This window comes from Crinia signifera, chromosome 7 (genome assembly GCF_055691185.1).
Source record: "Crinia signifera chromosome 7, ASM5569118v1, whole genome shotgun sequence".
NCBI lineage: Eukaryota > Metazoa > Chordata > Amphibia > Anura > Myobatrachidae > Crinia > Crinia signifera.
The window spans coordinates 24,728,276-24,800,364 of record NC_139223.1 but is presented as its reverse complement, the minus strand read 5'-3'; the positions used below and the strand labels follow the sequence as shown (position 1 = coordinate 24,800,364).

The following is a 72,089-nucleotide window of genomic DNA, read 5'->3' as shown; positions in this document are numbered from 1 at the left end:
TTTGAGGTATAGGATCCGTTTGGATAAACACTCGATATATCAATTAGGACTGCTCCGATTAACTTTGTTTGGTGGATACTCTCATTCTGGGACCGCCTTAGATCAAAATACACTCGGAAAAAGGTGCAGCCAGTACACAGTCAAAAATTGATCGGAAATATGGTTATCACTGTCCTTTAGGAGATGTGTGCCAGTGCAAAGGTTCAGTGTTCAATTATATATACATATTTAATAAGTAGTACATCTTCCATGGTTAGTATGTGCATGTCCTACCCATATTTGCCCCATTGAAGATGGCGTATGGCACAGTACAGTGGGACTATTTTGCAGTTACTGGTACATTTCTGGCTGACCAGATCAACAAGTATCCTAGTGCTGACCCCCAACAAGTGCCACCCCTAGGCATGTGCCTCAGGTGCCTAATGGAAAACTCACCATTGGTTAGTCAGCATATGTGAAGCTCTGTTTTTTTACTTTTTACTGCATATTTTCTTGCTTTATTTATATTTTTTTTACTGTTGTCTTAAGACAGAAAACAAGAGGTTGCCAGATGCAAAATTACTCATTTATAACAAACTTGCTCAACTGTAACCCAACAATTGGGACATTTACTAAAATGGCATTTTTATTTCATATGGGATGTTGCTATGGACAACCAATTAGAATCTAGTTCTTATTTCTTTAGATGATAATAGATAGTAGTAGTAGTAGTATGTTTATTTATAAGGCGCCGCAAAGTGTCCGCAGCGCCGTACATAGCAAACAAAAAACAAATGACAAGGTAACGTACAGGGTGTGTTGAAAAATACAGTATAAATAGGGGTATAGCTGGTAGAAATAAAATCAGCATCAGTTCAGAAGTAGGTGTCAAATTTGTCGAGGAGACTGAAGAAGAAGTAGAGGAAGGGAAGAACAGGACAGGAGCAGAGGTGAGGTAAAGAGGTAGGGAAGGAAGGAGGACCCTACTCATAAGAGTTAACAGACTAAAAATAGGTGGGTGGACGAACGAAAAACAACAGGATAAGTAGGAACGGAGGCAGGAAAGGAGGATCAAAAGAGGTTAGGAGGAGGGATAGGCTAGTCGAAAAAAGTGGGTTTTGAGGGAGCGCTTGAAGGAGGTAAGGGAATCAGATAGCCTGATGGGTAGCGGGAGGTTGTTCCAGTGCAGGGGGGCACCGCGAGAGAAATCTTGGACACGGGAGTGGGAGGAGGTGATTAGGTGAGAGGTCAGTCGGCGGTCAGCGATGGAGCGAAGAGGACGGGAGGGAGTGTGGATAGAGATCAGTGAAGAGAGGTAGGGAGCTGTGGAGGAGGAGAGAGCCTTGTAGGTGGTGGTGAGGAGTTTAAAGAGAACTCAGAAAGGAATGGGGAGCCAGTGAAGAGATAGACAGAGGGGGGAGGCGGAGGTAGAGCGGCGGGAGAGGAAGATGAGCCTAGCAGCAGTGTTAAGAATGGTTTGGAGAGGTGCGAGGCGGGTGAGAGGTAGCCCGGAGAGAAGGATGTTGCAGTAGTCAAGGCGGGAGATGACAAGAGTGAATGAGAATTTTGGTCGTGTCAGTGGAGAGGAATGGTCTGATGCGTGAGATGTTGCGTAGGTGAAAGCGGCAAGACTGTGAGAGAGCACAAATGTGGGGGGTGAAAGAGAGGGAGGAGTCAATGATGACACCGAGGCATAGTACCCAATTGGTTGCCCATAGCAACATCCCATGTGAAATAGAACTCCCATCTTAGTAAATTTCCCCAGAGTAACCACTATTAATAATATATTAATATTGCTACAGATACCTGAATATAGCATGCAGAACAAGACTTATACAGCATTCATCTTGGTGCCATTTTTTGCGAAATCTGGATATATGTCATCAACTTCCAGCATTTTTTTCTTCCTATATATATTTGGAGTACTCATTAATTCTATTATAATCACAGTGATCTATATGGATAATAAGTTACACACCCCCATGTACCTATTCCTCTGTAACCTGGCCTTAGTAGATATCTGTTATACAACGACTACTGTCCCCAACCTGCTGTACATGTTACTATCTGGGGACAATACAGTGTCCTTCATACAATGCTTCACCCAGATGCACTTTTATGTTTCGGCTGCTGGTGTAGAAGATCTTCTAATATTCATTATGGCCTATGACAGATATGTTGCTATATGTGACCCTTTACACTATCATATTATCTTAAATAGGAAACACTGTCTCTTATTGGCATCTGGCACTTGGATGGCCGGATTCTTTAATGCATTTATGTTTTCAATTCCAGCCTCACACATGTCCTTCTGTCGTTCTCACACCATACACCACTTTTTGTGTGATGCTAAAGCTCTGATTAACATCTCCTGTGCTGGCAGTGAGGGGTTTTATATTTTCATCTATGTAGAGTTTTTGATATATGGAGTTTTCCCAGCAATGTTCTGTTTGACATCTTATGTAAAAATTATCAGGGTCATCTTGCAGATAAAATCTAAGGATGGAAGAAAGAAAGCCTTCTCCACCTGCTCATCCCACATCACCGTTGTCACTATTTACTATATGACGGCTTTGCTTGTGTACATGATGCCAACATCAGAATACTCCAATATCCTAGAACCAGTCCTTACTGTGCTGTATGCAGTTGTCACTCCTATGATAAACCCTTTGATCTACAGCCTACGGAATAAAGAAGTGAAAAGTGCTCTGCTGAGCCTACTGGCGATAGATTTACGTGCTCGTGAACTATTATCACTTTAATTGTGTACAGCTTTTGCTATCACATAATTAATAATCAATAATTGGATACAAAAATACCTTAAAATATAGCTACTTTGCTTTTATGAAATGCTTACCTTAATGTACGTTGCATAAATAAAGTTTATAGGAATATAGCATAATAGTACTAAGATAACCTCTCATATGGATACAAAATGTAGTATTTTATGAGATATTTACGACTAAATTCTTATATTACAAACTTATTGTAAAGGTGTTTTTTACAGAGAAGTGTGTTTCACAAGAAATTACAAAGATCACGGATTCGTTAAATGACCAGACAGACAGGTGTTTTGGTAGCAGATAGATCAATATTGACAACCTTGTCGCTTGATCCATGTAATCATTGTAAATAGATGTTATTCAATAATACTCATACTTAACAGTGCCCCCAATTGTCTGTTAGTATTTATTTATAATTTCGAGATTCACATTAATGCTTTTTAAAATGTTTATTTGAGAGTTTATCACAGAGAGCAAGGTATATAATCTGCAATTTGGAAGTATAAAAGGAGCCTCTTTGTTTGCACAAAGCCTGAAGCAGGTTCCCACATGAAAAAGATAACTTGATTTGACCAATTGGATTACAGTCACTGATGACAAGGATAAACAGACAGAAACTGAATTTACACTAAGATTAAGCTAAGTATAATTACTTATTCTCAATAAAATGTATTTGTTGGGACCAGTGCCTCCTTGTGTGTCTCAATACTTTGTACCTGTGGCCGGAGAGACCGGCACACGGGGTTAATGGCGGCCACAGCACTGAAGGGGTTGAGCCATTCTGGACAAAGGCACTTGACATGTTTTAAACTGTATGAGCAGCACTGAGCTGGGACAGGACCCCTTCTGCAGTGCTGCAGGTTAATGAAGCCTGTGCTGGGCACGGGTTTAAGACAATGTATAATATTGTAAATGTATTTAAAATATGTTGTTTGGTTGTGCAGGCTCAGTGTGTACAGAAAAAAGGGGGGGATAGCAGCGCTAGTTGGAATAGATATACTTGATTAAAATAACATAAAAAACAATGCGGATTGGACTGATTGTACAGTTTAAAAGAAATACAATTTATTATATGATGAGACCAATATGGGCTGATAAAACACAAGGGGTAGGTCCTGGGGAATGAATAACAGTGGGGGACTGTCCGTTCCTATTACGCCTGGAAATAAAGTCATATGGTGCAAAATTGCAGTAAACGAAATTGGGTTACCGTCCACCTGTAGACACGTTGTAGGAGTGCGATGAATCTCTCCCTGGGACTCAAGGCCCAAGTTGGAATGTGGGCCGAGTCACCGTCCAGAGTAGGGGAGACACCCAGGGTGGAAACTCCCAAAGATGGTGCTGGGGTCTTTCAAGATGTAATTTGGTGTCCACGGTTAGGTATATCCCAAATGGAGTCCACGGCTGGTCTGGAACAGTCCAATAAAGTGAGGGGGGGGGGATTGAAGTACACTGACGCGTTTCGCCATCTCAACGGCTTTATCACCTTTATAAAAATAAATAAATAAATAAAAAATGATGAAAAATCAAAAATGATAAGAAATAAATGAAGGTCACAATGCATATATAATATATAACTTGCAATTGGAAACGGTTTCATTATTAGTCTGCTGGATGTATGTATACATTTCTATTTCTATTGATCAAGGTTTCTCTTCCGAGCAGACATGGCTATACAGGGTTCGTTCAAACATTAATGGAATGTGTCAGCCGCGTGTCGATGCACACATTCCAGTAGGTAGTACTCAGGTGCCAGCATTTGGACCTGAGAAAGTATCCGTGGTTTCAGGCGCCACACCTGGTGGTGGCAGTGATATCCTCACCCACTGCATAGTGGGCGGAGTCAGTAACAGGCGGTTACTGATGGTAAATGGGAATCCCCTATTGGCCAGGTCCTGTGAGACCAGGAACCGCTATCTGTGGACCCGAAGGGCGTAGCCAGAGCGTAAGGGCAGGCGTCCGGTCAAAGTACCAAAATAACTTTTTTCCATGAGAACATAACGTTAGATGTTAAATGACTGCCAAACACCATTATGGTTAGCGTCAAGATGCGACTGGCTGAAGCAGGCCATACTCTACCTCCAAATTTGATACGTCAGTACTAAGGGATGTTTCCCTGGTAGAGTAACCTTTTTTTTACTGGAACCTTTTTGCTAGTTGAGTTTAAATACAAGAATGATATCAGAATGTTTAATTAAACTAACACAATTATTGGTGATGGGGCAGCAAGCCTGGTTGGATCTTTGAATGTGTCCCAGCCATTAATTTACAGGTTTTTTACAGCAGCTGTTAAATGTCTCACATACTGTATTCTGTATTAGCTAAATCCCAGGATATTTTATCCCTACTTCACTCTTAGGAGATTATTCTGATTGACACGCTCCCATGCGATTTCGCATGGGAGCGCAATGTTTTCATCTGCGCATGTGCATTTCCACGCATGTGCCACCACAAACGGAATGTTCTCCAGGCGCTTGCACACAACACTGTGGGCAATGTGCGTGGGGTGGTGGGTGGTGAGAGAGAGAGGGAGGGATCACAGAGAGAGAGGGGGAGGGATCACAGAGAGAGAGGGGGAGGGATCACAGAGAGAGAGGGAGGGATCACAGAGAGACAGGGATCACACAGAGACAGATTGCAGAGAGAGAGGGATCGCAGAGAGAGATAGAGTGAGTTATCGCAGAGAGAGAGGGGGTTGCAGAGAGAGAGAGAGAAGGAAAAATCAGGGTCTCATACTCACTGCTGTTGTCCGGGCTGGACTACACTGTAGGAGGAAGGTGCTGGCAGGAGGAGAGGACAGATGAGCCACCGCAAGGCTCATGATGCACACTGTCCTGTCTATAGAGCTTTCCCCATGCAGCCGCTGCCAAAGCCTGCTGGGTCACAGTCCGTGTGCTACTTTCGATTCAAAGAAATGTCCTCTAGTGGAGGAGGTGTGGCCAGTGCTCTTCATCAGGTCAGTAGGCAGAATGGTTCGGCTCAGAAGACATTGAGGGTTTGACCTGCCCTCTGGTAACTGGCCTAGTGTCCCGGTCTGCCAATCCGCCCCTGTTCCATAATATGTAGTTTCAAATCTCTAACACCCCTTTCACATCGCAAAAATATCCCAGGTCTATTCTAGGTTGTTGCTGGGTGGACCCGGATCTCTGTTTGGTGGGAAATTTCCTGGGTCCTGAAACCCAGCATTCTTACCCGGGTTAATCCAGGGTATGACCCGGGTTGCTGTGCAGTGTGAACAGGTATTCCAGGTCCCATTCACACCATGGAGGAGCCAGCGTCAGCTCCAAACGCTGCTTCTGTAACAGGCCCCTGTAGCAGAATGGTGTGATGTCGTACCTGATTCTTGACTAGGTGGCTCGGACAGCATCGGGATTTTTGGTAGCCTCTTTTGCAGGAACCAGTGGCAGGGACAGGACACCCCAGAGAGGACCCCACAGATAAGATACCATGCAAACAGGCTGGTGACAATGATTTATTATTTCAGTAGTAATTGGTGTTTCTACTGGGTGAATTTAAGTGTGGCTGCACTAAGGTTTAATTGCGCACCTATTTAGTCAAAAAATTTCTGTTTTTCAATGATTTATTATTACCGGAACCAATACGTCACCATAATATGTCAGGAAAGAATCAAAGATCAACACATACAATGTATAATCATGCTTTAGGCCCTCGTAACATTATATTCAATAAGGCAAGCAAGGCTCTAACCACTTCTGCAAGGGGCGTCTGTGTGGTAACAGCGGCCAGTTGCAGAAAACACATACAAGGATACTTTAAATAATTAATGTCACGGCCCGTTGTGTGCGCCGTACTTACCTTTGCTCCCGGCGTTGGTCCCGGCCCGCGCCGTCCAGGCGTCCTAGTGTCCGGGCGGCATGCAAACGTTCCCCGCCGACATCCTCCATGCTGGCTCCAGTGTCCTCTCTGGGCATGCGCGGGGCTGGGCACCGTCATATGGATTTCTTCCCAGTATCTCCCGCAAATGTGTCTCCTGTGTGGGGGCGGCCATATTGTTGGAGTCTATGATCAATCAATTATGATGTCATCCCGGATCTTCTAATCATTGGGCTTCTCTGCACATATATTCTGGCAGCCCAGGTCTATTAATCAGTCACTGCACTCTTGTCCTTCAGGTAGCAGCTCTCAGCTCTATCACAGGCAATTTCTGCAGTGGTTCATTCTGCTGCAGCCTGACTTCCAGGTGTTTTTGCTACAGACACCATCCTGATTCATATTCATATCTGCTGGTCGGTTACTGTACAGGAACGGTACTGCTGGTGAACTCACTCCTACCATCACATACCCAGAGGCGGACACTGACATTCACCCCAAAGGTGGGTGTTCGGTGTCACGGTGCACACAGTGGTCCTCACCTGTGACAAGCTCAAGTGAATCCGGCATACACACCTGCAACGGCCCTACTCAGCAGTTATCTTCATCATCATTGTTATCATCATCTTCATCATCGTCTTCATTATCTTCATCATCATCGTCTTCATCTTCATTATCTTCGTTTTCTTCCTCATCAGTCATTATCTTCATTGTCTTCGTCATCACCCTCTTCATCGGTATATGTTGGGACCATTACTGTACTGTCTATGTCCAGAGACTCCTGTTCCCCTAAGGGGTATCCATAATTCCACTAACTAATGCAGCAGTTATATCAAGGAACCCAGCTTCCGTTTCACTCCAGCTTCCCCTCAATAGAGTCCTCAAAACGTGACAATCAACATGCTATTCACTCATTAATTGTAATAGTGGCTATTTACGGCAATCTCATGCAACAATAAGGAAACAACCTTTGCTTGAAGGCACTACAGTAATGTAGCTATATGGTGCATAGAAAAAGGCAGGCACAATCTTTTAACTGTCCACAGGGTGGCACTGCTCTATTAATTAATCCAGAATCTCAGATCTAGGCTCCGCAGTTTAGGTTCTCTTACTGACCGTAACACCCAGCTTGCGGTAGGGCAGTATATGCTGCGAGGCACAGGCATTTGATGGTTCAAATAAATAGTCCCACGATGAGAGATCCTCAGATGAATGTAATAGCATCTGAATTATAGTGTGCACACTAATTTGTATTTCAAAACCAAGGGATTGGTGACATAAAAGGAGGAGTACCCAGTTCAAATGGGGTTAACTGGGCATAGTTTGTATGCAGTTCTTGCAAGTAAGGTACGTTACTTAGGGCACCCCACACAAAGGGTAGCCCCTCAGGGCAGTCAACAGCATCTCAATTCAGTGAGACGCTGGGGGTAGAACTGCTGCAGCTGCCGGCCCCTTCCGGTTCCCTCGCTTCTGTGCCTCTTGGGTGCTGGCGGCCAACTCCGGGGTCTTCTGGCTGGCTGTCCCTCCGTGGCACTGGCAGTCTCTCCTGCTGCACTGTCACTGGAAGTGCCCGCTATCTCCACTGCGCGGTCACTCTGCCTGGCTCTCTGGATGCTGAAGTGCCTTCTCTCCTTTTGCTGCAGGACAATGCTCTCGTCCGCTGTGCACCACGCCGCCTTTTCAGTGTGCACCCACAGAGTGGCCTCTTCTCCTGGTTGACTGCTCGTCCTCATGCTGTACTCACCCATGGCACTTTCTCTCTTCTGGTTTTCCAGGCTGCACACTTGCACTCTGTTCGGTTACTACTCTTCTTCTCCCGCGCGGTGATAGCCAATCCCTTCTGGCTCCCACTTCCTCTTTCCAGGCCAGTCGAGCCAGACAACACAGGGTCCTAGTGCCCAGCTAGCCGCCCCGATCAAATGGGAAGGGGTCCTTGGGGGCAGCGTTGGCCGCGATTGTAAAGTTCATTTGGGGGCATGAGAGGTACACGGGGGTACCTGGAGTGGGGTACGACACCTCCTTCTCTGCCCCCGATAATGTGCCACCGCTCCACCCCACTCCTGTCTGACATAATAAGTATGTCGGATGTGACCCAGCATTTGCAATGTAAAAGGGGTATAACTATCAGCATGAAGTACAGAGATGCAAGCAGTAACTGAACAGTAACTTAATACACCATTTTGTTCCCCCTAATACAAATCGCAAAAGTATGAGTAGGGAGCAGCTCAAATTAAGCTCCTTTGTCTTATTTTTTTAACTGTTTAAAAAAAATTAAGGTGAAGAAAAAAATATTCATTACAGAGAGAAATAATGAATTCTTTCAAAAAGTCTCATTGTTTACATTTTCTGATTAATTTGTTTTACTATTTTGTATTATTTCAAAGCTAAAGTACAATGTGCGGAAATAGAGAATAAAAATATTTTGTCATTACTCTAAAAATTTTACACTGTAATTATCACCCAAGGGGAGAGTACATGGGAGATTTAATTCCGTCATTTATGTTTGAGTCCCAAGATAACTGGCTGCCAATTACTAAATTGCAATGGGATCTGCTCCATATAAGAAAGGTTCCTTCCTTCCGTTTCCAGCGTTAGGCTGATTACAGGTGAGAGAGCTGCGATCCTACCACAGATCTGCAATGTGCTGAACAATGCTTCTGTAACTGATCTGTGGTTGTTATTACAGTACTGTACTGTATATTGCAGAAAATATATTTTTTTTTTCCGTTTTTGCTTTTTAAATTACATATCCGTAATACACATTGTTTCCTCTCAGTCAGGTACTGATACTAACTTTTTTTTTTTTTTTTTAACAATAAAGGAAGAGCATTATTTTGCTGTCTATTTTTGTCAAGGAGCCTTGTAGGACTGAATTTAAGGCACAAACACATGGTTCGATTCTCGCATGCGAGTTGTATTTTTTAGTTCAAATGGCATTGCGTCTAGTTCAAATCATACCGTGCTTCTTTTGCCTTACGATGCTATGCACATTCCTCTGTAGTCCATATCGCAAGGCACAATAGTACAGTATGTGCAGGCAGGTATTTTTGTACTACATTATATCGTGTCCAGTTCAATTTGCACCCTGGCCATTATTCATATCTGATTGAAGTAAAAATTTGTTCTCATAATGGTCAAAACCATGTGCAATTGCAGGTGGGGCAGATGTAACATGTGCTGAGAGAGTTCAATTTGGGTGGGGTGTCTTGAACTAAAATCTAAATTGCAGTGTAAAAATATTACTGCCAATATTTACCCTGCACAGAAACAAAATAACTCACACAAATCTAACTTAGTCTATACATGTTACATCTGCTCGACCTGCAGTGCACATGGTTTTGCCCATTTTGAGAACAAATTTGTACTGCGATCAGATCTGAATAGAGAATCACATGCGATATGTACTTTCCATATGTAAATTACATATTGTAGCCTAGTCCAAATCTTATGTACTGTAGTTCAAATAACAAAGCTTATAAAGTTAAAATTGCATAGCACTGACAAATAAATTGTATAGCAGAGATTGTATAGCTCAAATCGCACCTAGCACACATCTCATCGTGTATGGGCACCATTAGGGTCTTAAAAAGCTGCTTACACAAAACATGTGTCCGCCGTAAGCTGCATGTAAAGTAAAGATAAATTAAACATTTAAACCTCTAAAAACTAAAACTCTGTTACAAATGTAACAAGATGAAAATTTGTGTGTAATAAATAAAAATTGACATAAGTCATAGGATTTCATTGAGGTTGGAAGCAAAAAAAGAATAAACAAAAAAGTGGGCATAGTGAAGGGATAGGTGGACAGGAAGCTGCCACCTCGGTGAGCCACATTATACATCAGATATTTAGTGACTGTACTGTACAGGCATACATAAGATACAGTATTTAGTGACTGTACTGTACAGGCATACATAAGATACAGTATTTAGTGACTGTACTGTACAGGCATACATGAGATACAGTATTTAGTGACTGTACTGTACAGGCATACATAAGATACAGTATTTAGTGACTGTACTGTACAGGCATACATGAGATACAGTATTTAGTGACTGTACTGTACAGGCATACATAAGATTCAGTATTTAGTGACTGTACTGTACAGGCATACATCAGATACAGTATTTAGTGACTGTACTGTACAGGCATACATCAGATACAGTATTTAGAGACTGTACTGTACAGGCATGCATCAGATACAGTATATTGTGACTGTACTGTACAGGCATACATAAGATTCAGTATTTAGTGACTGTACTGTACAGGCATACATCAGATACAGTATTTAGTGACTGTACTGTACAGGCATACATAAGATACAGTATTTAGTGACTGTACTGTACACGCATACATCAGATACAGTATTTAGTGACTGTACTGTACAGGCATACATCAGATACAGTATTTAGTGACTGTACTGTACAGGCATACATCAGATACAGTATATAGTGACTGTACTGTATGCAGGTATTATAACATAGAATTTAACACCAGATAAGATTCACTTTATTAACCTTTAAAAATCCTTAACCCATTTTTTTATTCTCATGTATTTTATGGATATGGAGTGGGTTTCAATTGCTGTAATGTCTTAGCCTCTACCACCTCTGATGGGAGGCTATTCCTCTTATCCACTACCCTTTCTGTGAAGTAAGTTTTCGTTAAATTTCTCCTGAACCACCCTTCCCACCAGTTTAAGTGCTTGTCCACGTGGGCTAATACTTCTCTTCCTTTGAAGAATGTTTCCTTCCTGTTTCTGGGTAAAGCCCCTGGAATATAGTCTTTCCAGGTACGTTTTGTAATGTAGGCCATTTACCATTTTAGTTGCCCTTCTTTTTACCATCTTTAATATATTTATATCCCTCTGGAGATACAGCCTCCAGAACTGGACACAGTATTCTAGAAGCCGTACCAATTACCTACATACAGTATAAATTGGTATTATTTCTTCTTTCTTCATGCTACTGATTGGCCGATGTAATAGAGCCTGAGTTAGCAAGACTCAAACAAGACAGCTCTACAAAGTCAGACATTAATAGAGCTATTTTTTTGCATAAGTTGCATTAGCAGGGTTGTAAATCAATAAAATGTACACAATTACAGCATAACTGCAACAAATTAACATTTTAAAAATGATTCTAAACTTAAAATGTAAAATTTACTTTAATCTCTGAAATAGGTCATGTCAAGTGATCAGTGAATCAGAGGACAGTTAGGAACCGCCCCTTCAGTGCACTGGGACTAAGACGGGCTGCAATGTGAAGTTCTCCTTCTTGGAGAACTTGGCCCTGGTGTGGGAGGTGATGACAAGTTGTTTAGGCATGAGGTAGTCAATGTCTCAACCTGACAAAATATGACATCTTGCTAAAGGTGGTGAAAGCCATGATTGCTGTTGACCTGGTGCACAGGATTGAAGACACCTGCAAAAAAAGTTTTTTGTGACATTAAGGGCCTTATTCTGCTCGGTACGGTGGGACCGTAAACGGGCGGATCGGGTTTTTTTTTCATCTCCGCATGCGTATCTTTGGCAATGCGCATGTGCGGCGACCTCACACCGCTCACGAACGGGTCTCTCCGAGCGAAAAAACCTGTCCGCAAGAGTTCGGTCATTGTGGGTGGCATGGGGGCATTTTTAGGGGAGCGGCCGGAATAATGAGGAAAACTGGGCGTAAACATGGGCGTACACAGGGTTGTGCACCAAAAATGTTCGGTGCTACAACCGCTCGATCGGCGAACGCACCGTGCATTTTGGGCCAAAAACAGGCGGATGCCAAAGATAGCTCCAGACCACCCCTAGAGATACCGCATGAGAGCGGACGCCTGGGTCTGCTAATTAATGCTGATTACTACACCTGAATGTAATAAGCAATGCTGCAGCCTATTAAGTAAAAACCATGATTTCACTACCTGCAAGCCACACACAGCCCTCAAACACATTGGAAGCATATCTGTCTACACTTCAACATGTAAAGGTTGGTTTAATTTTAGGTAACATTCATTCAAAGACCTGCTTATATATGTCAAGGTAGTAATTTTATAGCCATCTACACTCATTCAGAAAGTGTTTTGGTATTCTTTAAAAAGCAGGACACTCAATTCACAGAAGTCGACATGTGTCAACTTTTTCACTGTAGCACAAACATACCAGTTTTTTATATGGAAAAAGACACATAAACCACATCTAAGACCAACAAGGATGTTTGAGCAATGTCCTAAGGCCATGGCCACTATTTTGCACACAATCTTTTTATTTTAGCCCAACGACATACATTATGCACTTTCATATCTGCTATGAATTGTATGTAGCACACTCTGTATGTAAGATGCCACCAAGCACATTATTGCAATCACAAATCTCTAACAAAGGATCCCAACATCTGCCTATCGCACTCTAAACTCATATTTTAAACAATATTTGAACATGTTTGCACACAAACCATTTTGTCATGCTTGGACAACTCGCACATCTTTAACATACCTGTACCAAGACCTATGGGGAGTCCTCACTGGTTGTTTTTGGAGGACACATGCATTCCTACACAAATGTCACTTTGGCCCCTTGTTTGCCTACCTCACCCACTCCATGAGGAAATCATTGTTCTGGACCTGGTTTTAACTAGTAATGTAGGAGTTACCTCACCTGCACAGAAACTGCTTTCTCACCTATTAAGTTGCTCTGCACATGTGCTGACACAAACTAATTAGCAGGGAAATGGTGGAGATGGACATGTGCATGGTCATGGAGAGGGTTCTGCATGGCAAACATGAAAAACACATAACTACATACACCTAAAGACCAAGTTGAGTACGTACACATAAGTGTAGTATTTAGTTTGCACAAGAAATTACACATACAACACGAGTTTTTAATTTTGAAAAATAAATTTATTTGCTGTTAAGCATCACAGCTTTTTTTTTTTTCTTTAAAAAAAAAAAGAAATTACAAAAATAACAACCAGCCAGAACAAGAAGTGGCATATCTACAAACATGTGTTACCCAGCAACTGCAATGGTGAAATGAAAGGGAACACCAGCATACGACCTGCAACACCCAGGACGAATGCTAAGCAGGATACACACCAGCAAAAATATACCCTGCATTTCAAGAGTTCAAATTGAACAGATTAGTACCCTTTGCACGAGAATGGATTGATTTAGCACTCAGGAAGTGCAACCCCACTGCAAATGGAAAGATTTGGGGTCCAAACACAGAGAAAGTGAATAAGGTGCCATTACTTCAGCCCTTTTTCCCCCTTTGTTGATGGGGCCTTGGGGACAGCGGCCTTGCAGCCTCTTTGGCCAGTGGATACAGGAGGGTCGGCAGAGTTGGAATCTTGTGGAGCAGCTTGGGGTGGGGCAGCAGATGGGATGTCTGCCCTGAGCGACCTGGCGGTGGTGAGCAGCTCCGCCAGAATGTCATTCTGGCGGCTGAGTTATTGGGCAATGCTTTGCATGCCAGCCGCCAGAATGTCATTCTGGCGGGTGAACGCCTCAAACTGTTGGCTGTTGGCAGCCTTCCACTCGCCAAAAAACTCCCCAAACTGCTGTTGATGGGCCGCAGCCTCCACCCCTTGCTGCACGACCCTCAACAGCAGCTCTGTCCACATGGCATCCCCTGCCAGCTGTGGCTGTGGGCGTCATGTTGGCGGAGGCTGCTCGACTTGTGGGCCTGAATGGGAAGATGCTGGCGGTACCTCTGGAGTAGCTGGATCTTCTAGGGTAAAAATACAAATCAATGTCACCATCACATACACAAACAATGTCTCTTACCACAATCAATGCATGACTCTAATTTACCTGGAAACTCAGCAGCAAACACCTCCACCGGGAGCTCGCTATCCATATTGGATATCTCCCTGACCTCGGCCACATCCACCACATCCAAAACCAACAGCTCCAGGGGGGTATATCCTAAAGTGGATGGAATAGGCCCCCTCCCGGTGGACATGCTGTGAGCATACCGCTCAGTCATCTTCCTCTTCAGCCCACTTTTGAAGTCTGTCCACCTACAAATAATAAATACAAAGTATAATCAGGACATATGTTCACCACTCTGCTACTGAACATCATTACTACGTTACATTTACTAGTGTGGCTGATATGTTCTTTTTCTGCATATATTTGCCACACACACATTTATGTCACCATTATGAGGCATTATAGTGTCTCCTATATTACTCATTAGGCCGCTAAATGCACATACATATCTCACTATGCTGAAATGAGAGCAGCCATGGGCAAAGTATGCTCCTCCAGCTGTTGTGAAACTACACATCCCAGCATAGCTTGCCATTGTTGCTATTAGGGAGTCATGTAACTATGGGAAGGCATGCTGGGATGTGTAGTTTCTCAACAGCTAAATGTGCACAGTTTGGACATCCTTATTTCATTTGCATCATATGCAACATGTTTCTACATGTCTTTTACAACAACACACTTGTTGTTGTCCCATCACATACTTCATATGAGCAGAACTGTGGCCATAACCTCACATCACACCAATGGTGCATGTTTCATATATAAATGTGGGTTATTAGACATGGTTGTGTTCACATGTGTCATTGAAGTGTAACACTATCTACAAACGCACATTTCTATTATCCTCAAAACATACATGTAACATATGTATACACATATTTTAATATCAAGAAAGAAACACACTTTTCTTAACCGCCGCCAAATCCCATGGCAGTCTTGACACCTTATTCACTTCCTCTGTTATTTTCTCCCAAATCTTCATCCTGGCACTGGAAGACAGCTTCCTGGGAACTAATTCAATCCAATCTCATGCTAGGGGTACTAAAACTCTCAATTCTTAAACATAGAAACATAGAAACATAGAATTTGACGGCAGATAAGAACCACTTGGCCCATCTAGTCTGCCCCTTTTTTTAAACATGTTACCTCAAACCATATTTGATCCTTATTTTTATGTAAGGATATCAATATGCTTATCCCAAGCATGTTTAAATTGTATTACTGTATTTGCGTCTACAACCTCTGTTGGGAGGCTATTCCACTTATCTACTACTCTTTCTGTGAAAAAATTCTTCCTCACATTTCCCCTGAATCTTCCTCCCTCTAGTTTCAGTGCATGTCCTCGTGTTCTGTTGCTCCTCTTCCTGTGAAGAATGTCGCCCACCTGTACCTTGTTAAAGCCCTTGATAAATTTGAAAGTTTCTATCATGTCCCCCCTTTCCCTTCTCTGCTCTAAAGTATACATATTAAGATCTTTTAGTCTTTCCTGGTACGTTTTGTGATGTAGGCCATGCACCATTTTAGTTGCTCTTCTTTGTACAGTCTCTAATGTATTTATATCCTTCTGGAGATATGGCCTCCAGAACTGAACACAATACTCTAGGTGAGGTCGTACCAATGACCTATACAGTGGGATTATTACTTCTTTCTTTCTACTGCTGATACCTCTCCCTATGCAACCAAGCATCTGACTTGCCTTCTTCATTGCTTTGTTACATTGCCTACCTGCTTTTAAGTCCCCTGAAATAGTGACACCTAGATCCCTCTCTTCCTCTGTAGTTTCCATTATAGTGCCATTTATACTATATTGAGTCTTTGGATTTCTGAGACCCAAGTGCATGATTTTGCATTTTTTGGCATTAAACTGTAGTTGCCATTCTCTTGACCATTTCTCTAATCTGCCTAGATCCTCAATCATTTGTTTTACCCCTCCTGGTGTGTCTACCCTGTTGCATAGCTTTGTGTCATCTGCAAAAAGGCACATTTTACCCTCAATTCCATTTGCAATATGACCAATAAAGATATTAAAAAGCACCGGTCCAAGTACAGATCCCTGGGGTACTCCACTTGTAACCTTTCCCTCCTTTGACTGTACTCCGTTTACTACAACTCTCTGTTTTCTGTCCTGCAACCACGCTCTTATCCATTCAACTATCTTAGAATCCAATCCCAAGCTTTCAAGTTTATTTAACAGTCTGCGATGTGGGACAGTGTCAAAAGCTTTACTAAAGTCTAGATAAGCTACATCTACAGCCCCACCTTGATCTATTACTTTAGTCACCCAGTCAAAAAAGTCAATAAGATTTGTTTGACATGATCTTCCCCCAGTAAACCCATGCTGTTTTGGATCCTGTAAATTGCTGGTTTTGAGATATTCTACAACTCTTTGTTTTAAGAGTGTTTCCATCAATTTCCCTACTACTGATGTAAGGCTCACTGGTCGATAGTTGCTTACCTCTTCCTTGCTTCCACTTTTGTGCAGTGGGACTACATTCGCTGTTTTCCAGTCCTCTGGGATTACTCCAGTAGCTAGTGACTGGTTGAATAATTCTGTTATTGGTTTTACCAGCTCCCCTTTAAGCTCTTTTAGTATCCTTGGATGTATCCCATCTGGCCCCATTGATTTATCCACTTTCAGTTTTGAGAGTTCTGTGAGGACCTTCTCCTCTGTAAATGTACTTGTCTCTCCCTCAGTTTTCTGACTATACTGGCAACTTAACTGTGGCCCCTTCCCCTCTCCTTCAGCAGTGAATACTGAGCAGAAATAATTATTAATATAATCTGCTATTACATTGTCCCCCTCAAGAAAACTTCCACTCTCTGTCTTCAGTCTAATTATTCCACTTTTTGTTTTTCTCCTTTCACTTATATACCTAAAAAAAGTCCCCCCCCCTTTACCCACTGACTGGGCCATTTTCTCTTCAGCCTGTGCTTTTGCACATCTAATTACCTTCTTAGCCTCCTTCTGTCTAACAAGATACACCTCTTTGTCCTCATTCTTCTGCGTCTGCTTAAATTTCTTAAAGGACAACTTTTTTGCTTTCACAATACTTGCTACTTCTTTTGCAAACCACAATGGCTTTCTTTTTCTTGTGTTTTTCCTAACTCTTTTGACACAAAGTTCTGTTGCTTTTAGAATTGCACTTTTTAATTTTTACCACTTATCCTGCACTCCTTCCAAGTTCTTCCACTCTGACAAAGAATCCCTTACAGAGTTTCCCATCTCTACAAAATCAGCCTTCCTAAAATCTAACACCTTTGTTTTTGTGTGCGATGAGTCAGTCTCTGTCTTTATTTTGAACCATACTGCTTGATGGCCACTGGATCCCAGATTTTCACCCACATTTATGTCAGATATTCTGTCACCATTTGTAAGTATTAAGTCTAATATTGCATCCTTACGAGTGGGCTCCCTCACCAATTGCTGGAGGGATGCTCCTTGCAAGGAATTCAGCATGTCCCTACTTCTGGTGGAACTTGCAATAGGCAGCTCCCAGTTTACATCAGGTAGATTAAAGTCTCCCATGATTATCACCTCTCCTTTTAATGCCATTTTATTGATGTCCTGCAATAGGCTCTTGTCTAGGTCCTCTTCCTGACCTGGTGGTCTGTAGATCACCCCTATACGAAGAATCGCCTTCTCCCCTGTTTCTATGGTCACCCAAAGGGCCTCCGTTTTTTCTTCAATACTTTGTATTAAGGTAGTCTTTATATATTTTTTCACATATATTGCAACCCCTCCTCCAATTTTTCCCATTCTGTCCTTCCTAAATAAAGTATATTCTTCCTCTTGAAATGCAGGGTTTTTCTTTTTGCTGGTGGTATCCTGCCCAGTACTCTTCCTAGATGGTGCAGATCATTTTCTGGTGGCCCCAGTCACCTCACCATGCAGCTGCTGGGTCACACATGTTGGCAGAGATGCAACCTCTTGTTCTAGCTGGTTGCTGGGCCCTTCTTGAGCCGGTAGAGTTGGAACAGGGCCTGTTTGTGAGGGGCCCCCTTGATCTTCCGCCCTACTCCTCTCTTGGGCCCTCCTTCTCCGCTCCTGTTCCCTCCTGCTCAATGCTTCCAGCATGGATTCCACTCTTGCCCTCTCTAGGGCATCCTCAGCTGGGAAATTATCAGAGCCTGACATGTTTGCAGCAAAAGTGGTCTGCATCTGGCTGTATATTTATATGCTAAACTCCCGCCTTGCACAAGGGGCGTATTTTTTTTCTCACAATGTTGTAGCTAATTTCTGCTGAAAAATGCCGCTTAAGTTACGCGGGAACAACGCACCTGAGCATTCACCTGTACATGAACATACACTGGTTGTTGATCATTCTGTGCTACATAGGTAAATGTGTGCACATGTGATCCCACTGATGAGTGTGTTTTCGGGTGGTCTCTGCTGGAGTACTTGTATGGTTTCTGGTAAAAAATTAAAAACATACCAACGTCACAATGCTTTCCTTACATTTCTTCTGTGTAATAATTATTCACAGAGCAACATGTTGTATGTGCGTTATGATCAGCGTATGTATTAATACATAGTTGCGTGTATAAATTTTCGCATACTGTATATACAGTACATGTCTCCCTACATTGAATGCATACTGTATGTTCGTGTGTGCATATCGGAACGGTCAGCGAATCTTTTCATTTGAATACATATTGTTAATCTAAGATGGATTAATAAAGTTAACAATAAAAAAACTTTGTTTTCGACCAATCAGCAACCACCAAAACTTATATATGTACCTGCAATTAATAACTGCGCCATTGCCAATATGTCTACGACAAGGGCTGCACCATTTTCTTATGAAGAGCTGCTGGCATTGGTCCAGGTCATGGACCAGTGCCTGGGGCCCAGGGGCCCCTATGTAACAAATGCGGAGAAGCGCCGGACGTATAACACTGCCCAGCGCTTAATCTACGCCAGGACCCACGTTCAGAGAAGCCTGGGGCAGGTGGAGTGGCGCTGGTCAGACCTGCGCCGCCGGCAGCCAGTACTACTATCCTGAATTTGGCGGCATATTAGCCGATGTAAGTATATTTTTATTCACAAATATGTATGCGTTTGTTAGCTATGTTTTAAGGAATGCTTTTAAATATGTGCATGAGTATCTGGGTATAAATGGGTGTATATGGCTAAGGTATGAATTTGTGTGTAGCATATCTATTCATTTGCAAGAGATTTTTATTAGTTATATGAAAAATGTACATTTGTACTGTTATGAACATGACTAATGTGAGTTTTTCTTTCCCACATTTTCAAGACCCGCAACCTTCTAATTCCATACCATCACCATGAACATTTCAGCACGTGCCACGGCACGCATGAGGGCCAGAGAAGAGGCCCAGCGCCAGGAGGCCCAGTGCCAGGAGGCCCAGCGCCAGGAGGCCCAGCTTCTGGATGAAGAGGATGAGGAGACCACCTTGGGGCCCGCTGGTGCCCACGCCATCTCAACCTCACCTTCCAGCAGCCACTCCCCTACCCCCACCCACTCCCCTACCTCCACCCACCCCCTAACCCCACCCACCCCCCTACCCACACCCACTCCTCTACCCACACCCACTCCTCTTCCCCCACCCACTCCCCTACCCCCACCCACCCCCCTACCCACACTCACTCCTCTACCCCCACCCACTCCTCTAGCCCACCCACTCCCCTTCCCAACCTTATTTCCAACCCCCCCTACTACTCCCCACCACCCACCCCCAACCTTTACCAATCCTCACTCCACCCCACCACCGTACCCCAACTCCCACCCCCCTTGCTCCTGTCCCCCCCCATTCACAAGCACAGGAGCCCCATCGAGCGGTGAGGAGGATGGGACTGCTAGCCATAAGTAAACAATGTGCCTAATGTTTACATACACATTTCTACACATAAACAATCATAACACCCAGATATGTGTAGCCCCCATCATCATTAGTTGCAACATATCACTGCACTGCGACCCTGAGCTGTAGCCTGTCCTCCTCCAGGAACAAGGGTCCCATTGGTGTATTTTTTAGTGTGGGCATGCCTTACCCCTTGAGTAATTGACATAACAGTACATCCAATGACATATCCTACAGTAGTGGTGTTGAAGTTATGTGGGCCCAGCTGTTGTGTAACTACACTTCCCAGCATGATGTGCAACATTCATTTATATATTGGTTTGTTAATAGTGTGTGAGGACATGTGGATGCATGCTTTTCAAACATAGCTGTAGGCCTATAATTTGTACAGCAATGTCCTACATTTTAAAAAGAAGGAGTGGTTAAGCCGCAACAATGTCATTACCCTTAAATAGCACAGGTTAATTGTGAGGTTTGAGGTGATTCCCCCAGCACAAACCTCCCAATTGTGATGCAGCATACATTCATCCAAGAAGGAGGAATTTATTTCATGTTCTGTAATATGTACAGTATGTGTGTGTAAACATAATAGTATTTAGTACCGTGTTTACAGCAGACCCATCTTCAATGTAGTTGAAAAATGTATGTGGCCTTCACACTTAACTCACAACTTCTTATTATGTTAAAATACAACAAACATGTTTGTATATTATATACAGTATTAATTATAATGTTTTTTTCCATTCACTACAGACACTGAACAGCACCAGGATGATGTGGCCCAGATTCTGCGGGAAATATTCCTTACACTTTTTTATTTAAATCTTCTTTTTGGCCGACTGGAGGCCCTCCTTTATTTTTTTTATTATTTTCATTATCATGTTTTATAAAAATAAATGTTTTTTGTTGAGTTAGAAGTTGCCTGTGTTTTTAATCAGAAATATGTTAGAGGGTTTGTAAGGGCAGGTACATACAGATGTGTAATCTAACTTATATTTGTAATTTGAGGTGAGGGGTAATGATTGATGAGTGAATGTGTGTGTTTTGGGGTTAAATAACACATAGTGAAAAGGCACGAATGTTTAATGTTGTTAGATTAAAACATCCCACATACTGTAACTTCAGGGTAGGTATACATGTTAAAAATTCGCAACAAATTAATTATGGACATAATTTAGTACATACACACAAACACCAACATAACTTTATTTAAAAGTAAAACCAATGTGGGGACACATAGATAGTGATTAAAATGCCACATTAGAACATAATAAATATACATGTAATGAGGGTTAAAATGTTGTTTTATTACGGTCTTTATTAAGGTAGACAATTGAGTTAATATAAAACAATTATTGAATAACAATTAGAATAATTAATTTATTGTCTTAATTATAGTTGAAAGGCAAGATTTGCAGTGCCATATATGTGAAGGGTATGCCACCGTGCACGGACGTATGCTCACTCTCTCACGATCGGTGACACACGCTGAGTTTTCCATTGAAAAAAAGCGAGACCCGTCCGTGCACTGTGGCGTACGCTCAGATATACACAAGATGTCGGTGGGAAAACGGACGATACCCGTCCGTATACGGTGGCGTAGGCTCTGTTGTACGCCAGTTATAGGTGGCTAAGAGGAGATCCGTCCATGTACGGTGGCGTACACTCAAGTGTACGCCACTCCCCTTTGTCGGTGTTTGTGACCGTCCGTGTGCGGCTGTTTTGTGGGCGGACTTACGCTCACCATCCGCGTACGGGAAACGTACGGTAAAACGGACCGTACATACGTTGCGCCGACCTAACCAGAATAGGGCCCATAGTGCCAGGCCAAGGATAAGATGAAAAAGGAGGCCAAGGTCGCAAGGCGAACAGAAGGAAGCTTCCCTTGTGTGGTTCATTTTTGGAGTATGAGGAGCCTAACTAGATCCGGATCCCACTTGAGGTTGTGCAGAACCCATACGCCAGGGACTGTAATGTAGAAAGCAGTCTAGTAAGTACACATGCACTTTTTTTTTAACTAAAGAAATGGAAATGTATTGCTTGTGTTCTCCATGCTGTTCAAGAAATCTAACTTGTGATGTTGGCTGATAACGAAGTTGTGGTATTCCTTTTTTTCTCTTACAGAAGATTTTCTTAATGTTTTTGGATGCATAATTTGGAGATTTTTTGTATGTGAAAAAAATATTTCCTGTAGCATATATTCCTCCTTGGTAATGAGCATATAATCCCACATGGCAACGAGCATGGAACCTCTGGCAATGAGCCAGGAACCCCTGGCAATAAGCACGTAGGTAAGCAGCACTAATGTAACATAATTTTAAATAGGTGTACATTTTTGATACACACCTTAGGTGCTCAATGTCCCTGTTTGTTAAGCATATTGTGAATGTTGGATTAATCCGTGTAGCATTATGTGAATTTTAGCTCAATCCGTGTAGCATTATGTGAATTTTGGCTCAATCCGTGCGACTTTATGTGAATTTTGGCTCACTCTGTTTGGCATTATGTGAATTTTGGCTCAACCCATGAGGCATTATGTGAATTTTGGCTCATTCCGTTTGGCATCATGTGTAAGGGGCAAGTATAATGGGGTTTAGTATTTTGTTGCATAATGTGTGTAGAAGTGGTATATGATGGGGTACACCGCATGCCCTCTTTTGAGTGACCACACCCCCTTTCCCAGAGCATGCATGGCTTTGGTGCGCACAAAACTATATCCTTCACTTTTGACGCCAAGCTGGGCTTGTGTACTTTAAATGCCGAGCCAATTTTTAATCCCATTCCCACCCTTTCTCTGCTCTCCTCCTCTCTCTTGCCGCTCTCTGAGCATGTACACTGGCACCACCCCCTCCCATCCCTTCTCCTATCATGGTGCCCCCTCCCCCCCCGGATCCACCCCTGCCTAAGGGTCATCTGAGGGGGACCCCAGAAATCTGTTTTCCTCCTATTTTCATTATTTTTCATATGTTTTGCTCATTGTTGATTTATATTTTTCCCTTTCTTTATGTATAATATGAGCCACAAACGTTTGGCTTATAACATTATCGGTACTTGTTTCCTAGCACGGCCACAACGATCATAATCGCAGTCATTGGGGGTAAAATCGGGGCCATCGCGGGCATCGCATGCGCAAAAAAATCGGGTGCGATGGGCCAGACGCGATGCCCGCGATTTCCCCATAGAGAACAATGTTAAATGCCTTAATTTACCCGCGATGACCACGATTTCCCATAGGAAACAATGTGAAATGGCTCAATTTACCCAAATTATCATAGGAACAATGGTAAATGGGCCAAAAACACCCCTGAACATTGAAATGTCCCCCCAAAAGTAGTTTACGCCACCACGTGATCGACGTGAACCCGAAGCGTGGCGAGCGCAGCGAGCCCGCGAGGGGCGGCGGTACGCGTCCTCCGACCTTTTCATACCCCTACTATCCACTAGGGCGTGGAGTGAGAATAGAATAGTGTGGCGAGCGCAGCGAGCCACCGAGCCCGAAGCGTGGCGAGCGTAGCGAGCCCCGTGAGGGGACGCGGATACCTGTGAAGCCTGCGAAGGGACGCGTTTACCTGTGAAGGTATCCCCGTCCCCTCGCGGGGCGCGCTGCGCTCGCCACGCTTCGGGCTCGGTGGCTCGCTGCGCTCGCCACACTATTCTATTCTCACACCCTAGTGGATAGTAGGGGTATGAAAAGGTCGGAGGACGCGTACCGCCACCCCTCGCGGACTCGCTGCGCACGCCACGCTTCGGTTTCACGTTCATCGCGGGGTGGCGTGAACTACTTTTGGGGGGACATTTCACTGGTCAGGGGTGTTTTTTGGGCTTTCTGGCCCATTTACCATGCTTCCCTATGATGATTTGGGTAAATTGACCCATTTAACATTGTTTCCTATGGGAAATCGGGGGCATCGCAGCTAAATTGAGGCATTTAACATTGTTCCCTATGGGGAAATCGCGGCCATCGCGGGTGGACCATTTAAGCATTTTTAGGCGCACACGACGCGACCGACCCGATTTTTCACTGTTTTCAATGCATTTCAATGGAAAAATCGGGGGCATCGCGTCGGTCGCGTCGCAGGCCACTAAAATTACCCCCGATGGCCAAGATTTGTGGCTGTGCTAGGAAACAAGTACCACATTATCTTTAAAACATAAATTCAATAAAGCTGTCAAAAAAAACAATAAAGTGTCTTGTTTTTAATTTGATACAATATAATGTTTGTGAAACACAATAACCACATATGTAAGATGATACTGTATGAATTATAAGATATTTGCTAAATAAAAAAAAAACTGTGTAAAAACAGATTTGAATAAAGTAAAGAAGATATTAAGATAGAAATGAAAGAAAGCATATTTTACTACACGAAGCCATTTTTATAGCTCATAACAATTAAAAAAACGTACTTTAGGTTTAAAAAAGTACATAAGTACACACACATGTGAAACATACTGTACACAAACACTCATATCAAACATGCTGCCAAAAAAGAGTTCTATTTGAAACTTTTTGTACTGAGTTTCCTCCATTTACATCCATGTTTGTACAATTCACAACCATGTTTAAAAAGACGATTCGAGTTAAATTTCCGCTTTCTATTGATGTCTATACAAAATACACACAGAGTTTGGCTGATGGTGTATTTGGTTGTGTGCACCCGTATTTTGCACTTCTATTTGACCTAACTCTCCTATACCTGGTCTTGAGTAAATTTCTGAGGTGGCAAATACACCTGTGTTTGCCAAACATGAAGCTTAGTAAATTTAACCCTAATTATCTGCATCTACATATGGATGGAGGTGTGAGATTATATAAAGTAGTGCGTATGTGCAGCGGATTTATCCAAATAGATGAAAACTTCCAAGCAAACATAAAACCTATTACATCAACATCAAAACCTAAACAAAATCCTAAAAGTTTATGTTTGCTCAACCTGTAATGTAACATGGACACATCAGTATATGTTTTTTTTTTTAAATAAGAAAAAACGTTCCTGTTTACATAAGTGATAATCATTGTTCTGCTTTCCACTTAATGTATATGTGATATACCATAAGAGCAGTAGTGAGCATGACAAGACCTAGGCCAGAGGCGGAACTACCGCCGGTGCAGGCAGTGCAGTGCACCGGGGCCCAAGAGGTTAAAGGGGCCCGATGCCGCCGTCTGCCCGGCATAACATATTGAACTTATTTTTTTAACATGTGCGCGGCGTGCCGTGTGTGGGGAAAGGAGGGTAAGCGGGCAGTGCGGGGATCGGGGGTGGCGCGGCTGCCTCATTCAGTGTAGTGGTCTAGGCAGCGGCTTCTTGAGTGGCAGGCAGCGTGTAGTATCGGGTGGATGCGGGGGCATCCATGGAATGGATGCAGCTGCAGCAGCACCCTGCCTGCACGTCTGCATCCATTTCGGCCCGGGACTGGTCTACTGCTGTAGCCTAGCAACAGGCAGCCAATCGCAAGGCTGCCTGTTGCTGCTCTGACTCTGAGCAGATAGGAAGTTATATCTGCTCTGAGGCTGAGCATGCAGGCGGAGTGGAGGAGCGACAGCACCAGTATCAGGCACTTAAGGTAAGGACAATTAAGGGGGGCTAGGGGCAGGCACACATTATAAAAACGGGGGCTGGGGGCCGCACTGCACCGCACAATCATTTTTCAATCAATAGGGGGGCAGGGGGCGGCCGTAAAAATATCAGATGGGGCACTGAAAAAAATTGTTATATATTTATAGTAATAAAAAACCATTCCCTGTACATTTCTGTGAAAAACAAAATATATATATATAGGCACCGGGCAAGGGCCTACAGACACTGGCTGAGGGGGTGACAGGTCGCATCCACTGTATGTGTGTGTATATATTAGAGATGTGCGGCGGCCACTTTTTGGGGTTTTGGTTTTGGATCTGGATCTCCCTTCGTGTTTTAGATCTGGATTGGTTTTGGCAAAACCACCCTTGTGGGTTTTGGTTTTGGTTTTGGATCTGGATTTTTATGAAAAATGCTAAAAATGGCTAAAATAACAGAATTTGGCCCTGTTTTTGCCCCTAAAGTATTATTAACCTCAATAACATTAGTTTCCACTCATTTCTAGTCAATTTTGATCACTTCACAGCTTACAAAATTGTTTTCATTTACTGTAGCTGGGCCAAAAGGGTATTCCAAGGTAGCTGGATGACTAAGCTAAGCGACAGCAGTGGGCATCACATACATGTGGACCTTACACTTCCAACCTGGCACATCTTGGAAGCAGAGCGGCACTGCAGGGGCAGACAGGGTGGCAGTTTAATAAACTATCCCAAAAAAAGAGAAATGCTCCAAAGAGCAAAAAATACAAAGAGGTATCGGCCTTGTCATGACTGGTGGTAGCAGCTTCAGCACTTCTATCAGGTTGCTGATCTCCCACTATTTCCTCCTCCATCATCCTCCAAAAATGTGTTTTTATTTTATTTATTACTTTTTATTTATTTTTCTTACTTTACACTGGACACAACCCGTCACGCTGGACACAGCCCCTGGACAATGAATGGACACAGCCTCTGGACACAGCTCCTGTACACTGGACACAGCCGTCACACTGGACACAGCCCCTGGACAATGGACACAGCCTCTGGACACAACTCCTGTACACTGGACACAGCCTCTGGACACCGCCCCTGGACACAGCTCCTGTACACTGGACACAGCCGTCACACTGGACACTGCCCCTGGACACTGCCCCTGGACACTGGACACAGCCCGTCACCCTGGACACAGCCCCTGGACAATGGACACAGCCCGTCACCCTGGACACAGCCCCTGGACACAGCCTCTGGACAATGGAAACAGCCTCTGGACAATGGACACAGCCTCTTGACACCCCCCCTGGACACAGCTCCTGTACACTGGACACAGCTGTCACACTGGACACGGCCCCTGGACCTTTCCCCTGGACACTGGACATAGCCCGTCACCCTGGACACAGCCCCTGGACAATGGACACAGCCCGTTACCCTGGACACAGCCCCTGGACAATGGACACAGCCTCTGGACACCGCCCCTGGACACAGCTCCTGTACACTGGACACAGCCGTCACCCTGGACACTGCCCCTGGACACTGGACACAGCTCCTGTACACATTTCCTGTACACTGGACACAACCCCTGTAAACAGCCCCTGTACACTGGACATAGCCCCTGTACACTGAACACAACCCCTGTACACAGCCCCTGTACACTGGACACAGCCCCTGGACACAGGCCCTGTCACACTGGACACAGGCCCTGTACACAGCCCCTGTACACTGGACACTGCCCCTGGACACTGGACACAGCTCCTGTACACAGCTCCTGTACACTGGACACAACCCCTGTACACTGGACACAGCCCCTGTACACAGCCCCTGTACACTGGACACAGCCCCTGTACACTGGACACAACCCCTGTACACTGGACACAAACCCTGTACACTGGACACAGACGCTGTCACACTGTACACAGGACCTGTCACACTGGACACAAGCCCTGTCACACTGGACACAGCCCCTGTACAGCCCCTTGTACACTGGCAACTGCAGCCCCTGTACACTGGACTTGTGTACAGCAGCCCCTGCAGACCCTAATCGAGTGAGCAGCAGCAAAATAATATATTATTATTATAGCACAGCACACCGCACAGAGCACAACCACCCTCTTCCCTCTCCTATGCTGGAGTAAAGATGGCTGTGCGCGCGTGCGTTTTATATAGAATCCAGATCCCGCGAGAATCCGACAGCGCGATGATGACGTTTTGCCTCGTTTTCGGTCCGGAATTTAGGCGGGAACTCCCGAGCCGGTAAGGATCCAGACTCGGATCGCGATATTCGGATCTGTCGGATCCCGGAGATCCGGACCCACTCATCTCTAGTATATATATATATATATAGTGGATGTGGCCTGTCACCCCCTCAGCCAGTGTCTATAGGCCCTGGCCTGGTGCCTATATATTTTTTATTTTTCCACAGAAATGTATAGGGAATGGTTTTATTTCTTAATATAAATATATAACTATTTTTCTGTGCCCCATCTGATATTTTTACGGCGGCCGCCCCCCCCCCCCCCCCACCCCATATTAAAAAATTATTAGTTATAAGCCCTCATTGGATGATAGCCAATTTAATAAAACAATAAAAGGTACTTGTGAATTATCACGGCGCCCGTCGCGTCGCATACCACTAATTAAGGCATGCGATGGCATGCGATGGACCCGATTTGAGGCTTTTCCCGGGATGAGTGTACAATTTTAATTATAATGGCATGCGATGCAATGCGACGCGATTTCAATGTTAAATGCCCACCCAGACCCAATTTTACATTGTACACCCACCCTGATGGGTAATGACAATGTTAAATGCCCCCCCCATTGTTAAAGCCAACCCACTATCAACGCCAACCCGAAGCGTGGCAAGCGCAGCGAGCCCGCGAGGGGCAGCGGTATGCATCCTCCGACCTTTTCATACCCCCACTATCCACGTCGACGTGGAGTTGATTTTATATAGTGTGGTGAGCGCAGCGAGCCACCGAGCCTGAAGCGTGGCGAGCGCAGCGAGCAGCCACGCATTACTTCACAAGTATTACGCGTCCCCTCTCAGGGCTCGCTGCGCTCGCCACGCTTCAGGCTCGGTGGCTCGCTGCGCTCGCCACACTCTATAAAATCAACTCCACGCCGACGTGGATAGTGGGGGTATGAAAAGGTTGGACGGCTCGTACCGCCGCTGCGCTCGCCACGCTTCAGGTTGGCGTTGATAGTGGGGTGGCATTAACAATGGGGGGGCATTTTACATTGTCATTACCCATCAGGGTGGGTGTAAAATCGGGTCTGGGTGCATGTACAATTAAAAATCTACGCGATTTTGTGGTTGTACAATGACCTGCGTTGGAAATCGGGGGCGCCGTGATAATACACAAGTACCCAATAAAAAAATTCCACTAATGACAACGTCATTATTTTTATTTATGAATATGTATTTACTAAGTAGGAAAGCTTTCATGGGCAATATGTGAGTGCCCTTCTCATATTTCCTCCCTTCAAGATGGCATGTGCACAGTACAGTGGGACTATTTGCAGTTACTGGTACATTTCTGGCTGACTATATCAACAAGTATCCTAAAGCCACCCCCAACAAATGCCACCCTAAGGCATGTGCCTTAGGTGCCTAATGGGAACTTACCACTTGTTAGATGGTCAGCATACAGTATGTGAAGCTCTGTTTTTACTTTATTTACTGCATATTTTCTATTTTTGTTTTTATTTTTTCTACTGTCATAATTATTTACAAAGTCGCTCAACTCTATTGGTGTGTACACACGTTAGATGTGCCTTAAGATCCTATCCACGATCTGATCAGATAGGATCGTGGATAGGATCTTAAGGCACATCCGATTTGCATCCTATCTTGACTATATAGTGCAGATCTGCACTATATAGACAAGGCAGCCAAGACTTTCTGGCTTCCGATACATGAACGCGCATCGGGATCGGGATCGCAAGGGTTAAAACCCTTGCGATCTGCATCCGATCTTGATCTGATGCCGATCCGATGTTGACTATATCGTCAACATCGGAAAGGAAATCGGACCGTGTGTACACATCATAACCCAACTACATGCCCCTAGCAGAGTAACCACTTTTAGTAATCCAGTAATAACGCTTCTTTACAGAGAAACCTGAATATAGCATGGACAACAATACTTATATTACAGGATTCAACTTGGTGCCATTTTCTGCAAAAAATGGATATACATCATTAACTTTCGGCGTGTTTTTATCTCTCTATATTTTTGGAGTGCTCATCAATTCTATTATAATAACAGTGATCTATATTGATAATAAGTTACACACACCCATGTACCTATTCCTCTGTAACCTGGCCTTAGTAGATATCTGTTTTACAACCACGACTGTCCCTAACCTGCTGTACATGTTACTATCTGGTGACAATACCGTGACCTTCATACAATGCTTCACACAGTTACACTTTTATATTTTTGCTGCTGGTGTAGAAGATATTCTAATATTCATTATGGCCTATGACCGATATGTTGCAATATGTGACCCTTTACACTATCATGTTATCTTAAGTAGAAAACACTGTCTCTTATTGTCATCTGGCACTTGGATTGTGGGGTTCTTTAATGCATTTCTGTTTTCAATCCCAGCCTCACACATGTCCTTCTGCCGGTCACACACCATACACCACTTTTTCTGTGATGCGAAAGCTCTCATTAACATCTCCTGTGCCGGCCATCAGGAGTTTTATATTTTCATCTATGTTGATTTTTTGGTACTAGGATTTTTCCCAGCAATGTTCAGTGTGACATCTTATATAAAAATTATCAGGGTCATCCTGCAGATAAAATCAAAGGACAGCAGAAAGAAAGCCTTCTCCACCTGCTCATCCCACCTCACCGTTGTCATTATTTACTATATGACGGGTTTCTCCGCATACCTTATGCCAACATCAGGATCCTCCAATGTCATAGAACAGGTCTTTACAGTGGTGGACGCAGTTGTTACAGCCATGATGAATCCTCTAATCTATAGTCTACGGAATAAAGAAGTGAAAAGTGCTCTTCTGAGACTACTGGGGGTGCATTATTAATGTTAATGCTCTGACATCTCTAATTGTGTACAGCTTTTGTTATTACTGTACATCATATTGCAAATGACATCGTTATTTTTTTAAATATTGGGATACATATATATATATATATACAGTGGGCATCAGGTCGGCACTCCATATATAACAAATTCCGGTGCCAGGTCCATAAAAGGGAACGTATAAAGCACTTACCCCCCACACACAAGGTGAAGAAGAGTCCAGACCGGCACTCAGCGTAGTTGAAGAAAGAGGAAAGTTTATTCCATAACGTGCAGTAAATATATACAGCAGCTGCACCAGACAGCCGTTTCAATTGGACTCAGCCAATTTTCCTCAGGGGTGACATCACACAGTAAAACCAGCACTATTTAAGTGCATGAATTGCGCCAACACCGTTCAAAACTCAGACCAGCTGACAGCGGTCTCCTTCCGGCCATCTGACAGGTGGGCGGGTGTTAGGCGCGTCACGGGGAATCCTGGGGCGGGTTCGAGCTCGTCATACGGTGAAGCCGTCAGCTTCCCGATAGCGCCGCATACCTCCGTGACTGTGTGACAGAGCAAGCTGCTGTATGTATTTACTGCACGTTATGGAATAAACTTTCCTCTTTCTTCAACTACGCTGAGTGCCGGTCTGGACTCTTCTTCACCTTGTGTGTGGGGGGTAAGTGCTTTATACGTTCCCTTTTATGGACCTGGCACCGGAATTTGTTATATATGGAGTGCCGACCTGATGCCCACTGTATGTATTGCCTTTCAAGCATTTAACAGGACAGAGCACCCATGCTGAGTTCTATAATAGAACTTTTTCTTTCGCATTATTTTTTCTCTTAAAAACGCAGTGCAGCAATACTCCTCACTGTACTTTTCAGCATCAAGGAGTAATTCAGTCACGTCACTGCAAGACCAAATGTCTCAGGATACACACCGGGAGACTGCCTCCACTTTGAATTTCAATGCAACGGATGCTGAGCGAATCCTCTTTACAGACACTGACACGCTAGCCTTTAACAGGGATACCCCTGAAGAGGTATACCAAGACCTACTAAGACTGAAAAAACGAGAAGTAGAATTACAACTACACGGTTTGACTCTGTCACAGCACTACAAGGAATCCCTCATTCCAAGAGGCTTCAGAATCCACAATCAGCCCACATTGGGCAGGCATAACATGGAATTCTGCATCAGATGGTGCAGCATTCTGAATAAATGCTCTCAGGACTTGATGCTGCTAGTTGTTGAGCAGACAGGGGCCGACCTGGAAATTATTAAGGCAGAGATTGCAGAGCTTGAGGAGACTGAACCATATAAAGAAATCGAGGATCCTTCTAAAGGCCAGCTAGCCAAATTGAACAAAGAAATAGAGAAGTTCAAAGAAAATCTTCTTAAATTCAAAAAGAATAAGTACAAACAGGTGCGCCTCGACTACAAAGACAACCGTGTCTATCCCTGGTTCTCAAGAATAGAGACCAGAAGAGCACGACCACAATTCCGCCGTGGTCCGGGGAGACGGCAACCTGCACAGTTCACAGACCTCGACAGTCATACCTCGGCAAGCGACTCTGACGCCCCAACAACAAGCACGGGTGAAACAGGTTATTTGGCACGGTCAGACCGCAATAGAAAACCGCCAAAAAACCCCTTATACCCACCCGCAGAGGTGGGAGAAAAAACAAAAAGAAAGGCACAGAAACCCACGTAGGGTCAGTTGTGTTTAACCTTTCAAAACATCCCCTGACATTGGCTGAAAGTTCTCTCCTCAACCGAGGATTGTCCTTTGTCCCCACCCTAAAGCAAGACCCCTTTAAGTGGCAAGTGGACATGTTCAGACTGGGACGCCAACTACGCCTGAGAGACTACTTCATCAAAAACCCACAACCACCAGCAACGATGTCTGTCAGAAATGGACAAACAAAAGCACTCAAACGTAAAAGCACTTTCGATCCCCCCACACTGAATCCTTCTATAAATACGTTCCTGAGGGTACTCAAAAGGGACACCAACCCTTTTGTCCAGGACCAGAAGATCTCCCACCACAACATCTCCCGAGAAGAAAAAGAGGCGATCAAAAGCCTGGTCAATGACAGTGAATTAATCATCAGAGCAGCAGACAAGGGAGGGGGTATTGTACTCCTAGATCGAGAGTACTACACCTCCGAAGCATTGTCACAACTCTCCAACACTGCCTGCTATGAAAAGTTGGACTTTGATCCAACCTGGCAATACAAAAAAGCCATTGACCAAATCATCATTTTGGGTCAGAACAACAACTACATACTCAAAGAGACCGCAGAATTTCTCATCCAAGCTCATCCAAAAATCCCAATACTGTATACCGCATGCACAAGGGATACAGGCCTGTCGAGAGAAACTATCCAACAGTGTTGAGTACTCTGGCCCACCAATTGAATATCTCCTGCTGCTGATGGAGACAATACTGACAAAAAACTATTTTCTGTTTGAAAATAGGTTTTACCTACAGAAACAGGGGACGGCGATGGGGTCCAATATGGCCCCATCCTACGCCAATATCTTCATGGCCGACTACGAGTACAAGCACATCACGGGGAACGAGATATTTGGTCAGTACATAGAGATGTACGTCCGCTATATAGATGACCTCTTCTTCCTCTGGTCAGGGGGTGAAAAGAGACTTCTAGACTTTGTGGACCATCTAAACAAGATCCCAGGAACCATTCGGTTCACGATCACGTTCAGCAATAATGCGATTAACTTCCTGGACACAACCCTCACCCTTAATGGAACTGAACTTTCCACCAAGATATACACTAAGGATTCAGATAAGAATACTACTTTGTTACATGCTGAAAGCTATCATCCAGAGCCCCTCAAGAAGGGCCTACCCTACTCTCAGCTACTGAGAGTGATACGCACCACTTCCAACCCAGATGAGAGACCAGCGGCACTCGAGAACATGCGGAAAAAATTCCTTGAGAGAGGCTATGACAAAAGGGATGTGAACACAGCTCTACAGAGGGTGTCTGCCCTCGACCACAGCACAATACTCCAGTCCCGCAATATGCCAACAGACTCTGAAAACACTAGGCTCAACCTATGCAGTACCTACACTGTTGCCTCTAATCATATTAGACAGAAAGTCAAGGAGCACTGGCATCTACTGGCAACTGATCCAACGTTATCGGCTGAAATCAAACATCCCCCGAGGTTCGCATACAGACGTGGCCCCAATCTCAAGGACCTGCTGGTTGATACGGGATCCACACAAAAGAAAACAGGAGTAACCAGCTGGCTTCATCGCAAGAGAGGTACTTACAAATGTGGTGGGTGCTCCAATTGCCCGTTTCTAATGACAGGCTCCATCTTCACAGACCCAAGAAGTGGCACCAAATATACCAACAGATTCCACCTTTACTGTAACAGCAAATTCGTTGTCTACGTCTTACAATGCCCGTGTAATTTACTCTATGTAGGCAAAACGTCGAGAATGTTAAAGGAAAGATTAAGCCAGCACAGGTCATCGATCAAAAAAGGCAACTCATGTCTTGGCACTGACAGTGAATTGAAGAACCTACCTGTGGCTAAACATTTTCGTGATAACTCTCATACAGTGAACCAACTCAGGTGTGCCATTGTGGACCACATCCCACCCCTAAAAAGAGGGGGAGACAGGGATAAGATGCTCCTGCAGAGAGAACTGCAGTGGATCTACCGACTGAACACACTGGCACCTGGAGGTTTAAACGAAGATTTTAAAATGAGCTGCTTCTTATAAGCATACCAATTACTTGACTCCAACTTGACTTGAATTGTCCCCCCTTTTTGTTATGCTGCGTTGGTTATATAAATGTTGCACTGTACTGGTTTACATCCAGTACCAGAGGTGACATTCACCTATTACTGTATGTACCAGTTGATTACGCCGCCGAGCGTATGTATGCCATAGTATGTGCTTTACATGTACACTATGTTGGATTTGTATGAGCACCGCCGTGTGCACTTTTTCATCTAATTGTCCCGAAAGAGTTGACGCCGCCGTGTGTCGACTGCAATGAACTTCATTATTCATGACCCGCTCACATTAAATGCTACTATGTTATCCTTGGGCACCGCCGTGTGCCAGGATTTTGCTATACACTTATGAGCTTTGTTTATTATGGACAACTGATCAGCATTCCTTCTGGCTACTTATGGCATCCCCCGCTCTGGCTAACATAAGACCGGCAACATTTGGATACCCTAGAGGTTCTCCATATGCGGCAGCTACGTGCGTAGCTTGACAATCCCACGGAGTTCCACCCCTTGTCACCATCACTGCCCACTTAGAGGTTGCTCCCCTCTAGCTGCCTACAGTACAGCTTGCTCTGTCACACAGTCACGGAGGTATGCGGCGCTATCGGGAAGCTGACGGCTTCACCGTATGACGCGCTCGAACCCGCCCCAGGATTCCCCGTGACGCGCCTAACACCCGCCCACCTGTCAGATGGCCGGAAGGAGACCGCTGTCAGCTGGTCTGAGTTTTGAACGGTGTTGGCGCAATTCATGCACTTAAATAGTGCTGGTTTTACTGTGTGATGTCACCCCTGAGGAAAATTGGCTGAGTCCAATTGAAACGGCTGTCGGGTGCAGCTGCTGTATGTATTTACTGCACGTTATGGAATAAACTTTCCTCTTTCTTCAACTACGCTGAGTGCCGGTCTGGACTCTTCTTCACCTTGTGTGTGGGGGGTAAGTGCTTTATATATATATATATATATATATATATATATATATATATATATATATATAGCACTTACCCAACCTCAATAGGAAAGGACCAGACCAGCACTCAGTTTGAGGTGAAAAAAAAAACGTATGTATTCAAGGAAAGTACAACATAGTCATGTGTAGACAGCAGGGCTGACCCGACAGCCGTTTCAACCGGAACCCTGTCCGGTTTTCTTCAGGGGACAGGGTTCCGGTTGAAACGGCTGTCGGGTCAGCCCTGCTGTCTACACATGACTATGTTGTACTTTCCTTGAATACATACGTTTTTTTTCACCTCAAACTGAGTGCTGGTCTGGTCCTTTCCTATTGAGGTTGGGTAAGTGCTGTATCTTAATTTATATGGACCCTGCACCGTTGCTGCATACTTTTTAGAAATTACTTGAGTGCCGTTCTGAGACCCACTATATATATATATATATATATATATATATATATATACAGAGACTTGGGGAAGGGCGGCACTCACTTGTTTGAAAATAAAAAGTCAGCAGACCAGGAAAACCCTGGTCTGCTGACTTTTTATTTTCAAACAAGTGAGTACCGCCCTTCCCCAAGTCTCTGCACATACGCACCTGTCGTGAGAGACGGGTGTACCGCGGCGGGCACCCCCCAATTTATCTGCACAAAGTTGGAGTGCCGCATTTATGCAATTGGATATATATATATATATATATATATATATATATATCTCAAACCCTGCAAATATAGCTGTTTAGCTTATATGACATGTTCACTTTAACAACAAGTTGCTTAAAAAACAATATATATCTATGTATAATGGCGGCACTCAGCAATAACTGAAGCTTCCTCCTAGTAAATGTTTCAATGTGTTCACATTGTCGTCATTAAATATAATGCTGTATACTGTATAATGCAGGACTAATGGAAAAATCGATGGAACGGCCGATGGCAGCTAATTTTAGAGAAGCGGGTCATCAATTGTCCTCACTTCGATATAAAATCATTGATCACATTCCATCATTGTCCAGAGGTGGGGACCAGGCTAAATTATTACTCAAACGAGAATTGTTTTGGATTCACACAATACAGACTGTGTCCCCGAAAGGTCTAAATGAGCGTATCTCCTGGAACAGTATTAATGCATTGATAATTGCTCAGTCTTAAGTTATATATATGCTAGCTAGATAGTTTCTGGATGCTGGATTACCTGAAGGGTAAAAAAACGGGCAGACTAGATGGGCCAAATGGTTCTTATCTGCCATCAAATTCTATGTTTCTATATAAGGTGAGCCTTTATCGTTTGTATGTTATATGCTGTTCTGACGTTGGGGACTGTGGTTCCCCGAAACATTCATAAATGATTGTATGCATCAAATCCATGGTGGCTCCATTGTGCTTTTACGCTTAACTCTCTTGGATTATCAATGGTTCTTTGTGGCTGGGCACACGGTGTATTATTTGGTTACGTGGATTGCTGGACCTGCTCGACTTCTAATGCTGTATATGATGGAAAGTTTTCTCATCTCCTAAATGTCCACCCCACAGATAAGTGTGAGCCACCCTCATTACCATTTTCTCCAGATTCCGCGGAACCCATAAATATTACCCTTTTTACCCTGTAATAAAGCAACACATTACATGCAACATTTTCAAAGGTATTTATCAAATTTCAGTAGTTCTGTGGGTCGCACCCAAAGTCCTGTAAAGACACTCTTTTACCAATGGGAGACCAATATGCCTCAGTCTTATAGTCCACTTTCCACTCTGACTAAGGATGATTTTACCGTCACAAGCATTTGGAATGCTTTCGATCTTGGTTCCTGGGACCCCTCCACCTCTGTCTGTACACCAATGCCATGCCAGCTGATTACCTTCAGCAGTAGCAGAAAGTCATAACCTAAAATCAGCAGATAAGGAGGTCTGGAGATTAGTGTAGCTACCACTTTCACTGGTCGCTCTTTTATCTTGCAGATGTACTTCCTCTTTTTCATATTTATGCATAGCACCATCACAGGGGGTAAAACCTGGCCAGCCCCAGGAGGAACCAAGTCAGCAGAGAAGCTGGTCATTGCACTGCTAGTATCAACTAAAGCTCAGATCTCTCAGCCTTCAATTTGTGCCATCAGATTAAACAGTGTGGCTTCCACTGGGGTGATGCTTTTTGCTGCCTTGCTGAAAACAGGAGACTGCAATCCATTGGCTCACCCTGGACAGTCTATGTGTGTATGGCTGGACACACCGCACTAAAAACACACATCTTGAAGTGGATTATTTGGTTTGACCATGAGGGCCTTGGGTCTGGACTTGAATACTGTGTGCAAAACTTGATTTAATTTCCCAAGGGTCAGATAACTCCCAATTTCCACTGCCAGCTTCTCGGAGGTGTTAGGATCCTGTAGGGTCCATTATTGTACTACATGGACTATTGATCTAGAGCAACCATTTCCACTACATGCTGTACAGAGTATTCATCCAGCTGCAAGCAGGCTTACTCAGTGGGGCTAGCTTTGCCAATTGAACCATATGAGGCTCGGTTGGAATCAGTTATTAAGTTTGAAACTCTTGGGCTTTACTGGATCCCAGGATAGGAGCTGGATTCAGACACTATCTAATCAATGTACACTCTGGCCATTTTAATAGAATAGCGGCATGTTTAAAGATGCTTAAAAATGTCTCAATATCATCAGATGTAACATTTTGTAACAACCTCGGCTCCTTCCCATGTTCCTAATTTCCTTGAATTCATCATGCAGTAGCTGAATCTGTGTTTGAAATTGAAATTGCTGCTTAGCAGCCCCCTGCAACCATATTCTGTTCTGCAGCCAATTCAGCAAAAAAAAAAAAAAAACGTTGTGGCCAAAATTTACAGGCTTAATTAGCTCTCTCTGGTGTGCCTGTTTAACTAAACAGATCAGTATACCACTTTTCTGTCTCTCTCAAAATGCAAAGCATCACACTTAACAACAGTCCTGATCCCAAGACACAGACGCATCAAATTCTGTTACACTGCAAAATATTTGGCCATTTAAGGATTGGCTGCCACTCAGCTGATCAATTCAATCCCAGGTCCTTTGCTGCCGAATAGAGCCCATCAATGCAGTCTCTTTTTGGGTGCCAATTATGACAAAAATTACAAAGACCAGATAAAATTCAAACAGCAGGTTTATTTCTGTCTCCAGCAGTTAGGTCAATAACATGGTATAACCAGGGCCATCAAGAGGGGGTCGGGAACTCTTTACCTGTGCCCAGGTCAGATGGAGAGGCCCGGGGCCGGTGCACCCCTCCCCCACTGCAGGGAGATGGGCAGTGGGAGTAGAGGACAGACTGCTGTTACTGCACAGCCTCTCTCCCCAGCTCAGCACATGCTGCTCAGTGCCATGTGCTGAGTGAGGGAGAGAAGCAGCTGCAGCAGCACCAGCCTGTCTTCTCCCTCCCTGAGCAGGTTTTGCACCTGCCAGACACCATCGCTGGTTGGCAGCCTGCACCCCTGCAATATATTTTTATGGGGCGTGGCCATCCCATTTGCCCCATCCCCTTTTTACCATGGCCAGATGCCACTGAAAGCGGGCCTAGGTATAACCATACCTCTCAACATGACCTAATCCAGGAGGGACAAAATGCTCTGTTTATGGACTTCCCTCTTAATGTTTGATTTCTATCACTAAAACAGGTTATTGGATAAGAAAGGTGTTTCCACATAAGTGATTATAATGATAAGATTGAAGTCCAGGCATAGAGCACTATTTCCCTCATGGTAAGTGTCATTTTGGGAGGTATGTATAACAGCCTTCACAGTAGGTATCATATTCCATATTATCACAAACATTGATTGTGTCACAACACACCGCGGCGCCAGGCCCGGCTCCGCCTACTCACCTCGCCGTGTCCTCCGGTCCTGGCGCCGCGATGGTGCAGGGCTGCGAGCGGCAGGCAGGGATGTGGGTTCTGCGGCATCGGGGCCGCCGGCGGGTCCAGCAGCGGCAGGGACGCTGGCTCCCGGCGGTGGGCGCCGCCATCTTGGGTCAGTCACATGACCAGTCTGACCGGGGGCGGTACTTGTAACCCCTGCCTCTAGGAGGGCCGGACCTTCAGTGCTGGGCTGGGTATAAATCCCAGGAGGCACCTTGCTTCAGTGCTGGAACAACTCCAAGCTGACAGCAGCCTCCAGTGTCCTCTCATGGTACTGCGCTCCCTGTTCTCCTCTGGATCCAGCTTTCTCATCCCAAGTGTCTGCTCCAGTCCTGTCCTGTGTCTCCAGTCCCTGTCCATCTCTGCTCCGTACCTCTCCGGTCAAGTCGTCACTTCCAGTTTAGCCAAGTCGGCATCTTTAAGTTTCAGTTGTCATTTTGGACCAAGTCGGTAGTTTTCAGTTAGCCAAGTCGGCCATTTACGTTATAGTTATTTCTTCGAGTCAAGTGGATCCTTTCAGTTTCAGTAATAACACAGGTCAGGTTGTCATTTCACTCCGTCAGCACTTCTGGTTTTTGTCCTCCATATCCTGATTATCCGCTACATTCATTCCGGTCTCCCTGAACCTCCTGCCTCATCCTGGTACACCTAAGTTGCAGCGGCACATTCCAAAGTTCGCTCCATCCGGGCTCCCGTGGGTGCTCCGAGTGAGGGGTCGCGACCTGCTGTCCAGACGCAGTGAAAACCAAATCCCCCTGCGGGGGTCCCTGGAGAAGACCGCTGGGCAGTTAGACTCCGCGCCCTCACTTCGGAGTCTCCGCTAAAACCCACCACCCTAGATATATGCAGAGACCCTATATTCAGCCTGCCAAGTTCCTGGGGCCTCCAGCCCAGTCTCCCCCAGAGAAAAACCCTGAGGTGGATTCCGCCTCAGGACCCGGGATCGGGGCCGAACTACTCCAACAAATTGCGGCTCGTCTGGAAAGCCTGGAGAATTCGCAGAGGCAGCTTGCCCAGGACTTGCAAGATATAGCCCACCGCCAGGATCTCCTGCAAACCTCTCTCCCAAAGGTGCCTTCACCCTCCCGGTCTCCTTCTGAACCAGTCCGTTCTTCACCCAGCCTCACCGTTACTCCTGGTCAGCTCCATTTGTCGCCTCCCAGCAAGTTCGACGGCACCCCCAAACAATGTCGCGGATTCCTGAACCAATGCGACGTTCACTTCACGTTGCAGCCCGGTCTTTTTTCTTCTGATAAAACCCGAGTGGCCTACATAGTTTCGTTACTTTCCGGAGCAGCATTGGACTGGGTCTCTCCATTGTGGGAGAGGGACGACCCACTTCTCTCCAATTATCGTGAGTTTATTATTCAGTTCCGTTGAATCTTCGACGAGCCAGGCCGTTCCACATCTTCAGCGATGGAGATTCTGCGTGTTCGACAGGGGAACCGTACTGTGGCCCAGTATGTGGCACAGTTCCAGACTCTGGCATCGGAAGTAAGCTGGAATAACGAGGCGTTATTCTCTGCTTTCTGGAGCGGTTTGTCCGACCGGATCAAGGACGATTTAGCCACTCGGGAACTCCCAGAGACCTTGGATGAATTGATCTCCCTCTGTAACAAAGTGGATCTGCGGTATCGGGAGAGACAGGCGGAGAAGTCCAGGGGGGAACGTGCCCGTACTCTTCCGATCTCTCGTCCTCCTCCTGTATCCCCTCTACCTCCCAAAGAGCCTATGCAGGTGAATCGGGCCCATCTATCGATAGAGGAGAGACAGCGTCGCCGACGAGAGAATCTCTGCCTATACTGTGGCGAGCCAGGCCACCTGATTGCTCAATGTACCAAGCGTCCGGGAAACCCTCGGTCCTAATGGGTTCCGGAGAGGCCCGATTAGGACAGGTCAAAACCTCTCCAACTTGTCTCGAATCCCTGATTCCCGTACAAATCTCTCTTCCAGGGAGTATAACCACGACAGCCTTACTGGATTCCGGGGCAGCAGCAAATTTCATTTCTTTAGAGTTCGTCCAGCACCACCAGATCCCATCACAAGAATTGGAGACCCCTATACAGCTGATGACTGTGGATGGTAGTCCCATTTCCCATGGTCTGATCACCAGGTTAACTATTCCCTTAGATCTTGGAGTAGGTGCCCTTCATCGGGAGCAGATCGAGTTCTTGATCATTCCTCGAGCCTCTTTCCCGCTGGTGTTAGGTCTTCCCTGGTTGAGGAAACTTAGCCCCCATATCGACTGGGAATCTATGCGAATACTCTCATGGGGTCCTCACTGTTCCGAATCCTGTTTAACCCGAGTAGTTCCAATGCGCAGTTCTGAGACTAAAACGCTGATGGTCATTCCTGCTCCATACCAAGCATTCTCCGATGTCTTCAATAAAAAGGCCGCTGATACCTTACCCCCTCATCGAAGCTGGGATTGCCCCATTGACTTGGTACCAGGGTCCACCCCTCCTCGGGGTCGCATTTATCCATTGTCCTTATCCGAGACCAAGGCAATATCCGATTATATCACGGAAAACTTACAGAAGGGGTTTATCCGGCCTTCCAGCTCTCCAGCAGGGGCAGGTTTCTTTTTCGTAAAGAAAAAGGACGGGTCTCTCCGTCCCTGCATCGATTACCGAGGCCTCAATGAAGTTACTATAAAGAACAGATACCCCTTGCCACTCATTCCTGAACTATTTGATCGAATTAAAGGGGCCACCATCTTTTCCAAGTTAGACCTCTGTGGTGCTTACAACTTAATCCGAATCCGGGACGGGGACGAGTGGAAAACCGCTTTTAACAACAGGGACGGCTACTACGAGTACTTAGTGATGCCTTTTGGCCTTTGTAATGCCCCAGCTGTTTTCCAAGACTTCGTGAATGAGATCTTTCGTGATTTGTTGTACAGTTCTGTAGTTGTCTACCTGGATGACATTTTGATTTTTTCTCGTGATCTGAATTCCCATCGTGACCAAGTCAGAGAAGTATTACGCCGACTCCGGCAGAACCACCTGTACTGTAAACTGGAAAAATGCCTCTTTGAAAAACCAGCTGTTCCCTTCCTAGGATATATAGTCTCGGGCCAAGGTCTACAGATGGATTCAGAGAAGGTGGCCGCCATCTTAGACTGGTCTCAACCCACGACGCTTCGAGCCATCCAACGATTCCTGGGTTTTGCAAACTATTATCGCAAATTCATCCAGGGGTTCTCTTCAATTGTGGCCCCAATCACGGCCTTAACTAGAAAGGGAGCTAACCCTGCCCGCTGGTCCCCAAGTGCCATTGAAGCCTTTCTTAAACTAAAGCAAGCCTTCATCTCCGCACCCGTGCTCCGACAGCCGGACGTTAAGCGCCCCTTTATTATCGAGGTAGATGCTTCCTCTGAGGCCGTAGGGGCATTTCTCTCCCAATATGGAGAGGATGGGAAACTTCATCCCTGCAGTTTCTTCTCTCGGAAATTTTCTCAAGCAGAGCGTAACTACCCCATCGGGGAGCAGGAACTTCTCGCCATAAAATTAGCCTTAGAGGAATGGAGGTATTTGCTAGAGGGGGCACAACATCCATTCACAGTCTATACAGACCACAAGAACCTGCTTTACCTGCGGTCTGCTCAATGCCTCAATCCTCGTCTGGCTCGCTGGGCCCTCTTCTTTACCCGCTTCCAATTCAAATTATCCTTCCGCCCGGGATCCAAGAACACTAAGGCAGATGCCCTATCCCGGTCCTTCTCTCCACCCGAGGAAGAAGTTCCGTCTCCACTCATACTAGATTCCATGGTTTTCGCAGCTACACAACTTCCAATTCCTCCGACCGGCAAGACTTTCGTACCCTCTGAGTTAAGACAGAAACTGCTGCATTGGGCCCACCAGTCTAAGTTCGTGGGTCATACAGGGTCACAGAAGACTTTAGAATTCCTGCAACGTTCCTACTGGTGGCCCTCCATACGGAAAGATGTTCTGTCCTACGTTCTGTCCTGTCTAACATGCGCCCGGCATAAGACCCCCCGACAAGCTCCTGCGGGGAAATTACGTCCCCTATCCATTCCGATTCGTCCTTGGTCACATCTCACGATGGATTTCATCACAGATTTTCCCTCCTCTGGCGGATACAACACCATTTGGGTAGTAATTGATCGCTTTTCCAAAATGGCCTATTTCGTGCCCCTCAAGGGTCTTCCCAGCGCGCCTACCCTGGCTCATCTGTTCATTTCTCATATCTTCCGGCTCCACGGTCTCCCTGTGGAGATAATTTCGGACCGCGGGGTACAATTCGTGGCTAGATTCTGGAGAGCCTTAAGTTCAGCTTTCCGTATTCGGCTCAAGTTTTCAACAGCCTACCACCCTCAAACCAATGGACAGACGGAGAGGGTCAATCAGGACCTAGAGACCTTTCTTCGGCTGTACTTATCCTCGTCACAAGATAATTGGGCGGAACTTCTGCCCTGGGCAGAATTTGCCCACAATAACGCCTATCATAGCTCCAGTCAGTCTACCCCTTTTTCAATAGTTTACGGGAGACATCCCCGAGTACCAGACTTCTCTCCGTTACCGACCAGTGAAGTACCAGCAGTCAACACCTTCCTGCGCTTCTTCTCTACCATCTGGAGGAACGTCCACTCTGCCCTTCGTAGAGCCTCTATTAGGTATAAAAAGTTTGCTGACCGTCGGCGCATGGCCGCTCCAGCATACCATGTTGGGGATCGGGTTTGGCTTTCCACCAGAAATCTACGCCTCAAAGTCCCCACTATGAAAATGGCCCCTCGATTCATAGGTCCATACCCTATTATACGAGTAATTAACCCGGTGGCAGTCCGACTAAAGCTCCCTTCCTCCCTTAAGATCTCTGACACGTTTCACGTCTCCTTGCTCAAACCTTTGATCTTGAATCGTTTCCGAAGGAATCCTCCTAGGCCCACACCCCTGAGGACCGAGAAGGGGGTGGAATTTGAGATTAAAAGGATTCTGGATGCTCGTCAGGTTAGGAGCAAGCTCCAATTCTTGGTTGATTGGAAGGGCTATGGCCCAGAGGAGAGATCCTGGGTACCGGCAGAAGATGTCCATGCACCAACACGGGTAAGGAGTTTCTTCCTCCGAAACCCGGCGAAGTGTCCTGTGGCCACTCCTAAAAGGGGGGGTACTGTCACAACACACCGCGGCGCCAGGCCCGGCTCCGCCTACTCACCTCGCCGTGTCCTCCGGTCCTGGCGCCGCGATGGTGCAGGGCTGCGAGCGGCAGGCAGGGATGTGGGTTCTGCGGCATCGGGGCCGCCGGCGGGTCCAGCAGCGGCAGGGACGCTGGCTCCCGGCGGTAGGCGCCGCCATCTTGGGTCAGTCACATGACCAGTCTGACCGGGGGCGGTACTTGTAACCTCTGCCTCTAGGAGGGCCGGACCTTCAGTGCTGGGCTGGGTATAAATCCCAGGAGGCACCTTGCTTCAGTGCTGGAACAACTCCAAGCTGACAGCAGCCTCCAGTGTCCTCTCATGGTACTGCGCTCCCTGTTCTCCTCTGGATCCAGCTTTCTCATCCCAAGTGTATGCTCCAGTCCTGTCCTGTGTCTCTAGTCCCTGTCCATCTCTGCTCCGTACTTCTCCGGTCAAGTCGTCACTTCCAGTTTAGCCAAGTCGGCATCTTTAAGTTTCAGTTGTCATTTTGGACCAAGTCGGTAGTTTTCAGTTAGCCAAGTCGGCCATTTACGTTATAGTTATTTCTTCGAGTCAAGTGGATCATTTCAGTTTCAATAATAACACCGGTCAGGTTGTCATTTCCCTCCGTCAGCACTTCTGGTTTTTGTCCTCCATATCCTGATTATCTGCTACATTCATTCCGGTCTCCCTGAACCTCCTGCCTCATCCTGGTACACCTAAGTTGCAGCGGCACATTCCAAAGTTCGCTCCATCCGGGCTCCCGTGGGTGCTCCGAGTGAGGGGTTGAGACCTGCTGTCCAGACGCAGCGAAAACCAAATCCCCTTGCGGGGGTCCCTGGAGAAGACCGCTGGGCAGTTAGACTCCGCGCCCTCACTTCGGAGTCTCCGCTTAAACCCACCGCCCTAGATATATGCAGAGACCCTATATTCAGCCTGCCAAGTTCCTGGGGCCTCCAGCCCAGTCTCCCCCAGAGCAAAACCCTGAGGTGGGTCCTCAAATCCCGCCAGTCGTGACAGATTGTATACAGTCCAATGGTTCCTAATGTAATCCCACTTTCCCAGCCTATTGCCTTGCCAGTCTATCCAGCATCAGGAGCACCTTCTCTGTATACAGACAAGATTCTTAAAGGCAACAGGTTCTACTAATCAACTTGGCTGCAGTTGATTCCTGATGTCAAACAAAACCTGGACTGGATCCTTATTTAACTGCTGCTATGTGCTCTAACCAAAGACATTATGTTATCACTGTTACATTAAAAAAATGTATTTTAACTTTATTATTAATTATGAAATAGCAAAAGCTGTACCAAAATAAACTGATACCAGTGCATTAGTGTGATAACAGCAAAAGTGGCTTCTTCAACATTAGGTACACTTTGTTAAAAATAAATCTATCCCTAAATGTCTCAGCAGAGACTTTCTCTTCTTTATTCCATAGACTGTAGATCAGAGGAATACTCACAGGCATGACAACTGTGTCCACTGCGGTAAGAACATCGTAAGAACCTGTTGGCATGTAAACCTGAGGTGGGACGAGCAGGTGGAGAAGGCTTTCTTTCCGCCATCCTTAAACAAAAACAATATATATATATGTATATATATATATATATATATTTTTATTTTTTTTATTTTTTTTGAGGATGCAGGTGGCCAACACTGCGTGGAGGCAGAACAATCACACACGGAACTTCTGACAGTATCTCACTATGTTGTATTGGGGTGCAGTGCACACAAACTATAAACAAGAGCAAAATATATATATTTTATTTTGTTTTGTTTGAGGATTCAGCTTGTCCAACACTGCTCACACATGGAACTTCTGTGACTAGTTCAATATGGTGTATTGGGGTGCAGTACACACAAATAATAAACAAGAGCAAAGTATTTTTTTGAGGATGCAGCTTGTCCAACACTGCGTGGAGGCAGAATAACCACACACGGAACTTGTGACAGTATTTCACTATGTATTGGGGTGCAGTGCACACAAACAATAAACAAGAGCAAAATATACAGTATATATATATATATATATATATATATATATATATATATATATATATAAATTAAAGGTAATGTATAAAGATATCGGCGACTAATTATTGTAAAAGAGCTACAATATATATATATATAAAAAGGCGGGTTTATAGATATAAAAAAATTTTTAATAGTTGACAAATTCGATATAAAAGAGTAATGAGTAAACAATGATCGCTAAAAGAAAAAAACAATTTTTTTAAAAAAATTTTTGGTATAAAAAATTTTTAAGTAAAAAGACAGGATTCTAAAATAAAATAGAGAAAGGTGCTTATCTTTGGAGTAGGAAGGATTGCCCAACGCGTTTCGTCTTATGTGACTTCTTCAAGGGGTAGGAGACAAGTGAGACCGGGCTGATATTTATACCTATGTACCTGCTCAGATACTTGGTGACATCACTTCCTGTAATTAACTAATCTAAACTGGCTATTACTGTTTTAACCTAACCTGGGGATGCATCTAGAGTTTAATTAAACACATATAGGGACTGAGAGCATAAACGCTATATTTAAAACAAAAATAGAGTTCTCATAATGCTTTAAAAACATTATATATATATATATATATTTTTTTTTTTTAGGACGCAGCTTGTCTAACACTACATGGAGGCAGAACAATCACACACAGAACTTCTGTTTGTATCTCACTATGGTGTTTTGGGATGCAGTGTATATATATATATATATATATAGACTTGTAATTATGCCGAGCACTGCCTCCTATTACGATTGCTTGTCGGGTGCCTTGGTCCAGGGAATCATATAGACTGCATGGGGGTAGACGAAGCACTCCAGACTTAGTTTCAAAATCCAAAACGATTTATTGAAGACACAGCAACGTTTCAATGCTTACGCATTATCATCAGGCTCCAGATGATAATGCGTAAGCATTGAAACGTTGCTGTGTCTTCAATAAATCGTTTTGGATTTTGAAACTAAGTCTGGAGTGCTTCGTCTACCCCCATGCAGTCTATATATATATATATATATATATATATATATATATATATATACTGTCTACTCGGTTTGGTAGACAGCTCCACTGGAATTTGATTATTCTAGGTACCAGCTACTACTTGATTGTGGAAATCCTTGTTTCGTTAATTTTTATGATTCAGTCATATACCTAGAGGGCATTCTCTATCTCAAAAACATGTGGTTTGATAAATGTGGAAAATACCGAATCAAACACAATTTTCTCTATTGGAAGACTAATACCCCTGATGAAGTCTTGATTGATAAGACGAAACGCGTAGGTTTACTTCCGCATTATGCACGAAAACTTCATGATCAAATAAAGATATCAGACAAACCGTTTATTACTTTGAGTATTTTTACAACATCTCAAGTCATGGACTGTTATTAACTTTTTAAGTCATCTCTTGTTGAAGAGATCATTTGGCACTTTTCCACTTTTGTTGTTCATAGATATATATATATATATATATATATATATATATATATATATATATATATATATATATATATATATATACTGTATATATATATCTAGAAGAGGGCAGAGAGAAGGCGCTTCATGGTGCAAAATAACTGTAAAAGATTTATTGGACAAGTAACAAATCCAGGCACAGGCAAATGAAGACTCGTACCACAAATAAAAGCACTGTGGACTGGGTACCACACGGCTTTAAAACAATAGCCACAGGCTAAGCTGCTCACACGTCTGCGCAGGACCAGGGATCCACCATAAACACCGCTATGCTGGCTTGCAGGGAGGCATGCAGGGGGTATCCACGGACCAAACAGCTGGTGTGAGGAGGAAAGGAGCGTCGTAGGCCACGCCCTGATGCATTTCGTCACATAGACTTCGTCAGAGGGCGTATATATATATATATATATATACACAATAATATATGGGAAAATGCACACTTCCTCTGTTTCTATAATCGGGGTTCAAGGTCAGATAAATTGATACAACATGTCAGCCAGAGAGACTCTCAGTCACCTGGATCGACAGGACCAGCACACCGTTGATATCTGATGCAAAAACGTCTTTAATGAAGCGTCATGTCCAACATCAATATAGCCAGATAAATAAATTTCATACTTAGCAGTGACTGGCCACAGGCTGAAGACAGCAGCATACACTCATGTGAGCAGTGCCCTGAAGGGCCGTTTCGGTAAGTACCTTTTCCAAAGGGCATCAACCTTATACTGACAATCAGCTTCTATAAAAGGTCTAAAACACACCTATGACATGTGAACACTAATTACCTGCAACACGCAACTTACACCAGCTTCTCTCCATTACTCCATACATCCGGCAGCCGCATCCCAGAAGTGTACATTCCAAGTGGAACCAATGTATATGCGCGCCTCACAGTGGGGAAGACAGACTGGTTCCTAGGCTCCGGAAATGGTCATCCACCGTCACCATAGCAACCCGCCGCTTTCCCCTGTCTGTATACGCACCACAGTGTGACCTGCGTGCATAAAACAGTTACAGGGGGAGCAGCTTAAGGTTCTTAGGCGGCGGAGGCAATCACACTTCACTGCCATGGCACCACAGCCTCCCTCAGTGTAAGCGCACAGTACATGGCCCCACTGGTTCTCCACCTCCCAGGGTAGACTACAAGTGCCACAATGGCTAATTAAAGGGCTGGTAGTGCATGAACATAACATACAGTAGAACATATAAGTGTTTATGGGGTGGATCTGTCATGATTAATCCATGAAGTCTATATCCCTCAAGTATAGAGCCACTAATATATGTAGCTTATTAAAGTCATAACAGGGGCATCTTGCAAATAGCGAACCCCACCATTAAATGGGACTAATGACAAAGAAACAATCTATAGACATAAGGTCAATGGCACATTATGTGCTACAGATAATCATGACAGTCCCCCCATATAAGGTATTCCCATAAAAATATTAACCAGATGACAAAAGGAAAAACAATTTGCAAACACAGGTAAGGACATTACATAACAAAGAATATACTATATACATATCAAAACACATGTGGGGAAATTGAATCAGACATATCTCTTGCTGGGTCCCAGCCTAGCCTACTACATCAAAGAAATACTGACAGGTACAATTCCTCATTAAGGCCCATTGGTGCCAATGCTTGCAGCGTATAAGTCCAGTAGCACTCACGCTGCAACAACAGCGTATGCCGGTCTCCACCCCTCCTGAGTGGCATGATATAATCAAACGGTAAAAACCTAAAGTCATTCATACGATGTCCGGCTTGAGTGAAATGTTTCGCTATTGGCGGCGTTGTGTTGTCTACCTTCAACAGAGCTTTGTTTATAGAAGACCGATGCATATTGATCCTCTCTTTAAGCATACGTATCGTTTTGCCCACGTATATCTTATTACATGGGCACTGTATTAAATATACAGTGAACTTGGTGGTACAGTCCATACGGTGTTTCAGATGGTACTTCTGACCTGTAATCGGGTGCTGCCAGTCACTGCATGTTAGCATGAATTTGCAATTTACGCAAACGCTGCATTTTTTTGCCCGGTACCCATTTTCAGCCATGTGCTGTTACCAAGGGCCTTCGGCCCCACATCTGTGAGTACCACCTGTTGACCAATGTTGGGACTTCTCTTGTAGCAAAACATAGAATTGTGCATGCAATGTGGACCCAGTATAGGGTCAGTTTTCAATATGTGCCAGTGCTTAAGAATGGCCCCTCTCAAAGCACCAGAGTTGATCGAATATGTATTCGGAAACATCATCCGCTTTTCTGTTGTTAGTTTGTCCTTATGGAGTAATAATTGCTCCCTTTTCAGGGTGAGACATTTCCTTTTTGCCACCTCCACCTCCTTTGTATCATATCCCCGTGAGATAAAGTTCTGTCCCATCTCCTCTAGGGTATTTATAAGGACAACTCTAATCAATTGCGAGAACGGAAGCCCCCACTTGAGCGGCTGTGGGTGAAAACGTGTCGCCATAAGCAAATTGTTTTTATCGGTAGACTTCTTATATAACTTAGTAGCAAAAATTCCATTCTCCTTTGTGATCACAACGTCCAAAAAATGAATACTGTCAGTGCTGCTGGCACAAGTAAACCTAATGGACCCAGCAATCTGATTCAACTTCACATTAAACTGATCTAGCAGTGATTGGGTGCCAGTCCACACTATGAATAGGTCATCTATAAACCGTAAATATAGTGCTATAAATTGCGAAAAAAAAGGATCTGACATAATGTGTGTGCGTTTGTAATCAAACATAAACAGGTTGGCGTACGATGGGGCCATATTGGACCCCATCGCAGTCCCTTGCAGCTGTAAATAAAAAGAATTGTTGAAAAGAAAATAATTCTTGTGTAACACAAATCCAATTAATTGCAACAAAAAAATCTATCGGTGGACTGGCATCCAAACAATTTCTGACTGCCTCCATACCTTCGGTATGGGTTATGTTCGTATACAACGAAGTGACATCCAATGTCACCAATATGCAGTCATCAGTGAGAATGCTAAGTTGGTTCAGCTTATTAAGAAAGAGGGTGGTGTCCCTCAGCCAGTAATTCGTATTTTGTACCACGTCCTGTAGAAAATGATCTACATATTGGGACAATGGTTGGGACAACGATCCAATCGAGGATATAATAGGTCTACCTGGTGGGGAGACCATCGATTTGTGTATTTTTGGTAGTATGTAAATGAGTGGCACTCTAGGATGTTCCTGCATCAAAAATTCAAAGGTACCATCATCAATCCACCCATTTACACAACCCATCTGTAAGATGGAATCCAGATCTCATTTATAAGAAGATGTGGGATCAGTTTTTAACTGCTTGTAGCACGTAGTATCTGATAACTGTCTCAGAATTTCATTAATATAATCAATTTTATTGAGAACCACTGTGGCTCCGCCCTTATCGGCCGGACACACCATAATGAAAGGGTTCTCTTTCAAGGATTTAAGTGCCTGTTGTTCTAAGACAGTCAAATTAGATCTACGGATCTTTGACCTTTTCATTTGTGGTATAACATCCTGTCGCACCAGGCGCATAAATGTGTCGATAAAGGGGTTGCTAACTTGGGGTTCAAATTTAGAGCGAACCTTAAAGGGCTTCACCTGCAAATTGGTGGGGTCTTGCAAGTTGGGGGCACTGGGTTGCCGAGAAAAGTAATCCCTAAGCTTCAACTGTCTGTGGAACTTAAACAGTTCCACCTCGCAATCAAAGGGGTTTTGTCTAAATGTTTGTACAAAACTCAACCCTTTGTTAAGGACAGCTAGTTCAATCGCTGTCAGTTGGTAATTAGATAAATTATATACAATTACCTCTTGCTTTCCCTCTGAGGTCTGCTTTTTGCGGTGTTTGACCCCCCCCCCCCCTCTCCTGCATGGTTTCCTGCCCTCCCCCTGCCTCTTGCCCGGGATGTTTCCCCTAAAAAAGTCTTAGGTTGTGACCTCCCTGTCGGTTCTGTGTCACTCTGCGACCTATTAGAGTCTAGATCCGTAAATTGGTAATCATTTGGTTTCACCACGTCTCCTTCTCACAAAATTACCCCTCCACGGTCTCCTATTAGGTTGCCCAGAAAGCCAAGGGTACACCCGTAGTTCTTTATAATCTTCTTTTACATGCCCGTACTTGTTCTTTTTGAACAACAAAAGTTCAGACTTAAATGTCGCTACTGATTCTTCCAACTTAGCAAGCCAATCACTGCTAGCATCAGCCTTTACCACATCCAAACCTGCAACCTCACAAACTTCAATTTCCTTCTGTACGCTAAGAATATCGCTATTTAACTGCTGCACCACCAATACAATAAGATCCCTACTGCATTGGTTCCGTATTTGGCACCAAGATTTACAGAAGTCTTTATTTAAACGACCAATAGTAGGCTGGTTCTTGATCCTGAAACCACGGGGAATGAGACCCTCCCTATGATACTGGGAGAGAGTCAGCCCGTGTAGTTCCAGTTCCACAAGCCTTTTCCATAATTTCAATAGGTCAGCGTAGACTTCAGATGGCGTATCTTTGTCAAACGCTAGCTCCTCTGTGCCTGAAAACAAGATTTTGTTTGCATCTTTGTCGATAAAGCGCTTAGTGCCTGTAATATCTTCAAGATGTAATTCCATCTCCTTGTATAGAATGGTAATCCAGAAAAAAACTCTTTTGTATAAAATGTGAAACAGCACAAAACTAAAAATCAACATCTTTGCATATCCAAAAAGTCCAGAAGGATATATACAATAATATATGGAAAACGCACACTTCCTCTGTTTCTATAATCGGGGTTCAAGGTCAGATAAATTGATACAACACATCAGCCAGAGAGACTCTCAGTCACCTGGATCGACAGGACCAGCACACCCTTGATATCTGATGCAAAAACGTCTTTAATGAAGCGTCATGTCCAACATCAATATAGCCAGATAAATAAATTTCATACTTAGCTGTGACTGGCCACAGGCTGAAGACAGCAGCATACACTCATGTGAGCAGTGCCCTAACGGGCCGTTTCGGTAAGTACCTTTTTCAAAGGGCATCAACCTCACACTGACAATCAGCTTCTATAAAAGGTCTAAAACACACCTATGACATGTGAACACTAATTATCTGCAACACGCAACTTACACCAGCTTCTCTCCATTACTCCATACATCCGGCAGCCGCATCCCGGAAGTGTACATTCCAAGTGGAACCAATGTATATGCGCGCCTCACAGTGGGGAAGACAAACTGGTTCCTAGGCACCGGAAATATATACTATAATATTATATGGATGGAAGGGGGGTTTGTCAGGAGTGCGCTCTAGTAGTACCACCTAGCCCGTACATACAATTAACATGCTATTACAATCATTCTATATATAGAGTAAAGTTCCGATGTTTCAACAATATCACGTAGACTTAATTCAAAAAGTAATCTTTTATTGAAAAAGAGCCCAACGCATTTCATCAACACAACTTAATTGTTGGACGAAATGTGTTGACGAAACGCGTTGGTCTCTTTTTCAATAAAAGATTACTTTTTGAACGAAGTCTACGTGATATTGTTGAAACATCGGAACCTCACTCTATATATTGAATGATTGTAATATCATGTTAATTGTATGTACGGGCTAGGTGGTACTACTAGAGCACACTCCTGACAAACCCCCCTCCAAACTGCATGGAGCCAGAACAATCACAAACAGAACTTCTGACAGAGTATCTCAGTATTTTGTATTGGGATGCAGTGCACACAAACAAATAAACAAGAGCAAAATATATTTATTTTTATTTTTTGAGGATGCAGCTTGTCCAACATTGCGTGGAGCCAGAACAATCACACCCAGAACTTCTGATAGCATCTCACTATGGTGTATTGGAATGCAGAGCACACAAACAAAAAAAGAGCAAAATATATATTTTTTAATTATTTAATTTTTGGGGGAGGATGCAGCTTGTCTAAATTGTGTGTGATTTGGATCCTTCTATCTATATGCTTCAATTGCATAATTAAGATACCAATACAATTACCATACCAATACGTTAATTTGTTGTCTTTTTCCTTCCTTTTTTATTTCTGTTCACCCGTTCCTCTCTCCATACTCATTGTACTACTCTTATTATACTTTGATCTTAATGCCAAATCAGTCATGCTATTAACATATAATCTTGAAGTCTGTATAGAAATCAATAGTGTCTTAGAAATGCCTTATTAATTATTTGTATGTATGTTTCTGTTATATATTGTAAAACTTGAAAATTCCATAATTTTAATATATGTTTTCGTATTTCTTATATATTGTTAAACTGTAGCGAACACTTGATAAAGGTTAAGGAAGGGACAAAACGCGTTGGGTGTTCCGTTTTGCAATTTGTGGAGGCACAACAATCACACACTGAACTTCTGACAGAGTATCTCACTATGGTGCATTGGGGTGCAGTGCAGCACACCAGACACCACAAACAATGTAAAAAAAAGAAGAAAAATATCTACATTATATATTTCTTTAGAGTAAACTACACTGATTGACACTCAGTACTGACAGAGAGTGCCACACAGCCCCTTATAATATAATATGACACACTGACTGACAAAGCCTCTGCCCACTATAATGATGAGTACTTACTGACAGTCTATCTGACACACAACCCAAACACTAAGCTTGCACAAGACCCAGCACAAGATAAGACCCAGCACAAGACTCAGAAGAGTGACACAGCACAAGAGTGATCAAGTACAAGAGTGACCCAGCACAAGAGTGAGTGACACAGCACAAGAGTGATCAAGCACAAGAGTGACCCAGCACAACACCCAGCAGAGCCTTTAAAGACTCGACCTCTTGCGAGAATCCAACTTGGGAATTTGCCATTTGGCCATACTCAGGTTTACGAACAAAGCAGGAGCCTCACGAGCGCAGCTCGTGGACAGCTTGGGGGGCTGTGTTCGGAGCAGTTCGAATTCCTTGGAATCCGGACAGCTTATCTCTACTTTAATGTTATTTCTTTTTAACACTTAACTCTATCCCCAGTAGTCTCAGCAGAGCACTTTTCACTTCTGTATTCCGTAGACTATAGATTAGAGGATTACTCATAGGTGTGACAACTGCATCCACCACTGTAAGGATCTGTTCTAGGACATTGGAGGATCCAGATGTTGGCATCATGTACACACATAAACCTGCAATATAGTACAAAAGGACAACGGTGAGGTGGGATGAGCAGGTGGAGAAGGCTTTCTTTCTTCCATCCTTTGATTTCATCTGCAAAATGATACGGATTATTTTAATATAAGATGTCAAACAGAACATTGCTGGGAAAAGTCCAAATATCAAAAACTCCACATAGATGAAAATATAAAATTCCTCACTGCCAGCACAGGAGATGTTAATCAGAGCCTTTGGATCACAGAAGAACTGGTGTATGGTGCGTGACTGACAGAAGGACATGTGTGAGGCTGGAATTGAAAACAGAAATGCATTGAAAAATCCCACAATCCAAGTGGCAGATGCCAATAAGAGACAATGTTCCTTATTTAGGATATAATGATAGTGTAAAGGATCACATATAGCAACATACCGGTCATAGGCCATAATGAATATTAGAATATCTTCTGCAACTGCAACAAAAATGTAAAAATGCAATTGGGTGAAGCATTGTATGAAGGACACTGTATTATCCCCAGATAGTAACATGTACAGCAGGTTAGGGACAGTAGTGGTTGTAAAACAGATATCTACTAAGGCCAGGTTACAGAGAAATAGGTACATGGGGGTGTGTAACAGAGCATCAATATATATCACTGTGATTATAATAGAATTTATGAACACCCCAAAAACATATAAGAGGAAAAACAAGCCTGTAGTAAATGATGTATATCCATATTTTGCAAAAAATGGCACCAAGTTGTATTGTTTAAAATAAGTCTTGTTTTCCATGCTATATTCAGATTACTCTGCAAAGAAGCTTTTTTAACTGTATTATCAATAGTTCTTATTCTGCCGGGGACATATTGTTGGGTTAGATATCAGAACGTTTGTTGTAGATTAGTAATACTGCTTTCTGCAAGCTGTTATCCTCCTAACAGGGCCGGCCTGAGCCCTAATTTTTTTGTAAGTGGATATAGATATTGGCACCTCGTGCTGGAATAAGCCATCATATATTGAGAAAATATATCCGAGGGAAGATTAATAATCTAAAGAATGATACAAGGTAATCTGTAAATCAAATAAAGAAATACATAAATTAAACACATATGTTTCATATGAACAAAATACACACTCATTGGCCCCCGCAGGAAAATAATAAACACAAAATACAGATGGAGCCGCCATTAGCCTTGCTGAGCGCTAACCAGATCCCCCTAGCTGGCGAGTGCTGGCGGATGGCGATGATGTGGCCGGCAGCCAGGAATGTGTGAGCGGCTAACTCACGCGGCCCCATCACTAAGGTGACAGAAGGCTTAGCTGCCCATCTCTGCTTCAGGGAGATGGGCATGGAGCGGAGGGGCAGAGCAGGCAGTGAGCGTGAAGACCGGCAGAGGGCTTCTGACAGAATGGGGCACGCAAGAGTTCTGACGGACTCCGACGGCTGGCGGTGGACGGTGAATGGCGATAGAATCTCCAGGAGTCGCTCTAATGAGAGCAGCTCCTTCTGTACATATAAGGGAAAAAAATGATCCTTTGGTCTTTATGTAAGTATCATATGCCTATTCCAAATATGTTTAAGTTGCTCTACAATTGTAGCCTCCACTGCCGCTAATGGAAGGCTATTTCACTTATCATTTACCCTTTTTGTATTATTATTATTATTATTATTATTATTATTATTATTATTATTAATAACAATAATAATAATAATAATATTATTAATATTATTAATAATAGTATTATTGTAAAATTTAGGTAGAGTGAGCTATAGATGTACAGTATTGTTATTAGGGCAGAAATTTCCTATGGCACCTGAAAGAAAAGGCTGGTTTTTGCTTTTTTAACGGATTGTCCTTTTAAATATACAGAAATTCTTGAACCGTGCATGGACACCTTAACAGGGTATTACAAAATATCTATATCGAGGCTGTGGAGCGGCACATCGGAAAAAGATAATAATTATGCTTAGTTTAAAAAATTACTGTATTTGCTGACGAATAAGACTACTTTTTTCCCTTGAAAGACTTGGCTCTAAGTGGGAGGGTTGTCTTGTACGCCGGGTGCACTTATATAACAAAATCTACATTTTGAGTGGAAATGTTGGGGGGTCGTCTTATACGCCCAGTTGTCTTATACGCCGGCAAATACGGTATATACTGTAGAAGGGTTTTTCATAATAGTTTTATCTGCAATGGTATAAACATAGAAATAACTTCATATATTTTGTTAATATGAATAACTTTCTTTTAATTTTGATAAAGATAAGAACAAATTTTAAGAGATTTATAAAAGTTTGCAATTGCAGAAATATGGAGGGGGGGGGAATTGAATTATTTTATCTGAAGTAAAGTACAGTGGTTGAAAACAAGGTAGCTGCTATTCAGTTAGATAATTACCCGATAGGCCTCTTAACACTTGTTCATTTAATTTTATTAAGTGGCATAAACAGAGTTTAATGGGCATTCAGTTACAGACTCAAGAGAATTAGCTCCAGCAAAACCCCTAATTAATTGGTGATATTTATTTGCCTGCATGAGGCAGATGAACAAAATTCCAGAAGCATCAGGCTGGCAAAGCCCTATTTAAACAGCAGGGACAGTGCTGTCCCTGCTGTTAGCTGGGTGCTGCACCGGGGATCTCGCGTGAGCAGCGAGATCCCGCGCATGTCCAGTTGAGCCGGCTGGGGGACAGGAGACAGCGCATCAGTGTGAAATGATGCGCTATCTCTAGGAGGGGACATCGCCGGAGGGGGGAGTTAAGCGCTCCGGCAGACAAGATGTTAATACATCTTGTCAATGTCCCTTCCTGCTTCGCCTCACTAATGAGCCACATGTAATAGAACTTTAAGGTGCCCATACATGTTACAATTATTGTATACAATATTGCATCTTGGTTTTGCGATGAGATGAGATCTAGTGCAAAAGTACAGATACAATATTGTATATGAATTGTAATTCTAGCTATTCTAAACATGACTGTCGAACTCTGACTTTATTTTAAAGTGGCAATCATTTACAAGTCATGGTTAACATTTATAACCAGAGGAGTTTAAACTCAGTTGAAACTCAAATGATAAAACATTTTCTCCATTTTGTACAGTTTCTTTAAAGACATTAATTTAAGTCATACTGATCACCTCAACAAGCACACATAGGGAAATCATGTTGATCCTTTATTGTAAAAGAACAATTTATTTAAAAAAAGTAAATTGATCTAAAATGAAACTTTTTTCCGTGAGTACCACAAGGACGTGTGGTATGTAAAATAAAAAACAGAATACATTCTACCACAAAATAACATCCACAGGTCAGTTACAGAAACATTGTGGAGCACTTTGCAGGTTTGTTGTAGTTTTGCAGCTCACTCACCTGTAATCTGCGTAATGCAGCACAGAGGCAGGAAGAATTCTTATTTATATGCTGTGGACCCCTTTGGTATTTATTATCAGGTTACAGTACTGTACCTAGGGGACTCAAACACAAATGATGAAATTACATCTCCCATAAAGTCTTCCCTTGGGTATTGATTACAGTTGAAGATGTGAAGTGAAATTAATTTACAAACAGCTTCATATGAAAGTATAAAGAATGACATTGATTGGGGTATATTTATTAAAGATCGATTTTATTATTATTATTATTATTATTATTATTATTTTATTTGATTTTATTTACATTTTTTATTATCTTAATAGATTTTGGACTTTCAGGGTTAGAACATACATTTACTTACATTTAAAAAAAAAATATTCTGTCATTAAAAGTGTGTTTTATATTTGATTTTAACGAGTCTCTTGAAGAATAAATTGACTACCCTAGTATGACTATACTCCCCCAATTCCAACCAAGTACCCTTCCTCCATAAACTATGCCTTCTTATAAGCAAAATCTCTAAGGGATTTCTGGATTTACTGTGGGATTTTAACCTAGTTTTAGACCCCAAACTAGACAAGTCCTAGCAACTCACCCCTCGATCCTCTCCTACATCTTGCCCCTCCCTAGCCTTCCGCAATCTACTACTTGAATTTGACCTTTATGATATTTGGAGATCTCACAACCGGTAATGAATATACCTTCTATTCCCCTGTCCACAATTCCTATTCTAGAATCAACTTCATTATCTGCAATAAGTGGACTCTGGACATTGATATTTTACCCATAACTTGGTCTGACCATGCCCCCATTCTATGGAAATGGAATTTAAATTCCTCCCAGACTCCTTCCCGACCCTGGCATTTCTTCCCCCACCTCCTAAAAGACCCTGCATTTAAAAAAGCCATGCTGGACTCCATTAAATCAGGCATGTCCATTAACACCCCCCCAAGATAAATCTGCTGTCAATCATTGGTGTGCTTTCAAGGTGGTCACAAGAGGTGCTGCCATTCAGGCAGGAGCCACTCCTAAATGACAATCCCTTAAGTTACAATCCGATTTAGAGTCCAGTCTAATTGAATTAGATTCTAGAAACAAAACTATTCCCTCCAGAGCACTTAAAAAGAAATCTCAAGTGTACGTAGCGGACTACAGAAACTGCTCCTAGCTCGCACGCAGTCAGCCCTGAATCGAATGTGACAAAAATTATATTTCTTAGGCAATAGATCGGGTAGGATGTTAGCCCGTAGACTTTGTGCCCAACAGACTAAACATAGGATTAAACATGTATTCTCTCCTACTAATGAAAAAAATCTAAACCACAAGGATATCATGAACCAATTTGCCTACTACTCCTCCCAATTATATAATCTGTCCTCTGATCCTATGATGCCTCAGAACACTAGTGTAACTATCTCTTCCTTCCTAGACTTGATCCAGCTTTCCACTCTTTACCCCCGAACAATTAGCAACCGTTAATGCCCCATGATCCTCTGTGGAAGTTCAGTCCACTAATAAATCCCTACCACATAACAAAGCAACTGGCCCTGAAGGGTTCATTACAGATTTAATTTTGTGAGCTCCTAACTCGTATTTGACTGACCTCTTTAATGAGTTCTCCTCCCTTGGCACTCTCCCTGATTTACTAGAAACTCAAGTTGTGACTATCCCTAAGTCTGGAAAATATACTGCATATTGCCATAACTACTGCCCCATAGAGCTTTTAAACTGCAACATCAAATTGTTCGCCAAAATGATCACGGTCCCCATTAACCAATTTCTAGTTGAACTAGAACTACATGTGCGAGGTACTCACTCGCTTTAGCTTTAAAGACTACATCCTAACTTCCATTTTCGCATTATATAGCTCCCTTACGGCCCTGGTGTTCAGCAATGAATTATTATCTACCACGTTCGCTATCATGAATGGCACCAGACAGGGGTGCCCCCTATCACTCCTGATTTTTGTCCTTTCAATTGAACCCCTTGCCGCCGCTATCCGCAACCATACGATTTTCCCCTATTTGAAAATCGGCCCTTCTTCCCATAAACTTAGTCTCTTTGCAGATGATGTCCTGCTTTTTGTGATCAACCCCACTGTCACACTTCCTTTGCTCCATTCTACTTTAGATGCATACAGTGCAGACTCCTACTACAAACTCAATACCACAAAAACGGTGCCCTCCCTATTAATCTCTCGCCTTCCCTAGCTCACCTGTGCACAACATACCAGTATAACTGGCAAAAGGAATCTATTATATATTTACGCATATTTATTCCTGCCCAATCTTATGATGTTTGTTCTGAAAACCTCACCCCCCTCCTCGCAACTCTAACCACCATATCCAAATCTTGGCTAGCATACGATGTCTTGTGGCTGGGCTGTATGGCTGCATTTAAGATGTCCCTTCTGCCTAAACTAATGTACTTGTTCCGCACAAACCTATACAATTTTCCGAAAAAATCTCTACAATTGTGCACCTCCATTTTAACTAAATACATCTTGGTCTTCCAAGAGCCCTAGGTTGGAATTCTTCCCAACCTATATCGTTATCAGGAGGCCTGCCTTCTGGCCTCCCTTAAATACTACACTAAGTCTGAGGCACGGATGGGGTGGGTGGACATTGAACAACCCTCTGCCCCCTCCTTCCCTCTTAAAGACTTGCTATGGATTCCTAAGCCCTTCAGACCAGACCATCTTAACCTGCTCACATCTAGACAAGTGTCCCTAAAAATCTGGTACAAGTTGTCCACCACCATGCCCTCACCGGCATGCACTGTAGCAAGACTAATCCCTAACATAAATTTGCATAGGTAGAAAGCTCATGGTATTTCTCTACTTAGCAACATCCTAGATGGAACCTTTCTAATACATTTTATCTCCATCCCTTCCTCAGAACACCTACTGTATACTACTGTATGTTCAAGTTGCGCATTGGTGGAAGTCACCCCCCCCTACCCACATCTCTCCAGACACTCTCTCACAGACACTCCTTGCCTGGCCCTTCCTATCTAAATCCAGAGATGACATATCTTATTGGTACAAAACTCTGCTAACCCCCGATGAGTCACCTAAGTCTGGTGTTCAAAATAAATTGGAGCTAGATCTGGGCATAACTAGATCTAGATCTGGTCCCTGTTAGTAACTCCTTGTTGCCTGAACTCCGGGGGGGGGGGGGGGGGGCATTACTGGACTACTGATTGGCTGCTACTCTCCTCTACTGCTGAGCAAGTATCATCTAGCTTTTTATTTGCAGTTTGGTGTTTGGGAGTATTAGTTTATTGCAGTTGTCACCTGTAGTCAGCCCCCACTGGGGTATCTGTGGAGGCAGTGGCGTCAGGCCACACATGTTGTGCTTGTACATACTTAAGTTACTTTGTGTCAGTCTGTGTGTATTCTTTATGTGCTCACCCCCAGTGGCAGGATATGTTCATGTATCTTAGCTGCTGCTGAGAGAGTCTATGTATATACTTTATGTGCTCACATCTGTTTTGGGGTATACCCTTATACTTTAGTTGCTCTTGTCACAGTCTGTGTATATACCTTATGTGCTCACATCTGTTTTAGAATACACTGTTTCCTGCTCTTGTCTTGTGTTTTCTGTCCCAGTTAGACACTAGGATCCTTATAGCTTATGCTTAACAGGATCCATCCGTCTCCACCTGAGTCTGTGTTTTGTGCTTGCATGCGTTCTGTGCCATCTTGTGTCATCTTTTAGTTAGTCATTTTGGGTTAGGCTAGGTTGCTGTAGGCAGTGTAGGTCCCTCTCCTACAAGTAGCTGCTTGGGTCCCTTGGGGTTAAGTTCACACTGCCACTTGTCGACATAAGTCCTGGTGGCATACTAGTACCGGTAGACACATAAAGTCTTATGGGTAAAAGGGCTGTTATAGGCACGAAGACTCGCTGATGTGCTCTCTGGACTTAGGTCTGGGGGTCCTGGGTGGCTACCCAGAAGACGTCCAGAGGTCCGTTAGTTGGGATTCTACACAGCCTATCCTGCTTGGATACTCCACTCTCCTCTCATTGTTCCCCCTTGCTGGATGTTTCCCAAGAAGCCTTTTCCAGGATTCGTGAATCCCTTCTGTTGAGCATAACAACAGGTGCCTCAACCACACTGAAATGCATAATAAATTGATAAATACAGTAGATTATACCTCACTCCTGACCAACTCTATACATATTGGCCCTCTTGTTCCAATATGTGCTGAAGATTATGCGGTAATATAGGGCACATCTTACATATATTCTGGTCTTGCCCAGCGATACTACAGTATTGGAATGAGGTTTTCACCTTGATCAACACAGTACTCAAGATAATAGATCTTAAATCAATATATCATGCGCTATATATTAGCAGCCTAAGGTTCAAATCCCAATGTGAAGAACCACTCCACAAACAAACATGCAATACCTAACAAGATTTTGGGTTGTCCCCTGGGCGCTTTTGATTTTGAGGCATGTTCTCCTCAATCAAGATGGAGAATACCCAAAAGGAAAGAGAATACAGATAGTGTAATACTGTAAAAATCCTTTAAAATATCAATTCAATTTCATCATTAATGAAAGTTATTCTTAAAAAAATTACCATTTCCTCATGGAAACTTAATTTTTATTCCATATTATTATATGGTAAATTCCCCTTTTGTGCATTGGCTCCCATGGCACACATATGTGACAGAGGGCAAAGGAGCCCAACATTTCCAAAATTCTTCTCATTCCTACCCACTCCAGTTTAGCATTTTTGAAACCCCTACCGACTAAATGAAATGGCTAAATGAAACCCCTACCAACTAACCATTGGAAGTTCTATTACCCATATCATTTTCATACCTGATATGTTTCACATCCCACTATCTATCCTCACTTCTTATGTTAAACTTTTGGGTCCCTCAGTGCCCACACCTTGTTATCAGTGGAATGTGATTGTTATTATACTTTACTGATGTTCCTGTGAGTTATTACTGATATTATGTTATATGTCAGTTTCTGGATGTCAGTTCCCCCCAATGTTCCTTTTTTTTACTTCTGTACACCATATAAAACTGTTTCTCCAATAAAATGTATTGATGGAAAAACAAGCCCCTGATGCTCAACATTGTTTTTTTATTTATTTTATTAATCAATAAAACTCAACCAACATCAACCAAAATTGACCTTTAACAAATGAACTCGTTTGAGAGATTTCAACGGAATAAATTTTCCATTTTGTAAATGATTTCTTGATTTCTTCTCTTTAAATATTTATTAAACAGTTTAAAACAATTAGAGAAAGATGCTAAATTTGAGCTAGCCCCTACTTATACATTGCTATTTATCAATCCCGTAAATATGCCCATTTAGTTGTTACCTTCCACACAATAATGCCCCTTGAAACATTTTATGCCCAACACAGTAATACCTTTTGAACCATATTATGGCTGACTCAGTAATGCTTCTTGCACCATATTATATCCCACAAAATAATTTAGATTTAGCTGCAGTATTTACCCCAGAGCATTCCTGGCACTTCTGCCAGTGCCTATTACTTTATGTACTACCTGTCCTCTAGCATCAACCATAATTGTCTGATTCATTTAAAGGACATTTTCCGCAGGATTCTGGCACATGCCCAGTATTCTATTATTGCATCATTGGACTCCTTGGGAACAGTATTAAGTTCCTATATCATTAAATCAAATGCAATCTGAAGAAAATATATTGGTGCTAGAGCAGCTGATGACTTTCATCTCAGAAAGAATAAGAAAATATGGCAGCAGATCACCAAAGCCATGAGAGTGACTGTAAGCGGGCACTTGATCTGCAATTTATACCTGCAGTAAATGCCACAAGTTTCAGATGATTAGGGATGGTCATCTGGACATAAAACCATATTCATTCTTAATTCTTTTTCCGAAATCCCATGTCTCATGTCCCACGTCCCATGTGGAACCCAAAGTAATGTCTTCTCCTGAACTTAAAAGATCATTCAACCCACTATCCACCTACCTTCTGTTACAGCTTTGGTCAACAAAGCACTAGAGTACAGTGATATACCACTGAAAAGTTCACCCTCAGCAGCACCACCACTACCACCAGTGGTATCATCAACATTATCTTTATTATCCTTAGTCTATCAGCACAATAGTGCTAGCACAAAAACTCATTCATAAAAGCTGATTTATGCATTGCTTTCTTCAGAAAGACCAATACCACTGTAAATGTTTTTCACCAGGGCACTGCGGCATATACTGTAAAACTGCAGGCGGAAAGGAGGCTTTCTTTACTAGCCCTAGATATAGATTAAATAAGTTGATTATTGAGTCCCACCTAATCATTAACCTTTTGCTGTGACTGTAGCATGTTCTGGAATTGGCCCTGATAAATATTTTTATTATGCAGATATAGCTGTCCTAATAAGTATATCCTGCATTGCTCATATGTGAATTAGGCAATAAATCACTGTATTACCATATAAGTGAGCATGTCAGAATTTCTAGTATCTTGATCATTTTAATGTACAGTATTATGGACTAGGTGATTCATCGCGCCCTACAGGCGCTCTTCAGAATGTCGTAAGGGGCTATGTCCCCTTAATTTGTAAACGTTTATATTGTGAGAAATATGGTTAGAATTGTATGAAAGATGGCCTGTATTGCAACTTGAGTTATAGGTAAAATGTGTTAAATAGAGAGCATATGATTTGGAAGGGGGTGTGTATTGTTTTGTTTAATTAAAAAGCGGTTTCAGAGTAAGATGTAAATTGATAGTGTGGAGGGTACAGTGACATTTGTGGGTGTGGGGGTGTGTGTGCGTGTTGTTAAGTTGTGTGTGCAATAGTATAGTAGGGTGTTTTTGAGTCAGCGGGACCTCCGCCAGTCCCCACTGGTGGAGGTCACGACACAGGAAAACAGGAGGCTGGGTAGTGATAGGGGTGTGTGGGCATAAGGGGGACTAAAGAAGAGGGTAAGGGACACTGTGCAGCTTGCGGGAGGTGGACCAAGATGGCCGCCGGACGGAATTGTACACTACGTCCGGGAGGGGAGAAATTGGGGGGTTACGCGCGGCCATCTCGCGGCAGGACTTCCGGCGACGGACAGCCTACTAAGGCACGTCACATCCGGGGAGTATTACAAGATCGGGGGAGGAGTTAATACGGAACCCTTTACCCGGGAATATGTGTATTAAATAAGCCCAGAGGACAATTACTAGGTGGAATTATATTGTAAACAGATTGCACCCTGACCCTCAGGTGAGGGGAATGCTTTAATTAGAAAGGGTATTTAAACCTGGTCCTGGAAAGTCACTGTTACCTTGAAAAAGACCTCAGATAGGAGGTTGAAACGCGTTAGTGGTGACTTTCATAGGAACAGTGGTGTTTATCTTAAGGAACCTGACAGCTATCAGAGGTACCAATCACGGGGACTTCTGAAGCGTCGGCTAACTGCAGATGTACCACCCTGTTCATGTTTTTAGCTTTTTATTGATTTAAATAAAGGATCCATTTTTCACTTTCTGTTGGATTTCTGGCTCCATTCTTTGGAGGAAAAAGACCTTGTGACACGCATAATCCAAGCCACGTAAAAGTGAGAAATTGGAAAGGGGGAACCCCCCGACCTCTGTTAATCACCTGTGCAGGACAAGAAAAATCTTATAAGATATTTGTGAAAAGCTGTTTTGAATTTTCTTGAGTGTGAGTGTTTAGAAAGGGGGTATTCCCCGATTATAACACCCATAGGATTCTTTTTGATAAAAATATAGACTGTTCTATACAAACAGTATTACACGAGGACAGGGGTCTTTGTTGTTTTTTCTTGTCTTTTCATATCCGATGACAAAACATCGCCCATTGATTAATATTGACTGACGGACCTACTGTACTAGCAGGGAAGTATCACACATATATACATCCATATAGCGCAATTGTTCGGTGGAGGGCACCCATACCGTTACTGTGCAGCTTCTGCCAGTGGGTGAGGGTCCAGCGTGGCAGCACAGGAGTACAGGACGGTGGCCCTGAGTCAGTGTCTCCTCCTACTGGGTGGGAGTTAGGGTGCATGTGAGCAGGAGGCTGGGTGTTAAAGCATGATAGGGGAATGTGGGCAACACAGGGTGAGCGGGTCCCCACTGGCAGAAGTTACAATGCAGGAGAACGGGAGGCAGGGCAGTGATAGAGGTGTGTGGGCATGAGGGGTAGTAAAGGTTTTTGGCTGTTGCAGAGTAGGGATGGGCATTGGTGCAGATTTTGCACCATGCCATCGATAGTAGTAACATATTACTTGGATAACCATCGATTGTTGTAGCTATCGATGGTCATCCAATATATCTGACTGAATAGGCCGTGGGTCAATCAGAACTCGTGGTGGGACTTCCGGGTGTGGGGGGGTTGTAGCTATGCTCCGTGTCCCGGCACCTTAAAAAAATGTGAAACTTGATTGGTTCTCCTTTGCCATTGATGTAGGGAGGGTGGGGGACAGTATGCAGCTCCCGGCAGTGGGTGAGCGTCTCCTCGCGTCTCCTCGCACTGGGAGGGAGTAAGGGGGTGTATGAGAGCAGGAGGCTGTATAATAGTGGTATGTGGGCAAGACATTGATAACAGTTGTGGCGCTGGTGTAGAGTACCGTGGGGACACTTCTGGCAGTGGGGGCCTTGAATTGATGGAAGGGGGGGTCCGCAAATTGCGGGAGGGGGGGTGTGGGGGTCAGTGAATTGCTGGAGGGGGGGTTGTGGGGGTCCGTCAATCGCGGGAGGGGGGCGCGGGGGGTCATGAATCGCAGGAGGGGGAGGTCGTGGGAGGCCATGAATCGCGGGAGGGCGGGTGCGGGGGGTGCTGTGAATAAATGGGAGGGGTGTGTGAATCGCAGGGGGTGTGTCACGGGGGTTCGCAAATCGCGGGAGGGGGCGCCGGAGGTGCTGTGGGGTTCCGCAAATCGCAGGAGGGGGGGTGCCGCGAATCTCGGGAGGGGGCGGGGGTTTGCAAATCGCGAGAGGGGGGCGCAGTGCAGCACGGGAGGGGAGCGCGGCGAATTGCAGGAGGGGGCGCGGTGGTGCCGTGAATCGCGGGGGTGCCACGAATTGCGGGAGGGGGAGTCACGTGGGGACGCAAATCGCGGGAGGGAGTCCGCAGGGGGTGCCGTAAATCGCGGGAGGGGGCTTGGGTCCGCAAATTGCGGGAGAGGGGCGCCATGAATCGCTGGAGGAGGGGTCGCGGGGGTCCTGCGAATCGCGGGAGGGGGGGTCGTGGGGGTCCCGCAAATCGGGGGAGAGCGGGAGGGGGGGTAAGAGGGGTGTGTGAATCACGGGGGGTGTCACGGGGGGGCCGTGAATCGCGGGAGGGGGTCCGCAAATTCCGGGGGGGGAGCGAATCGTGGGAGGGGGGCACGGGGGAGGCTAGAATCGCAGGAGGGGCTGCTGTGAATCGTGGTAGGGGGCGGGGGTTTGCAAATCGCGGGAGGGGGGCGCAGCGAATCGCGGGAGGGGGCGCGGTGGTGCCGTGACTCGAGGGGGTGTCACGAATCGCGGGAGGTGGGGTCGCGTGGGGCCGCAGGAGGGGTTCAGCGGGGGTTGCCGTGAATAGCGGGAGGGGGGGGTCCGCGAATTGCGGGAGGGGGGTCGCGAATCGTGGGAGGGGGGGTCGCGGGGGTCCTGCGAATCGCGGGAGGGGAGGTGTCGCGGGGCTCCTGCGAATGGGGGGAGGAGAGTCGCAGGGGGTCCCATGAATAGGGGAACGGGGGGTCGCGGGGGTCCCACGAATAGGGGGAATGGGGGTTGCGGGGGGCCCGCTAATGGGGGAAGGGGGGGTCGCGGGGGTGATGTGAATCGCGGGAGGGGGGTCGCGGGGGTCATGCGAATTGCGGGAGGGGGTCGCGGGGGGCCCGGGAATGGGGGGAGGGGGGTCGCGGGGGCCCGCTAATGGGGAGGGGGGGTCGCTGGGGTGCCATGAATCGTGGGAGGGGGGGTCCTGCAAATTGCGGGAGAAGGGGTCGCAGGGGCCCGCTAATGGGGGGAGGGGGGGTCGCGGGGGTGCCATGAATCGCGGGACGGGGGGTCGTGATGGTCCCGCGAATTGCGGGAGGGGGGGTTGCGTGGGTCCCGGGAATGGGGGGTTGCGGGGGCCCGCTAATGGGGGAAGGGGGGTCGTGGGGGTGCCGTGAATCGGGGGAGGGGGGGTCGCGGGGGTCCCACAAATTGCGGGAGGGGGGGTCGCGGGGGTCCCGGGAATGGGGGGGTCGCGGGGGTGCCGCAAATTGTGGGAGGGGGGTTGTGGGTGTCGGGGGGGGGTTGCTGGCAGAGGGGGGTGGGTTGCGGGAGTAATGAATAATGGTGGATGGTGGCTGTGGAGTAATGGTGGATGGTCGGTGTGTACTGCAGCCCTGGCTGGGCGGGGGGAGGTGATGTCAAGGGGGTGGGATGTGTAGAACGTTATACACATAGAACACTTTTCCCTAGGGGGGGTGGGTTTGTGTATCCGGCTGGGCGGGAGCGTTACCTACACAGGGGATGAGTGACAGATCTGGCTAAATATATATAATATTGTTTAAGGCAGCAGTTGGCATTACATGCACTGTTCTGATGTTATGTTAAAATATACTGTATGTCTTCATTTTGTAGTGCCATTTACAGATGGAGTCATCCTCATCTAGCCCTTTAATAGGAGTGAGTAATAGGATCAGGGGCTGGCTGGCAACTTTTAGCCTGGGGGGCAAGTCCAGAGAACTGGCCCATAAGTAACAGCGCATCATTAAAATGGAGGTTTTTCGTAAAAATATAACGACACCACAGGCTTCTCCTCCTGTATAAAAACAGGACACCACAAGCTGCTCCCCCTGCATAATAACAGGACACCGCAGGCTGCTACCCGCACAAGGATCAGGGGAAGCCAGGCACTGGCACACACAAACGCACAGTAGCCAACGGAGGGCTTTTGAACACACCACTCCAACCCCCCTGCCATGCTTACAGCTGGCTGCGGATGCTTCTGGATGCTCTTACTGTCATAGCTGGACAGCTCCGCCTCCTTAAACAGCTGAGTAGCTGAAGGAGGCGGAGCTGCTCACCTATGGCAGCGAGAGTGGCCGCAGCTGCCACGTGGACAGTCTCTTGCAGCCAGCCTAATTTATGATGCAGGGGGGCTAGTGACACTACCCTCTGGCTTAGCACATTATTGTCATGTGGCTCCAGGTTAACTGAGATTTTGCGCAAATGCAGAAGCTCCGATTGTGGCAGCCGAGGTTTTGTATGTATCAGCCTGGCTTGGTGCGGGACACGTGACGGCACACTGAAAATTTGCCTGACTTCCCATCGTCGCAATTCCCCCCTGCCACAGGGCTGCTCACCTGCATAAAAAAAGAAGAAGAGGACACCGCTGGCTGCTCTCCTGCATAAATAAAGAACCGGAAGCCTAATAGTGCCTGCTCTCATCTCTGAGATACAGCACTGCTCTCTACAGTGGGGCATGCAGGCATTTAGTGTCATCTTGCCCCTTTTAGTGCCAAGCGACCAATACAGTGACATGTTCTGATTGAACTAACCAGTGGGGGACCTGAGAGATTCTTATCAGCTCTGATGCTTCCCTTCTAATACTTACTAAGACTCTGCAGTGCGACCTCACACAACCGGCCATCTTCACTTTTTGACCATGCCTGAGGCACGCAATCTCTTGATCTTCGATTTATTACTTAACCTATAATGTCGCAAAGGAGCCGCAAGGCCTCAGGCAATGCGAAACCAAATATACTTCGCGCATTTGAAAAAACAGGACATCTCACTAAACGTTTATCTACCTCAGACCAAATGTCTGATTCAGAAGACGCCCATGAATCTGGGGCATCACTCACCCCTAAAGATATTATAGCTATCGTTGCCAAAACCATACAATCGGAGATGAGAACCGTCCTAGCTGACTTTAAATCTGAAATAGCTGAACTGGGCTCCCGCACTGATGCCCTCGAAAATAAAATGGACGAAATCTGTAACTATCAAACCATAGTTGAACAAGAAATTGCCGACATGAAAACGGAAATGGAATCTTACAAGGACCACCTTGAGGACCTCGAAAACAGAAACCGAAGAAATAACATTCGCATACGCAACATACCTGAGTCGGTTTCCAATGACGCCCTCCCAGCCTACTTGGAAGCCCTCTTTCTACAGCTCGCTCCTGATATCCCCAAATCAGAACTTATGTTAGATCGAGCCCACCGGGCTCTGAGAGCAAAACCCCCGCCTTCACAACCTCCCCGAGATGTGATAATGCGATTCCACTATTTCCGTACTAAAGAGCGTATAATGAATGCGGTGCGGGGGACCCCATCAATCACATATGCGGAATCCCAAATACAGGTGTTCCAAGATCTCTCACAATCCACACTGAAGAAAAGGAGAGATCTGGTTAATGTTACTAAGGCTCTCCGGAACCATTCCATTAAATACAAATGGGGGTTCCCATTTCAGTTGATTATCACCAAGGACGGAGCAACCTACTATGTCAAAACACCCCTCCAAGGCTTTGAACTGCTCCAAAAATTCGGCATTATTGAAACCATACCAGAGGCCTTCCGACCACCGAAAGCCTCAGCGAGTACTACCCCCACGGCCCCGGCTCCTGAATGGTCAACCTCGTAGAGACGTCCATCCTTCGTGGCCTGACATACCTGGTTGATCCCAATGATTCCTTCGGGCAGTATTATCTTAACTTACTCACACAATATTTGTCTTAGTTACTTTTAGGCCTAGCGATAAATGATTTATTACTCTATATTCAGCACTCGAATAGATAGACCCAACCTACCTCCCTTATGTTGGTAATCATAACTGTTTCTTGAAACTTGTAACTGAAGTTTTGTACTTTAGGCCTAGACGAGTTTAAAAAAAAAAAAAAATGTAATTTGATATCGTCTACCCTAATAGACGCCTAATAGTTGTGAAACTGTTCATATTTTGCAATCCGAAAGTTGTTATTAGTAATTAGTATGTTACAGCTAGTGTGTCGTCCACGATATGCATCCAATTGAATAAGCATCTTACCTCTTTTGTTATTACATTCTCTTATCCCCCATATTAGCTCTCTACATGTTTGTCTCAGCTCGGTCAATACCTGTCACCCTTGTCCACGCCTCCCCAAATAGGGGGTGTCGTTATGACACTTCCCCTCTCAGTCTTGAGCCCTTCCTGCTCCCTAGGACCGCTCAACCAATACCCACCCTTGTCTTCCTCTACTACCCTCTTTACTTCAGTTTTTCCTATATCTTTCTCTCCTACGGAGTTGTCGGTTACAGCCATTCCAGCCATCGTTATCTCTCGATTTATAAACCTCCATGACTCTAAAAGTATAATCACTCAATGTCAACGGCCTTAATTCCCCCACAAAACGTGCCATGGCCATACAGTATTTTTCCAGGTGCAATCCCGATATAATCATGTTACAGGAGACTCATCTCAAACCTCCTCATCCATCCATCTCGTTTAAAAAGTATCCCAATGCATATTACTCCTCCATGTCTTCAAAAAGACGTGGGACAGCTATTCTACTCCACCGTGATCTTCCCATTACTATTGAAAAATCAATTTCAGATAATAGAGGTAGATTTAT

At 44.4% G+C, this 72,089-nt stretch overlaps 1 protein-coding gene across 1 annotated transcript; it reads right to left on the bottom strand.

The window, feature by feature from the left end:
• Window positions 1–54,999: 54,999 nt before the first annotated feature.
• Window positions 55,000–69,800, bottom strand: LOC146021104 (olfactory receptor 2L3-like). Its single transcript, XM_083154906.1, has 3 exons — window positions 69,789–69,800; window positions 64,508–64,631; window positions 55,000–55,619 (listed from the first exon to the last, which is right to left on the bottom strand). Exons 1-3 carry the CDS (start codon window positions 69,798–69,800, stop codon window positions 55,000–55,002), a joined length of 756 nt encoding a protein of 251 aa, XP_083011032.1.
• Between the last annotated feature and the right edge of the window lie 2,289 nt (window positions 69,801–72,089).

What these genes read in the sequence shown, in the direction of transcription:
- LOC146021104 (XM_083154906.1), bottom strand. An exon ending in GACCAAAGCTGTAACAGAAG is followed by an intron (nt 55,620 to 64,507) that starts GTAGGTGGATAG and finishes TTTTTGTTGCAG; the next exon opens with TTGCAGAAGATATTCTAATA.